Source organism: Electrophorus electricus, chromosome 7, assembly GCF_013358815.1.
Source record: "Electrophorus electricus isolate fEleEle1 chromosome 7, fEleEle1.pri, whole genome shotgun sequence".
NCBI lineage: Eukaryota > Metazoa > Chordata > Actinopteri > Gymnotiformes > Gymnotidae > Electrophorus > Electrophorus electricus.
The window spans coordinates 396,099-464,990 of NC_049541.1; the positions used below are offsets into that span (position 1 = coordinate 396,099).

The 68,892-nt window shown below is 43.3% G+C and overlaps 7 protein-coding genes across 10 annotated transcripts in view; 4 read left to right on the forward strand and 3 right to left on the reverse strand.

The window, feature by feature from the left end:
- Window positions 1-9,517: 9,517 nt before the first annotated feature.
- Window positions 9,518-17,131, reverse strand: prpf38b (pre-mRNA processing factor 38B). The gene is made up of 6 exons (XM_027028369.2): window positions 16,610-17,131; window positions 15,444-15,512; window positions 14,989-15,140; window positions 13,300-13,360; window positions 11,137-11,354; window positions 9,518-10,744 (listed from the first exon to the last, which is right to left on the reverse strand). The coding sequence occupies exons 1-6, from the start codon at window positions 16,808-16,810 to the stop codon at window positions 9,952-9,954; spliced, it is 1,494 nt and encodes a 497-aa protein (XP_026884170.2). The 5' UTR covers window positions 16,811-17,131; the 3' UTR covers window positions 9,518-9,951.
- Window positions 17,132-20,561: 3,430 nt separating this feature from the next.
- LOC113588963 (protein FAM102B-like) lies at window positions 20,562-30,179 on the reverse strand. Of its 3 annotated transcripts, none has more exons than XM_035528384.1 (11): window positions 30,097-30,179; window positions 26,910-27,030; window positions 26,779-26,808; window positions 26,043-26,159; window positions 25,376-25,425; window positions 24,390-24,484; window positions 24,012-24,113; window positions 23,307-23,490; window positions 22,998-23,134; window positions 21,236-21,299; window positions 20,562-21,005 (listed from the first exon to the last, which is right to left on the reverse strand). In XM_035528384.1, exons 1-11 carry the CDS (start codon window positions 30,126-30,128, stop codon window positions 20,963-20,965), a joined length of 975 nt encoding a protein of 324 aa, XP_035384277.1. In that variant the 5' UTR covers window positions 30,129-30,179; the 3' UTR covers window positions 20,562-20,962. The 3 variants fall into 3 exon arrangements, with proteins under 3 accessions (XP_035384277.1, XP_026884177.2, XP_026884176.2); XM_027028376.2 differs by lacking the exon at window positions 30,097-30,179 and adding an exon at window positions 28,592-28,836 and having other exon boundaries at window positions 25,376-25,422; XM_027028375.2 differs by lacking the exon at window positions 30,097-30,179 and adding an exon at window positions 28,592-28,836.
- On the forward strand, window positions 29,412-33,327 carry dnaaf6 (dynein axonemal assembly factor 6). Of its 2 annotated transcripts, none has more exons than XM_027028371.2 (6): window positions 29,412-29,639; window positions 29,793-29,871; window positions 30,133-30,238; window positions 32,455-32,551; window positions 32,706-32,791; window positions 33,022-33,327. In XM_027028371.2, exons 1-6 carry the CDS (start codon window positions 29,550-29,552, stop codon window positions 33,149-33,151), a joined length of 588 nt encoding a protein of 195 aa, XP_026884172.2. In that variant the 5' UTR covers window positions 29,412-29,549; the 3' UTR covers window positions 33,152-33,327. The 2 variants fall into 2 exon arrangements, with proteins under 2 accessions (XP_026884172.2, XP_026884173.2); XM_027028372.2 differs by having other exon boundaries at window positions 33,058-33,327.
- A 90-nt stretch (window positions 33,328-33,417) lies between these two features.
- Window positions 33,418-38,900, forward strand: pip4p1a (phosphatidylinositol-4,5-bisphosphate 4-phosphatase 1a). The gene is made up of 7 exons (XM_027028370.2): window positions 33,418-33,710; window positions 35,525-35,718; window positions 36,496-36,602; window positions 37,195-37,300; window positions 37,506-37,558; window positions 37,802-37,892; window positions 38,743-38,900. Exons 1-7 carry the CDS (start codon window positions 33,593-33,595, stop codon window positions 38,884-38,886), a joined length of 813 nt encoding a protein of 270 aa, XP_026884171.1. The 5' UTR covers window positions 33,418-33,592; the 3' UTR covers window positions 38,887-38,900.
- Window positions 38,901-44,923: 6,023 nt separating this feature from the next.
- LOC113588961 (DNA-binding protein D-ETS-3) lies at window positions 44,924-46,413 on the forward strand. The gene is made up of 4 exons (XM_035528610.1): window positions 44,924-45,002; window positions 45,353-45,467; window positions 45,739-45,814; window positions 45,983-46,413. Exons 1-4 carry the CDS (start codon window positions 44,971-44,973, stop codon window positions 46,234-46,236), a joined length of 477 nt encoding a protein of 158 aa, XP_035384503.1. The 5' UTR covers window positions 44,924-44,970; the 3' UTR covers window positions 46,237-46,413.
- Window positions 46,414-47,006: 593 nt separating this feature from the next.
- On the reverse strand, window positions 47,007-52,153 carry zgc:152670 (uncharacterized protein LOC557059 homolog). The gene is made up of 12 exons (XM_035528086.1): window positions 52,062-52,153; window positions 51,661-51,806; window positions 51,410-51,547; window positions 50,425-50,652; window positions 50,202-50,339; window positions 49,512-49,696; window positions 49,293-49,300; window positions 48,979-49,075; window positions 48,161-48,211; window positions 47,807-47,875; window positions 47,223-47,319; window positions 47,007-47,077 (listed from the first exon to the last, which is right to left on the reverse strand). Exons 1-12 carry the CDS (start codon window positions 52,151-52,153, stop codon window positions 47,007-47,009), a joined length of 1,320 nt encoding a protein of 439 aa, XP_035383979.1.
- Window positions 52,154-57,473: 5,320 nt separating this feature from the next.
- Window positions 57,474-68,892, forward strand: part of lig1 (ligase I, DNA, ATP-dependent) — a 14,481-nt gene continuing 3,062 nt past the window's right edge. The window contains exons 1-21 of the mRNA XM_027028374.2: window positions 57,474-57,633; window positions 58,183-58,242; window positions 58,418-58,592; window positions 58,700-58,868; window positions 59,187-59,345; window positions 59,694-59,978; window positions 61,450-61,546; window positions 61,780-61,875; window positions 61,956-62,012; window positions 62,327-62,385; window positions 63,156-63,269; window positions 63,504-63,670; window positions 63,833-63,909; window positions 64,152-64,243; window positions 64,469-64,568; window positions 64,660-64,745; window positions 64,897-65,012; window positions 65,571-65,666; window positions 65,886-65,996; window positions 66,682-66,753; window positions 67,225-67,369. Coding sequence (XP_026884175.2) covers window positions 57,617-57,633; window positions 58,183-58,242; window positions 58,418-58,592; window positions 58,700-58,868; window positions 59,187-59,345; window positions 59,694-59,978; window positions 61,450-61,546; window positions 61,780-61,875; window positions 61,956-62,012; window positions 62,327-62,385; window positions 63,156-63,269; window positions 63,504-63,670; window positions 63,833-63,909; window positions 64,152-64,243; window positions 64,469-64,568; window positions 64,660-64,745; window positions 64,897-65,012; window positions 65,571-65,666; window positions 65,886-65,996; window positions 66,682-66,753; window positions 67,225-67,369 — 2,350 coding nt within the window. The 5' untranslated portion in view covers window positions 57,474-57,616. The remainder of the gene's footprint in view (window positions 57,634-58,182; window positions 58,243-58,417; window positions 58,593-58,699; window positions 58,869-59,186; window positions 59,346-59,693; window positions 59,979-61,449; window positions 61,547-61,779; window positions 61,876-61,955; window positions 62,013-62,326; window positions 62,386-63,155; window positions 63,270-63,503; window positions 63,671-63,832; window positions 63,910-64,151; window positions 64,244-64,468; window positions 64,569-64,659; window positions 64,746-64,896; window positions 65,013-65,570; window positions 65,667-65,885; window positions 65,997-66,681; window positions 66,754-67,224; window positions 67,370-68,892) is intronic.

Consider the following 68,892-nt stretch of genomic DNA (forward strand, 5'->3'; position numbering starts at 1 on the left):
TTAGAAACACAACAAACATAAACCTTTGCTCATTATTTTCTTTCACTGCTTCAAATAATTTGACCAGAGTAGTCTATCCACACTGTGATTTCAAAAGACGGAGGTCTGAGCTACTCCCGTTTCCATAAAATCTGGTTAAACCTTTACAATAATTATGGCCTAAAGAAATATTTTGCACACTTGAGTAACAATGCTAATAAGCTGTAATAAGGCAGGAATGTTAAGATTTGACCACAAGTTCTTCTCTTGCTGTTGTCAGCCCCTTGCCCACCAGACAGGATCCAGACCATAATAGGTTGCCGTAACAACTCAGCCAGTGTCTCCTGGTCTCCTGCCATTGGAGCTGTGTCGTACGTGGCTACGTTGCAAAGTTCAAATGGAAGCATGTACACCTGCAACGGCATAGCCACAAGCTGTGATGTCACTAACTTACCCTGTGGACAGAACTACTCAGTTACGGTGGCTGTAAATGGTCAAAACTGCAACAGCACTCCAAGCGTAGGATCACCTGTAGCAACAGGTAGGATATAGATCTACCTGGTACAGTGCTTATCAGTTCTGCTCCTGGAGGTGCTACTTCCTGCCACCTTCCAGTATTTTCATTTCTGCATAAACCAAACACTACCGATCGCCGTTGTCTACGGGTCTTTCTTTCCCTTACTAACATGCACTAGTTGATTTTAAATTCTTTTGAGGGGTACTTGTTCAGTCTGCCCTTATGCAGCTTTGGATATTCCACAGGAGAGGTCATTGATTTATTCATTTCTTTCGACCTGTTACACCAGGTTGTCATATATTAACCTTGTGATACTTCGATATTTTAGGATTTAGACCCTAACTTGCAGCAATATATATATGTTTTTGTTACATTTTTCATGTACCATCTTAGGAATGTTCCAATTACCATTTTTATTGTAAAGGAGCTAGTTGTGCAACTTTTACAGGTGAGGCTTTGATAGAGATGAATTGTATATTGTGATGTTTCCAGCTCCTTGTGTACCTCAAAACGTCTCCGCTAACATCAACTGTGGCAGCAACGTAGCAGCAGTTACCTGGCAAAGCAGTCAAGGGGCGTTTCTTTACTTGGTGAAGGCCAACAGCAGCAATGGTCAAACAGCAAACTGCACCTCATCCACCAATTCCTGTAACCTTTCACTACCTGTGTCATGTGGTGTGACCTACACAATCACAGTGATGGCAAGTAATAACAACTGCAGCAGTGCCTGCAGTACACCTGTCCAGCTGCAATCAGGTAAGGCCACAGGTGGATCCCATGGAAAACATGGATCAGCCTCAATGCAACCAAGCCAGAACTAACACAATATCTCTTCATGTTCACAGTTTTCAATGACAAATAGTTTAGAAACACAACAAACATAAACCTTTGCTCATTATTTTCTTTCACTGCTTCAAATAATTTGACCAGAGTAGTCTATCCACACTGTGATTTCAAAAGACGGAGGTCTGAGCTACTCCCGTTTCCATAAAATCTGGTTAAACCTTTACAATAATTTTGGCCTAAAGAAATATTTTGCACACTTGAGTAACAATGCTAATAAGCTGTAATAAGGCAGGAATGTTAAGATTTGACCACAAGTTCTTCTCTTGCTATTGTCAGCCCCTTGCCCACCAGACACGATCCAGACCATAATAGGTTGCCGTAACAACTCAGCCAGTGTCTCCTGGTCTCCTGCCATTGGAGCTGTGTCGTACGTGGCTACGTTGCAAAGTTCAAATGGAAGCATGTACACCTGCAACGGCATAGCCACAAGCTGTGATGTCACTAACTTACCCTGTGGACAGAACTACTCAGTTACGGTGGCTGTAAATGGTCAAAACTGCAACAGCACTCCAAGCGTAGGATCACCTGTAGCAACAGGTAGGATATAGATCTACCTGGTACAGTGCTTATCAGTTCTGCTCCTGGAGGTGCTACTTCCTGCCACCTTCCAGTATTTTCATTTCTGCATAAACCAAACACTACCGATCGCCGTTGTCTACGGGTCTTTCTTTCCCTTACTAACATGCACTAGTTGATTTTAAATTCTTTTGAGGGGTACTTGTTCAGTCTGCCCTTATGCAGCTTTGGATATTCCACAGGAGAGGTCATTGATTTATTCATTTCTTTCGACCTGTTACACCAGGTTGTCATATATTAACCTTGTGATACTTCGATATTTTAGGATTTAGACCCTAACTTGCAGCAATATATATATGTTTTTGTTACATTTTTCATGTACCATCTTAGGAATTTTCCAATTACCATTTTTATTGTAATGGAGCTAGTTGTGCAACTTTTACAGGTGAGGCTTTGATAGAGATGAACTGTATATTGTGATGTTTCCAGCTCCTTGTGTACCTCAAAACGTCTCCGCTAACATCAACTGTGGCAGCAACGTAGCAGCAGTTACCTGGCAAAGCAGTCAAGGGGCGTTTCTTTACTTGGTGAAGGCCAACAGCAGCAATGGTCAAACAGCAAACTGCACCTCATCCACCAATTCCTGTAACTTTTCACTACCTGTGGCATGTGGTGTGACCTACACAATCACAGTGATGGCAAGTAATAACAACTGCAGCAGTGCCTGCAGTACACCTGTCCAGCTGCAATCAGGTAAGGCCACAGGTGGATCCCATGGAAAACATGGATCAGCCTCAATGCAACCAAGCCAGAACTAACACAATATCTCTTCATGTTCACAGTTTTCAATGACAAATAGTTTAGAAACACAACAAACATAAACCTTTGCTCATTATTTTCTTTCACTGCTTCAAATAATTTGACCAGAGTAGTCTATCCACACTGTGATTTCAAAAGACGGAGGTCTGAGCTACTCCCGTTTCCATAAAATCTGGTTAAACCTTTACAATAATTTTGGCCTAAAGAAATATTTTGCACACTTGAGTAACAATGCTAATAAGCTGTAATAAGGCAGGAATGTTAAGATTTGACCACAAGTTCTTCTCTTGCTATTGTCAGCCCCTTGCCCACCAGACACGATCCAGACCATAATAGGTTGCCGTAACAACTCAGCCAGTGTCTCCTGGTCTCCTGCCATTGGAGCTGTGTCGTACGTGGCTACGTTGCAAAGTTCAAATGGAAGCATGTACACCTGCAACGGCATAGCCACAAGCTGTGATGTCACTAACTTACCCTGTGGACAGAACTACTCAGTTACGGTGGCTGTAAATGGTCAAAACTGCAACAGCACTCCAAGCGTAGGATCACCTGTAGCAACAGGTAGGATATAGATCTACCTGGTACAGTGCTTATCAGTTCTGCTCCTGGAGGTGCTACTTCCTGCCACCTTCCAGTATTTTCATTTCTGCATAAACCAAACACTACCGATCGCCGTTGTCTACGGGTCTTTCTTTCCCTTACTAACATGCACTAGTTGATTTTAAATTCTTTTGAGGGGTACTTGTTCAGTCTGCCCTTATGCAGCTTTGGATATTCCACAGGAGAGGTCATTGATTTATTCATTTCTTTCGACCTGTTACACCAGGTTGTCATATATTAACCTTGTGATACTTCGATATTTTAGGATTTAGACCCTAACTTGCAGCAATATATATATGTTTTTGTTACATTTTTCATGTACCATCTTAGGAATGTTCCAATTACCATTTTTATTGTAATGGAGCTAGTTGTGCAACTTTTACAGGTGAGGCTTTGATAGAGATGAACTGTATATTGTGATGTTTCCAGCTCCTTGTGTACCTCAAAACGTCTCCGCTAACATCAACTGTGGCAGCAACGTAGCAGCAGTTACCTGGCAAAGCAGTCAAGGGGCGTTTCTTTACTTGGTGAAGGCCAACAGCAGCAATGGTCAAACAGCAAACTGCACCTCATCCACCAATTCCTGTAACCTTTCACTACCTGTGTCATGTGGTGTGACCTACACAATCACAGTGATGGCAAGTAATAACAACTGCAGCAGTGCCTGCAGTACACCTGTCCAGCTGCAATCAGGTAAGGCCACAGGTGGATCCCATGGAAAACATGGATCAGCCTCAATGCAACCAAGCCAGAACTAACACAATATCTCTTCATGTTCAGTTTTCAATGACAAATAGTTTAGAAACACAACAAACATAAACCTTTGCTCATTATTTTCTTTCACTGCTTCAACTAATTTAAATTAAGTCCTGAAATGAAATGAGTGAAAGCTTCTGCAGCACATGTTACTTATATCCAAACTGTAGGCATCTTTGATTAAAAAAAAAATGAAGGCATGGTTTGAAGAAAGGATGAAGGTGGGGTTTGTGGAAAGGATGAAGGCAGGGCTTGAGGAAGGGATGAAGGCAGGGTTTGGGCTTGTTCTCTTGGTCTCCTGCTGCTGTTTTGATTTGATTTAGAGCTAATTAATGCACCTAAGTAAAATTTATTTATTTAGAATTTATTCCATTATGCACAACTCAGTTTAGAAGAGTCAAATTCCTCAGGGCCAGAGCTCACCCTCAGTATGCTCTAAGACATCTCATTATGCAGATATCAAATCATTCAGCTAAACAAAGTGTACTACAGCAGGAAGACACAAACTCCCCAATTTTTTAAGCAGATCAAGGCTGTTAAGATTGGAATTCAGAATTCCATATTCCACAAACATCTGTCCTGTGTGCTTGTCCCATAGGACCCTGCCAGCCTTTGAATGTGTCTGTGAACATTCCCTGTGGAAATAGTATTGCGATGTTGTCATGGGTGGCACAGGCAGGAGCTGTGAAGTATTCTGCCACTGCACAGTCAGACAACGCCACAGCACTCTACTGTCAGTCGACAGCCACTTCCTGCTTCCTGGATGGCTTGCAGTGTGGCGCAGTGTACAACTTCACTGTACTGGCTTCAGGCCAAACATGCAACAGTTCCAACAGCAATGCGCTAACAGCAGGAAGAGGTAAGGACACCTCAACAGTACTAAACAGCCAGAGACACACAGCAACAAGACATAAGGCAATTCTGCCAAACTCTTCCCAGCACAGGGTAGGTCTCTGCAAGGCCAAAAACTGCTCCAGGACTGAAAGCATCATTAACCAGATAGACAGCACATGCTGACATCCATCACATAGTTGCAGTTTTAAAACTATTAATAGATGTGTCCTTCTTATGCAAATTATTATCAGTTGTCCAGATTAAAATTCAAAGCTCATGTTTTCTTATTCTGAATTCTTATTCTAATCTAAGAGGAATCACATTGAAGGTTGCAAAGATATTCTTTGAACTGTTGCTCATTTAAAACCATTAACATGATGGAGCTTTACAAGTCTGTTGGCGTATTGGCTGCCTAACTGTTTTCCCAAATTATTTCCATTATAAGACATGTCTGTTTGAACATCTGTAGGCCAAACCTGAGAATAAACTTGGTCACAAAAAAACATGAACAAAAACATAAATTTTTTATGCAATGGGGGAAAAAATGAATTCATTAAGCAAGTCTCAATGCTCAGTCTCTTACATAACTGTCAAACCTAAAAACTCCCTCCGAGCCTGTATGCCTGTCACTGTTCTTCCGTCTCGCCCGCTTGCCTTCAGCTCCTTGCCCTCCTACCAACCTGAGTGTCGTTCCGAGCGTGGTGTGGGGTCCTATGCAGCTGCTGAGGGCTTACTGGTCTCCCGTGGACTGCTCCAACTCCCACTATCTTCTGGAGATTTCTGGGAACCTTCAGGGTGACACCCAGACCCTCATACAGCTGGAATCCTATTGGACAAACCGCACATACTTTGAGACACCCGTACCCTGCAGCTGCAGCTACAGAGCCACGGTGAAGGCGCAGAGCGTTGGCGGCACCAGTGCTCCATCAGCGGCCATCACGGGAACCTCAGGTAGGAAACTGTGAACACGCTCTGCTAGGACTTCCAGATAGTTTCACTGGTGCTGCCATATTCCCTGACATTACTCTCTAAAATAGACCCATCTACCTTTCTTCTGGGCTGGCTGACTGTTGTAAATGAATCCACAAGTCTTTAAAGAGGTACGCAGAACATGTAAAAGACCCAAATCAGGAGGGAGGGAGCAATCCAATACACGTGGACAGAGAAGGGAGACACATTAGCTGGAGTCTGACTATGCAAAACTCTAAAAGTAACAGTGAGACTCTTCAATTTAATCCTAAAAGCAATGAATGGATTTGAATAAAGGAGTCATATGAGATTATCCATTAGTCCTAGTGAGTAATCTTACCGCTGCATTCTAAATCACTTGAAAACAGTTGAGAGCAGATCTATTAAGTGAAGAAATTACAGTAATCTGTGCAAGAAGAAATAAAAGCATATGTCAACATCAACTCTCTATCTCAGCCTGTAGATCTCAATGTGCTCATATTGCATAAATGAAAAAAGAAAGTTCCAGTCTACTGTTTTATACAAACATCCAAGACTGATCAAACCACCTAAATTACACAGAGTAGAGGAAAAAAGACCAAGACTTTGTTTAATGACTGGATCAACCTGGTCTGGAGCAACAAACAATATCAGAATTGAGCTGCAACAAATGATCTGCTGTCCATTTCCTAATGGAGCTCCTGAGGTGTAGTGGACTGTAGTCAATCTTTCTTCTTCCCTCAGCATTTCTTGCTGTATTTCCCTTTTCTTTAGGTTTGTCCTTCCAGTGCTGTACATTTTTTTGGATTTCAGCGTTGCATGATATATCTCATGTCTGAGGGATTGGCCTCTTCTTGGGTCAGGAAATTTCTCTCATCCCTCCCTGATACTGATGGGTACTGCTCAGCACAGTCCTGGTGCCCAAAGTCACTGGAACTCAATTCAGTGTTCACTCTCGAGTCACATTTTAAAACATAGAAATATATTGTATATAGTATAAATGTGTAAAACTATCCACTTCTTCATGACCTCCTTTTCAAACACACATTCTGCACCTTACATTTATACTCATCTATGCACTCAACTATACTTACATAGCATGCTTTTTTCCAAAGTGACTTACAATCATGACTGAACACAACTTGAGTAATTGAGGGTTAAGGTTCTTGCTCAGGGGCCCAACAGTGGAAACCTGGCAGTGGTGGAACTTGAACTGGCAACCTTCTGATTACTAGTCAAATACCTTTAGATTCTCTGTCTCTACCTTTCATGTGAGCAGGCAGTTGTTAAAACACTTCACTGCTAGTTGTACCGTGTGTGACTATATATGTGACAAAGTTTAATTTGATTTGATAGTATAAAAGTAGAAAATGTGTATTCTAATTCTTATTGTGGACATTCTAATTTTATAAACAGGTTTGACTATGATACCTTACTTAAAATGGGTTATAATTACACTTAGACTTAATGAAGAGCACCGTAATTCATTTGTAACGTCCACAAGAGCAACTGACGGACATTTCTTCCCAAAGTCCTTCTCTCAACTTCATTCAGGAGACTCTTTAAAATGTTACTATATTTTGATCTAGCATCCTGGTAGAGTTGTCATACATGTTTGTTTGTTTGTTTTTTTTACCGATGTGTTGTACCTTCTTCATTGCAGTGATGAACTAAACTGCTTCGTCCTTCCTCAGTGCCCTGTGATCCTGCTTTGGTCACCTTCACCGGCTCCAACTCCTCCGCTGTGCTGTCATGGAGCGCGTCATTCTCCGCGAGCGTGTACAGCGCCTACCAGGTGAGCGCCAGCAGGGCGCTCCTGTGTCACACGTCTCAGCTTTCCTGCCCCGTCGCCAACGTCAGCAGCAACCTCGTCGTCGTTACCGCCAGCAACGCGGCCGGGGAGAGCACCGGCGCGCCGGTCACGCTCGGTACGTCCAGGCGCAGCGCGAGACAGAACCGTAGTCATGCTGCTGTTTTATGGGATAGCCAGACTGCTGTCTGCTTTTGATGTTATTTAGTCATACACTTTTACCCTTTGACCTCTTCCAGTGAGATCAGCTCGCAGAAGGAGAGACTTGGAGCAGACAAATCCGAGTGAGTTTGGGCACCTGTTAAAGGGCGGGAAAACATCCAGATACACTCAGTAAAATTTTGTTTTCTCTCAATAATTGAGCAAAGAAAAATAAATGAATGTTAAAACATCTGAATTAGCTAAACCAACGTTTTACCATTTTAACTTTTATTTTCGAAAAATATGTTGCTTCAAATTTATTTTTGATTAGTCAAAAATAACATACAATGAGAATATTGCATAGATTTAAACTAAAATAAATATCCCTTAAAAACATATGGATTTAAATGAGTTCGTATTAACATACTGCGTTGTCATGTACAGGTGAGCTGGCCAGGGCAGAGGCGCGTGTTGCCTGGGTAACGGACACGTCTCTGCGGCTCGAGTGGGGTCGCGTTGAGGGGGCGCAGTTCTACACCTTGCTGTTCCAGGAGCAGTACAGGCCACGCGTGCCCAAACCCGACGTTTTGACCGTGCACGGCGTAGTGTGCGATTTCTCCGACCTTAGGCCCGCCACGACGTACTGCGCCGCCGTGTGTGCCGAGTCCTCCGGGAGCAGCGGGCCCTGCTCGGAGCCCGTGTGCGTCCGCACCGCCGCCGCGAGCGAAGCGGTCGCGCCTACATCGGTATCACACTGAATCTGCGTGCAGCCCACGGGACTGCTCCTACACAAAGAGCTTTTAGCATCACTTACATGAGACGTGCGATGTAGTTAATGCGAGAAAATCAACAAAAATATTTCTTGGCCGTGTAAATGTTAGTAATTGGTTCCTCTGCTTTAAAGGATATTCGAGTACTCTGCTCAGCATCTTAGTCTTACGCGCGCTAACACGGGTGGCGCGTGGCAAGCCTGGTGTTTCCCCACTGCGCTAGACTCGTCCCTGGAGCATACAAACACTTGAGTCTCAGCACAACAGTAAAGCACAGGTTTCATTATTGTCATAGTAGCTGCCAAATTCCATTCAACATTTGGAAAGCAGGCGCTTTTGTAAGGCCAGTCCTGCCTCAACAGGCCGGTACAGCAGACCCTGAGCGCGGTGCCTCGTTCAGTCATCGCTGCAGAGCTGTAACTGTATACAGTAGTATAGTCGCAGCTGTAGTTGTATAGGGTCAGTAGCGCCATAGTGACTTCACGTGACTTATTCGTGGCCACTGATGCATCAAAGGTTAAAATATTTTCACAGGGGGAATAATGACATGAGTAAACAAAACGGTTTTCAAAATTAAGACTTCTGGCTTGAACTTTGTTCTTTTGCTGCACATCAGAGGGAACTTTTTTCATTCCGTGCTGTTGCTTCTCTGAAGTGTTGCTTTGTGTACATGAACGTAGAATTCGATGCAATTAAAGGCGCCAGATATTGTTCAATACGCTGAATAAATATCTACTTTTCCTATATTTCGATGCAAATGTAAGCTATGCTGATGTCTTGCGCTATATTTTCTATGCAAATGTGACCTATTTAAATAAAGAAACTTGAGAACAGAGTGTTGTTAATTCAGAACGAACGATGTCCTGAAGCCTTTATGGTCCGTGTGGAGTCACAGCGGTGTGAAGCGTCCTGCAAACACACCCATTCAACATAAAATCAAACAAGCAAGCAAAAATACAAGAACGCTGCAGTAAACTTGTCTTCCTTTTCATACAAGATTTTTATTAGGAAGTGAGATGCAACAGAGAAATGACCCAAACACAGAACTCTCTCAGCAGATCCGCGCCGCGGTCAGGCCACCAGCAACACCTGGTGTGCAGGTCCTCTACGGTTAAAACATTCCCCCACACTATGTACAAAACCTTTTTGGAAGTTCTCCTGAAAACAAAAATAAGAGAAACATTTAAAAAGCTTTTTTTTTCGTTTTTGCTTTTTCAATTTATCGTGTCCATGATGAGGAGGGCTGGCTCAGAGAATTACTCTTGCTGAAGGAACAGAACAGACTGAGTGATCTAAATGAAGCAGGGAAACAAAGCTGTTTGCTGAGGTCCTGGGAGTGAGAGAGAGAGAGAGAGAGAGAGAGAGAGAGAGAGAAGGGGGCATGGCAGTAGGAGGGGCATGGCAGGGCATGGCGCTCAAGGTGACCCCGCCCGGCTCCCATGTGTTCCGTCGTCTGGCTCGGGGCTGGCACTCCTGGGCTGTTCCCGTCCGTTGCTGGGCTCTCGGCGGTGGGGACGCTCCTTGCTACGCTCACATTTCCTGCTCTTTTCCTCTCCGCAGTCCTGTCGGCTCCGGGAGCGCGATCGGGAGTGCTTCCGGCTGGAGCGCTCGGATTTATGCCTCTTTTCCCGGCTCCGGCTCCGGCTGGAACGCTCAGATTTGTGCCTCTTTTCCCGGCTCCGACTCCGGCTGGAACGCTCAGATTTGTGCCTCTTCTCCCTGCTGCGGCTCCGGCTGGAGTGCTTACTCTTGCGATCCTCACGGTGTCTCCTCTCCTCCCCCTCCCCCTTGCTCCTCTGGTCTTTGGAGCGCTCCCTCTCTCTCTCTCCTCCGCTCGCCCGCTCTTTGTGCTCACGTTCCTTGCGGCGGGAACGCTCTCGCTCGCTCTCACTCTCCCGCTCCTTCTCCCGCTCTTTCCTCTCGCTCCGCTTCTCGCGTGTGGAGCTGTGACTCCGTCGCCGGTCTCTGCTGCGGCTCCTGCGCCGCTCTGCACCTCGATCCAGACTCCTGGAGCGCCGACGTTCCCTTTCCGCAGCCCTGTCCCTGTCCCTATCCCTGTCTCTGTCTTTGCCCTCTCTCTCTTTTCGCTGGCGGTCCCTCTCCCGGTCTACGTCGCGTTCGAAGCTGGCAGCGCGGCGCTCCCGGTGCCGACTGTGACTGCGGGAGCGGTTTGGCGATCTTCGCGGGGTCGGGCTTCTACGAGGGCTTCTGGTCACACACACACACACACACACACACACACACACACAACACAAGTACCATTGGTTAGTAAAGATAACCAAACCAGTAGTTACACTGAGGCACCTACACAGATATGGACATCAGAAACAGTTCTGGCATCACCTTCGAATTCTGGTTCTACCATTGGACCTCATTAACGGCAGAAAGAACAACTGCCCGGGGATTAACGCAGAAGTTAAAACCAACCATCAGCCATTCTCAGGTCAACATCAGCTCTAGCATTGTTCAAAGCTCTAACCAAGTTTCAAGTTTATTAACAACCAGTTTATTAACAACCAGTGCTGTTAATAAGAAGTGGACTACAACAGTCGCTCAGGGTTGAGCAAGCAACCTGCCCACAGCACCCACTGCTGGTGCACCTGGAGCGGCGCCGGTCGCTGTCCTCCTCCTCCTCCTCTTTGGTTTCCTTCTGCGGGAGTTTGCGTGGCCGGGCCTTCATCTGCTGGTCGATCATCTTCTGCACGGGCACTGGGATCCTGGGGAAGAGTGTGGAGAACCACTCCAGCTTGGTGAGGAAGGAGCGCAGCATCTCCCCCACCGTCATCACACACCCGCCGCCAGCCTTCACGTCCAGCTCCTGTTAGCACGCGCACATACACACACGTGCATCGTCATTAACCACATCCAGCCCACACGCTGCTTCTAGAGTCCGGCTCTTACGTGGTGGTTTAGTGTTTTTTTACCACACGTCTAATAACCAGGCTGTTATAATGGAGGCTGCTTACTCCAGTCAGCCTCATACAGCAGACATGTCTGAAGTGCCCCAGCACTGCACAGTGGAGTGAGTCCCCAGATCTGTTCAAGCTAGACACACAGGACTGTTCTCCTGGACATGGAGTAAGCGTAGTGTTAGATGAAACTGTAAGCTGGACTCGGGACCAGTCCAGGTTTGGGGAAGTGGACTCAGTATCAGTCCGGGTTTGGGGAAGTGGCGCTCAGTGCAGTACTGCAGCACTCCAGGCTTTGAAAAGGGAAAAATCCCTGAAAAGTAACACACATGGTTTGTGATGACCAACTCCTGAAAGTTCACCTCTGATTTCATTGAGCTTAACACTGTTATGTTTAGGAGCCTGTGTGACAGTGAGTGGACACATGCCACTAATTTCTCTGCCCGGAGTACCTGAACTGTAGAGCCAGATGAATGGTGCAGGGACATTGGCTGACTGGTTTCTATAAGACATAAGCATAAAGAGAACTCGGCAAACTGTGTACTGGTGTTTCCATAACTATACATGAATGGACGTCCACATTACAAACAAGTGGAAAATATTAATGCACTTTACAGATCTTTATTATCACCGTGCTGCTCTTGGACATAGTTCCAGGAGCTCACCTGTTCCAGCAGGTAGAGCGAGGCCCTGGCAACAGCAAAGCCACGGGAAGCAAGCACAGCATCACACTGACGAACATACACAAGACGGCATGGGCAAGAACATCTGCCAAATGCCGTAAAAGTAAAGGATGGTCTCCCAGATTCAGCAGGAGCAGAAGTCACACCAGGTCAAGTTACCTGGGAGAGATGGATCAGGTACACCTGTCATCATATGCTGCTTTAGGAGATAAAAACTAAAGACCAAGAAATGGAGCATTTCTGGGTGAAAAGATGGATGAAATAAAAGCATTTAAAATAAAAATCAAATTTAATTAGGCTAGTGACTGACTCACAGCTGACAAGCAGCTTACAGGTTTATGGCAGGATGGAGGGCCACCGTACGGCACGCCACACATCAGCATGAAATGAAGCTTCAGGAGGTACAGATATTCCAAATGTCTACGCCTTGTGTAAATTCAGATTATTACAATGTGGGGATTATTAAAGCAGTTTCACTAAATTTGTGCAAGTGTGCATCATATACACACACACACACCTACCTTGGTCGTAGCAATAACAGCCGTTGCGTTTGTCTACTGAAGCACTGCTGTGTTTTGTGTGTACCATGCCTCCTAACTAGCCGAGAGTGAGCTTGACGTTAAGATCAGGTAGAAACACTAAACTTTGCAGTACTCTATTACACACTCCCTCCAAAAAAAACATTAAGCAAAATGAAGGCAAAGGTGAAAGGTCAGCAATGGGCATCACAAACTCCATTTTAAGATTAGCTGGCCTCTGTACCGATCCATTCCATGTCAAACCACCCTGAGACAGCAGCGTTCAGGACCACTGACCACAGACTAAATCAGATACTACTTAAGGAGGTACAAAGTGACCACAGAACTGTGAAGGTTTGGGTGGAAAAGCTGACTCTTCGAGGGCGGGGGGAGACAATACACCCCCAACAAAAATCAGATCTCAATGCCAGTACTGGAGACAGCTATGCTCATGATGACCCAGTCCTTCATGTACAGGCAGGGAAAGACATGCGTGCTAGGGTAAACCCCACCTGGCGTGGCCTCTACTCAGTAACCCCCCCTGCAGTGCATCTGTGGTGGGTGGTGCTGAAGCCCAGGGAGGGGACATCAACCATCAGGTTCTCTACATTGTATGAAAAAGAAAAGTGAAAGCATTACCCGTGATGACATACCTCTTCATCATCTAGGAAGGGTTCAAACCACTCGACCAGGTCTGCAGGGGGCTGAGTATATCTGCACAACAGAACGAAACACACAAGTCAGTGTGAGAACCCTAAAGTGGGGTGAAAGAAAACAGCAACACCAGTCATCAACAACCTGGTAATTCACTTAAACTGAGGGCAAAGTTCACTTACAAACTGGTGTAACATAAGCCATTTTCATATGTACCAACAGAACCCTGCTCGAGGTGAGCTGAGCCATAACTGCTGCTCCCACATTAAAACTACAACTCCAACACTGCTCTGATTTAAATTCATATACAAAGTAGTATCATATGTTTTTCTCTGGGGTGTGTGCGCATATGTACAGGCACTTTGCTTGCACAGCTTATAATGATCACATATGATAAATAATGTGTACACATGTAACAACCTTTTTCCCCTTTTGTTATTTTTACTTGTGTTGTCAGATGAGTGCATACCCGGTAAAAGGGGGCCGTGCTACATGAGTTTAGGGCTCACCCCTTGCAGAGCAGATGACTGTAGTTGGGACTGATCGCCCAATGGGAAGGACGATCACAAATGGACTGTCAATGAAATAGGAAATCCCAGGAACCAGAAAAGAGAGGGTTTTTTCGAATACATGGAAGCTTCAGTTCATGGGACTTTACTTGGGTCGCATCTTATACTTCCACTTTAGCGCAAGGTATATACACCTTAGGAGCAGGATTTTTCCCCCCTTACCCGGGGGTGTTATTGACTGTGGACGGAAAATTACCAAGGGATTTACAAACTTCGCTTCCCTGTCTACTAAAGGGGACTGGTAGGGTGAGCAGAGAAGTGGTAAAGAGACCGCCGAGTCACCCATCGTAATTTACCGTGCTCATTCCCTCCCGCTTATAAATGCCATGTCAATTTGGTAAATGCTGGATGACCTGACGTGTGATGATATGGGGGGGAAGGTATAATGTATAATGTTGATGTATACACATGTTGGGGAAGTGGAGTAATTAAACGTTATACTTTTCAGCGTTAGTTCGTGTGTTTAAAAAGTTTACAGTGCCAGAGTGTTAGTCGCACCACCCGTCCTTGTTTGCGTTTGTGAAGAAGTCCCGGAGAAAACAGGACGAGCGTCACAAGCTGACTTCTGTCCAAAACATCCTGTTTCTCTCCAAGTACTACACTGCAATTCTGACCACCCCTCTCTCACTCTCCCTGTCATTATGCAGATTGGAAAATAATTCCAGAAAGCAACTATAGTGTACTGTAGTTAAAAATGAAGAGAAAATCAAATTTTCATATAAAACACATGGCACAGTATTTCTGCAATATTTCTCAGCCTTGTTGGTCTCCACCACTCTGTGGATCCGCCATTTTGGACTTGGGGGTGTCCAGCTCAAATGTCTTGCACATGTTCCTGTATATGACCCCTGATACCTAATTGTCTCACTCACTGTATGATTCCCTGCCAGCGTTCTGTATTCTGCTACTAGGTGCTGGACTGTCTCAGAGGCTCCTCTCCACTGTGTGCATTTTGGGTGTGTGATTTGAAACGCTCCTGCTTTTATCGACAGTGCTCAGTGAATGACCTTGTGCTGCCGTGATTAGTGACTTTGTGCTGTCCTTCAGTCCTGCCTTTACCATCCACCTCAGATATCCGTCGATGGTGTGTATGTGTGCGTGTGTGAGGTGGAATCTTACCTTATGTACATAAAGCCGAGGGCTCTGATGTAGGGCGAGTCTGTGTGTGTGATGAGCCCCATCACCTGCTTGCGGGTCAGCTTCAATGTGAACAGCTTGTACAATAAACAGAAAGCAGTGGAGACGATGCCTCCAGTACCTACACCGCGCACCTGCAGCACATAATGGTGCATGCTCAAGCTCCCTGCCAGACCCATCGGCTTTTCAGACTACACAAAAACAAATGCCAAATGCCACAAACAAATGCTTGTGTACTGCTAACTATCATATACAACAGAACAATTTTAAACAGCTCAGGTCTGCAAGATCACAGAACAGAATGTAAAAGCAGATTGAACAGAGCAGACTACACCTCACACTGTTGTTCATGTGTCACATCTGGGCGCATTAGTCACTTCTCAGGTAGTTTATTTCCCTTTTATAACAGAAGAAAGGAGGCACGTACTTCTACTTACCCCTCCGCACATTCCAGTCTGTCCCGCGGTCTTCCGACTGCCCTTCTCCCACGGCTCCACGTGGGTTACCTGCGGAAACAGCACCACTCACTCACGCGCAACTCCGAAAAATCACTTGCCTCTAATGGAACAATCATAGGTGTCAATCTAGCTAGCTACCAAGCAAACAGAATGGAAACTGGTTCTTTATTAGGATGGGCAAACAAACAAATCAGGACTATCCATCCCCAGCTGTGGGAGGACCGCAGCACGGATCAGCAAAGTGTTTCCATATCACTAATAACTAGAGCTTGGGGGATAGTGTCTCGCTGTTCCAAGGGAACGATCCTTCAAATACAAGACAATAAAAAAGCAGTCTGAACCACTGTCGTCATTTATATCCCAAAATTACAAGCAGCATCTTCATCAGAGAATTACTAACCAATATATGATATTAGTTCTTAGACAACGCTAGCTGTTTCCCAAGTGGGTTAGGTTAGCTAACTAAAGATATATTTGTGCAGAACTCTTGGCCAACCCACTGGATAGCTAGTTACGACACTTAACTTAGGTTAGCAAAGCAACGTTATCGCCAAACAGTCATACTGTTACTTAAACGCAAAATGACGGGTTAAGTATCAAATAAACTTGTTTTAAACATCCCCTAAAAATAACTGTTATGAAGCAAACCAATGTAAATACGCTAGCTGTCCATCTTAGCCTGCTGTGTGACTACTGTAACGTTACTCGAATACGAACGGGCTTTAAGATGGCACTCGTTATCGAAACCGGTGATATAAACTACTATCAACGGGAAAAAAACATCCCCACACACGTAGGATTACGTTAAAATATTGAAACGATATTTGCCAAAACTGTTCATAAGATAGTAGGTCAGCTCGTTTGTTAGCTAGCTCGCTACCCAAGCTAATTTGATAACCGTATCTAGGTAAACCAGCATTACTGTAGTTGGCTAACGCTAGCCTAGAAAAGTCGGCAAGAGCCGATACGCAAGTCTTACGCTTATAGGACAGCTAAATTAGCGCCTACTGGAGGATAAAAAATATAGGACAGATACCGCCAGCTCCTACTGAAGGCTTAACCAGCGGTAGCTGTATGCAATCTTGGCAACCCCGTTCCCGCTCCATTAGCGGCGTTAGCCCGCGAGCTAGCACGGTTGGTGTTACCTTGAAGTAGATCTCGTCCACAACCTCATGGTAGGTCTTCAGTTCGTACAACTGAACCTTGAAATACGGAGACGATAGCACATTTGTGAGAATCATGGGGTTCAGGTTCATAGTCTTCTCGTTACCCCACAACGGCAAAACATTTCCATGTTTACCGGTGGTCGGTTTGGTCACGGCCTCGCGCTGCTGCGTCCCTGCCATAACGGCCAAAAGCGGGAAATGAGCGGTTAGCTGCGGAGCTAACTGAGGAGCTAACCTAGCTGAGGAGCTAACCTAGCTGCGGAGCTAGCTGAGGAGCTAACCTAGCTGCCTACACAACGACACGGACAGCGCCGACTACAGCGCCATTAAAACGGTTTCATCCAAATATAAATCAAGGAATATCACATTAAACATCAAATTAAATATGAAGTGCGCGAATTCGAATCATCCAAGTATTAAAATGTATTTCTCCGAATCAAAGCTGTTTTCTTTACTTAGCAACCTAACCGAAGAACAAGATGGCTAACGCGTTGCCGGGGACAAGGCGGAAGCGGAAACTACGTTTTTGAAAACTAAAATCTGTTCGCTTCAGTAGTCTCCGCCTGTAGAGCCGCAGTACTACCTTCAGACCCGCACCATCAGCGCCTTACAAGTACGCCTCTAGTGGATCTCAAGTGCAGTTACACTTTCCTGCCCTTAAGAGAGAATTTTAATGTAGCATATTTGGTGCTAATTCGAGTTTTGTACGAAGAGGACCTTGTGAACCTAGCGTATATTCACGTGGTTATGTTCCCGATAAGGAGAATACTGAGGTGGTGAAATGGGTGTTGTAGTTTATTACCTTGCTATGTACGTTTTGGCTTATTTACTGGCTTTTTGAACTCATACACTCTTAAAAATGATGGTTCTTCCAGGGTCCTTAAGTAAATTATAACTGTTCTATTTAGGGCACCTTTAGCATCTGGAATCAGTCTCAACACACCTGTTAAGTCATTAGTCCTTTACACCTTTGATGTCAACCTTTCAGGAAAAGACAAATGATTTAATACATTTTAATCATTTGATTTGTATGTGGGGGTTTTTTTGAGGGGGGGGGGGGGGGTTACAAAAGTGTATAAAGCATGTAGAAGTTAGTTAAGAAAGATAAAACCAAATCAATACCAATAAGTGTTCATTTATTCATTCTTAAGTACATTTGTTTAAATGGTTCTTTAGACTGATGGAGAATGTGTTATGTGGTTCTATACAGCATCAAAAATGGTTCTTCTATTGTAAACAAGCTTGACATCATAATGATAGAAGAAACATTTTCGTGCTAAATAAAACCATATACAACACATTCTCCAAAGAACCATGTAAACATAAAATAATATATAGAACTCGTGGTTCTAAATAGAACAACTTCCATTACTAAAGAACCCTGAAGAACCATCATTTCTAAGAGCATATGAGTTCAAAAAGCCAATAAATAAGCCAAGTGACAACAGCAAGGAAATAAACTACACCACCAATTTCACCACCTCAGTATTCTCATCGGTCACATAAACCACATGAACGTAAGCTAGGTTAACAAGCTCCTCCTCGTACAAAACTCCGCTGCACTTGCACCTGGAAGCAGTGCTATTACATATAGCATCCACTTTGGTACTAAAAAACCCAAACATGCCACATTAAAATTCTCAATTAAGGGCAGGAAAGTGTGACTGCAATTCTGAGATCAACCACTAGAGGCATCCTTGTAAGGAGCTGATAGTGCGGTTCTTCCGATCGACCCTTCTGGAATAGTTTGGTGCAATGCAGACCCACTATTAAAGATCCAGTGCATATTGCTGTTTTTATTTATTTGTTTGTTTGCTTTTGTTTATTATTTTGCTTTTTCTCCACTAAAACGTGATGGGGAGCAAAGACTGTAAGGCTACCAAACTTGGTGGGAAGGTACAGTATCTGAAAACGCACATTAAGGACAGACACCCATAACAGCTTAAAGGGGGCATTACAGCTCAACATAACATTTCAGTCTGTATCTCCTGCACTGTAAATTGTAGACTCAATTCTTTTTTAAGACTAAAAGCTCTTCGGTTTTGGATTCTTCTGGATTAATTTCCACCATGATGGATTTTTTGCTAATTTGAAAATGCTAATAGATATCCTGCGCGCTCTGCACAGGGGTCATCAGGCAGGCACCTCCCTCTGTGTTTTACTGAATTAAGCTCACGACACCTCTGGAAGGCTCAACAGTGAGCCATCTTCCCTCTACCACATTAAAGAGAACAAGCCTGCTGACATTTGCAAAGAGGATGTTTGTCACTCATCAATCAATCAACAGTCCTGGGATGGAGCATTATTTGCTTAAACAGCTGTAACACTTGAATGGGTACAGTAATTGTCATGAAACTTTAAACATTTATGCTGTGAAGGATTTTGCAGTTGCAGATTAATCTGACACTTGTCAATAGGGAGCGCTATATCATACAAATAATTCTCAAATTGTTGAAATGATTGAGCAGACAGTTTGCATTCTGCTCATCAGGCTGACTGAAGGATTCCTATGGACAACTCAATGAATTTTAAAAACATATCCACCATTAGCTAATCAATCAGATTTCAGCATGCATTTGCCAGGCTTAACATTGGTCGAGCCCACTGAACTTTAATGGTCTCCATAGGGAGGGACCTTCTACAAGCATGTAAAGTTTGACAGCAATTGGCCGATGGGGGCACTCTTGCAGTTTTCAGCATGAAATACAAGCATCTCTCACACTGCTTATCTCAGGGACATATAATTGTACTTATATAATGCAGCCACTGGAGCGTGACAACTTTGCAATTACAAGTGTTGAGAAAAATCATACCAGTTTTGCATTACTGATGATTGAAAAAGTACTTTTCATACTCGTTCTTGGATTTTTGCCTGATTGTCTCAAAACTGGTATTAAAATGATCAGCAGCATACATCTTTACAATTCTATATAAAACATGTTGACATTTTGTACAGAGCAGCTACTATACCTCAATTGGTGTGCGTAGAGTGTTTTAGGCACAAGCAGCTAAACATCAAAAGTTATGGGCCAACGGTCACTAAATTTAGAAAGAATTTACAACAGCCCATCCTGGAGACATCTGCAAAGTTTGGTATGAATTGGCCTCAGGAGGGCACTACAGCAGCGATTCTTGATGTCATTCATTTTTACAAGTATCTCTTCAAATACTGAATGTATGAATGAGTCTGACAACTTTGATAGTCATTTAGTCATTTAATAAATACTACTGCTTTGCTAATATAAGTCATTAATTAAATCCATTCACAGAGCCTGAATGAGATTACAAAAACACTGCGATCAGACTTGGACTAATTCACTACTTCCTTTTCAGTTTAGAACTAAAATATGAAAATAGGCCTTCACTGTATCTGTAAAATCAGACCACTCATCCACATCTGAGATGCAGTACAGCTTGTCCATATCTCGGCTATATAGTGAGTGATGCTACTTAGTAAAAGCAAGACTTTATATCTCGATAGGAGGCAATAAACAGACTGCTTGTAGTTCACCAGTCGTGACATGTACAATGCAGTGTCATCACCGCAAGTCACCAAGAGACACCCCACACCATCCAATATCATCTTATTGTCATGTGTCCACAGAACAGGACATTGCAAAAACATTTAGCACACAGGATAGATACCCCTTTTTAATGTTGTGAGAATCTCTCCACAAGCACATTTGACAGGATTCTGATGTTTTAGTGACCATGTATGAGCAGACAGTTTTAACAGTCTGTAGCAGAGAACTGAGGAAATTCTTTCCTTCAGTAAATTAGTCACAGCCTCCTCTGTGGCTGGCGTCAGACTCATGAGGAGAGTGCATTGTTATAAAACAGAACAAGAGAACCGGCACCAAGTCAACCAAAACAATCTATAACCATCTATTTAAATATATAAAAAAGCACAGCACCATCCATAAAAGCAAACTGAAATTGCTTGAACAAAGGTTTTATAGAAAACATTGAGGAAATGTTTGGCACAATACAGCAATTCTCATCCATTTCTGATGAGCCCATGTAAACAGTACAAAAATGTCGTTCAACCATACAATTTGGCAACAGTTTTACATTATTTCAATTTGAAGTGCATTACAGACCAGCTGTAATGAGAGGCACCATTTTAACTTGCAGGCAGAAGATCAAAATCAATGTACTGTTCCTATTTAACCACCAGAGGGAGCAGAATACTGTTTGCTCTTATTACAGCAGCATAGTGGTGCTGCAGAGTTGACATTGGTCTCTGCTAGAGAGGGAAGACAACTGGTGGTACCTTGTCCATCACTTTCTGTCAAAACAGGATTATTACAGCATCTGGGGTGAGCTCAGAGTCTAGCGCTTAATAACCACCTGCTCGAAGGTGCCAGCACCAACCCTAAGAGGGAGTAAAAGAGAAAACATGATCAAGACGCATCCATCAATGACAAATCAAATCACATATTGGTAACATTCAGTACATGTTCCTCTAATCAGCTACAGCCAGCACTTTGCACAAACACTTCAGCCAATGTCACACAGTTCCTGCATGTCACACAGGTGCCACCATGACATGCAGGAATACCAGCTGCCATGAGGACCCTGGTGACGTTCCAGAACAAAACCCACCTTGTGTGCTGTGTGCCCAGAGTTGTGCTACCGTCAGGGCCAACGAAGAGCCGCAAACCTTCCTCTGCAGAAGAGACAGACACACACAAAGACTTGTCTGGTTGGTCTCACTGCAAAATGTAATTAGAAATGCACATATCACTGCCTGAAATTCATGATTGCCCCTCTGCAGGGTTTTGCACACATTGCATGTAAATTCAGATACAAATACAATGCAAAAAAGGGTTTTGCAAGTGATGATACAGTGTGCCATTAGAAACAGACACTGTAAGAGATTGACAACTCTCCATAGTCCACACGGTACACTTCATCACTATGGAAGTCAAATATACAGCGTGGTTCCGTCCACAATTCTGTAATAGAGTAAATGCCTGTATTCTCCCCTTCTCTCTGTTTTAAGGGAATGGAATTATAATTTACATTTTTTAAATTTAATTTAACTCAGTACCGTTATACTGAGCATTCATTAATCACAAATACAAACAAAGATTCTCAGTGATGCATGGAAGTTAGTGAGAATGTTGAGAAAATCAGTCTGCAGAGTGCACTGAGTGCAGTGAGCATGTCACATAACATATCTAAATACATGCTGAATAACATGATATACCTGCAATATCATGTGAGTAGCAATGCTGGTGCCATTAAACTAAGCCAAGATGTGCGTGTGAGAGTGCACTGAAGGTAAATAAATAGGTAAAAACAAATTAGAGACCCAGAATGGGACACACACAGACCAGCTATACATGAGAATGTGTATTTATGAGCTATTAAACTGCTTCTCAGAAGAGCTCCAACAGGGCTGAGCCATGAGCACACCTCTTAGCCTAAGGCAAATTACAGTACCTCCACTACTACACGGTCTGCCTCACACGCGTGCACACACCTTTACATGTGGGCAGACCTTTAAAAAAAAAATTTAAAATCAAGAAGTGGGGTACACCTTATTTTCATGTCACAGGTAGCTTGATCAGTATCACTGAACTGCATGGAACGAGTTTAGGCTGTTAGAGTAATACTGACAAAACATTTCTATTGCATCACACATGATTACTATGTCATTTTAAATGGCAACATCATTCCGTGTGAAAAAAGAAATACACTTACTGCTGTGTAGTATTTGTGTGGGTGTGGGTGTGTGATTTGGTTTGCCTGTAACCAAGGTAATTTTACTAAGAATCCCCTGGAAACTCCTTTAATGTATGTATGCATGTGCATCTATTTGCTTTTTGGTGGAGTGGTAACCAGGATAACAAGGTTATTTTCCACAATACTGCAGAAACAACAGACCTGAGACTGACAGGGTAGAAGAACTAAACTCAGTGAAAAATCAAAGTCAATCACGCAAACATGCAACGTAGTAAAGTATGATGTATTACAAGTGTAATCTGTGACACTAGAGACAGCAGAATGTAGAACAATCAACAGTGTTAGAGCGCTAACGCTTCCACAACACCTGCTGCAGGAAACCCAGTGCTGTACAACCATGTGGTGCTCAGAAGAGCTCGGCCTGAAGGGCCATAGTGAGGGTCAAGGGTCTCGACCTGAAGGGCCGTAGTGAGAGTCAACCCTTGGTATTCTCTAGGAATCCCACCCATGGCAAATCCACTTCGTTTTCTTGCATGTGGGAAATACTGCGGTCTGAGCGATGGGAAAACCAGGAAGATACATCACCTTGCACTTCCCAGGTTTTTAATGAGGATGTTTGTGTGTGCACATGAAGGGTGTGTTAGTGTGTGTACATATGATATGTATGTGTACACACCCTCAGCGCTACAGTCAAGCATACTGTGGCTGAAATCCTGGCTCTCCAAGATTTTCTCTACAATGTCATCCGCATCAACTCTGGTATCGTCCATCCTTTTCAACTGAGCCAACACTGAATCCTGTTTAGTAAGGTGCCTAACACACACACACACACGGTAAATGTTGCAAAACGAGATGCAAATCCACACACACACACACACACACACACACACACACACACACACACACACGCGTTCCATCAATTGTTAACTCTGTAAATACACTTGTTAAGGCGCACGCGCGCGCGCACACACACACCCCTACCTACCTGTTGGCTCTGTCTGTGGTGGAGCTGAGGTGATGGGGGTCACTGGCTGCACAGTAAGCAGAAGAAAGAGACTCTCTGTCCTCTGGTAGGCTGCCTACTCCTATGGAGGCACTGCCCACTGAAATATTCCTCCTATGGGAGAGCTCCGTCAGGCTAGAGGAGCATGAATGACTTGTGCTGTAGCCTATCAGAGGATCCAATGAATCAGCCAGTCATAAGGCAACACGCAAATAGATAAATTAAAAAATTCCTTGTAGTAAATTGTAATTAATTGTTCTATAAGTCTTTGATGAACATTTTTAAAAATGGATTTCCTATAGAATATGATACATTATAACAGTTTTAAACATAAAAACAACATCAAGGAAACAGATTGAATCTATACCTCAAGCTAAAATTAATGTTTTGTTTTAAGATGACCATGGGAAAAACTAAACTTATGTTGGATAATCTTCCTGATAAACTAAGAATCTCTGATTGTGCTTGGAAAACTGAAAGAGCTCACAGACCCTCTATAAACAACACACTACATAAGCTGGAATGTTGCACTACTATACCAACAATTTAGTCCTAATAATTTACATTAAATACTGTTTCAAACCTGACCATTACTGTAAACTTTACTAGAAATAGTAATTCAAATACCATAACCAGTTGGTTTCAGTATTCCGTTACACTGTGTTACTGTGGCTGAATGTTACACACCCGATAGCTTGGACTGCTGGCTGGCATAGCTAGCGGTTCTCGAGTGACCACATCCTCCAAAATCTTCAAGAACACAGCCAGCATGGCTCTTCCCTTCGTTCTCTACACAGAAAAAGACACAGCAACCGTGTTCAACTCTTAAAAGAACTACCATTCACTCTCCAGGTGCCCACAGCAGGACTGGGTCATTAGCAGAAATCATCACAGTAAAGACACATTCTTACAATGACAATCACCATAGTACACCCACAGCAGAAATCATTTTATGAGCACCAACACTGTTAACGTTATTCCTTTCATACTCCCCATGCTGCACTGGGATGGTGTGAGGTTAGAGTGTGGTTCTAATGCCCAAAACCAGGTTTGTTTCAAACATACCATTTGCTGTTTTTGGTGTGTCTCCACCTCTCCTGTCCTCATGAAGACTCTCTGCGTCTCCAGGGAAACCAACAGTCATCGTTGTGGAAGGAGGCCTGAAAGGGTAATAAACAATAACAGTTGACTGATTAAACAGAATTCAAAGTCACAGTGATATTTCACCAAAACACAGGTTACAAGTTTTATAGTCCTATGTGGGACATGCCACTGTCCCACCGTGGCACCAGACGGCTCACTATGCAAATGATACTGAATACACAATTACTTTTGAAGAATAGTGTTACATTCAGTGAGAGAATAGTCAGACTGACAGGTAGACCTTATACGATGCCAGGTAGACCTATGACCATAGCAATCGGAACGCCAATTCCCATGAAGACTCTGGAAACTGCTGCAGATCTTCTCTGGAATACTGACTGTACTCACCTCTCACTAATCTTACTGTGTTTAAGCAGGGCAGTGACATTTCCAGATTACATTTGTTTGGTTTTGCCCTTTAAGCATGCCGCTTGATTTGGTCATGAAGGATTCAATCTGTCCGTAACTTTGATTTGGAAACACATGTCATGCTTTGATAGCTCTGTATGGAATCTGACCAGTGCCTGTCTCCTAATAACACTGTGGCCTTTCCTATCTCCAAGTAAACCAATATCACAACTCAATCCAATCCTTACATATGAGGATAGCAGTGATGTGCATATGTTCTTAAGGAGTGACTTCAAATAAACTGACCAGTGGCCAAACTCCAGTTTTTACATTTTTATTAAAAATAAGTAAATAAATAAAAAGGTTTTGCATTCTCCTGTAGCAGATACTGAGAGATAGCAGGAAATCAGTCAGTCAGATTTCCTGTGTGAGGCTTCAGACAAAACCGCTCATGCAGGAAAAAAAATAAAAACGAGAAAACTTGCTACATGTTCTCTCTCTCACACACACACACACATCACAATTTACTGATCTTACATGGCAAGTAACAGAAATCTTACGTTTTGAAGCAGGGATCACCTGACATCAGCTGCATACATATGATCACCTGCTTAACACAGGAACAAAAGGCATGACAGAGAAAGCAGCGTTCCTTACAGTTTAGTACTGTCTGGAACAGGTTTATTGAAATTAGCTTGGCAACATGTTTTCCTACAGAGACACAGATCATGTTTTCCTTAAAACAACACCCTGAGTCACTGTATGGGTCACGTGTCTGCGTGAACACACACACCATGCGCATGCAGTATTTCCATGGTCCTTGGTCCTTTCAAAGCCCAGCTGACAGCCAAGCTACACCACGCCACCACAACCTGTCCTCCTCAGCGTCTGGCCTGGCTGAACACTCTGGCCAGTTACTTACCATTTGTAAGGGATTTTTGAGTGTGTGCAAGTTGTTATATCAGAGATGTGAGTCATATGTAAAGACACCTTGAATGTATAAAGGTGCTATATGTGTATATATACATAACCTGTATTTATTTGTTGTTTAATCCCTGAGTCTCTTCCTAGACTAACAGGTGACTCCTCATTCCTGCCTCCTAGTTACCACATATTTCACAACCATAGAAAACACCATCATTAATGTCTGCAGGGGAACTGTGAAAGTGAGAGACTCACACGTGCCACGTTACCACAGCAGAGAAGGAAGTGTGTGTGTGTTAGTACCGTCAGTATGGAGTTGTCCTGGCGTGTGCGTTTGGTGTTGTAACCCTCCAGTAAACAGCGCCGAGTGACGCTTCCTGAACCAGCAAATTCAGCCAGATTCAGATCCACAAAGCCAATCTGCAATGCACACAAACACGTGCGCACGCACGATTTATTTGAAATGAATAGAAAAACAGCACACAGGAATACTGCAAGATTCATGTGCTGCAATGAAGCTCAAAATGTTCCCACATCTACACCTCATCACATGTAGTCTGTTTGACTCAAGTCATCCTCCACCTCACTGTCTGGGCATCCTCGTGAAAGGCCTCCTGATGCTGGCTTACAAAACACCATTGCTTTCAATATCCCATAGTTCCTTGCTATGTGAGATTTGATAGAACACTATGAAACATGGCTTTTTGGTCAGGAAGTCACAGGCCTGATGAGGGTGCACAAAGGGACTCCTGGAACAACGCAGAGTCTGACTGTCAATTACCAGAAACCACCTCCTCTACTAAGGGAAATGTCAAGCTTTCAACAAAGGGAGCAAAACCAACTGAACTGATGCAGTTTAGTTTGGTATAGACAGACTGTAATTTTAAATTACAGGCTTTTCATAACATCTTAGCTTCTTGTTACTGTCCACTTTCAATTTCAGGTTTTGAAATGCAAATGTTGGGTTAGTCTGCATTTCAAAGCTCTTCAATGAGTCACAGATACAAAATTTGGATGAAAGACATTCAAGAAATGTTACCTTTGCAAACGTCTTGCCACCTTTAAGTTCCTTAAAACACAAGGAAAAGAAACAATAAGAAAACATTAACTCTCCAAGGAGAGAAAGGGGTCATTTCAAGTCTTTTAGCTTGTTCTGACATGAAACCCTACCTTCCTCACAGATACTCTGCACACGCATGGATCTAGAATGCCAGTTCCTGCACTTGCACTCATCTTGCACAGGAAGGAGAACCTCTTGCTCCAACGCACACAGTTAGCTAGAACTGGCTCTCTGTGGAAGAACCCAGGAAAAGATCAAATGTAAGTGTACATATAACATTATAAAAGAAATGTACACTTGTAATCTTTTATAATGCTTGTAAACTCAAATTATTTTAATACTGTAACATGATATTGCATACATTGCCATGATATTACACTATTATAGTCAAATAACCTTCACACACAAAAAAAAATTAAAGTTTTTTTTACTCCTAGGAGAAAAGACTACACACACATGAACACATGCACACAAAATCACATGGCTCTGCCCCTCACTGGTCAGGAGTGTGTACAGCTTCTCCTAAACCAGCAACCCTCCACTGGGATTCAACTGCTGCTCAACACTTACTTCCCAGTTACAAGAGACTCAGTACTCTAACCAAGTTACCACAATACTACTATACATCACATAGTTCAGTGTATAGTATTTCACTGTCTAATTTACATCTGTACAGTTTTTTTAAAAGCCTTACTGTGAACAAGTCAGTTGGCAACCAAGTTCTTCTATATAACAGTTACATTACTTACAATTTTTTAAAAATATGTGCCACTACTATTACAATAAATATCATTACTGTAACAATTCTTAATACAAGTGCTCATTTTATGATGATCTTTTTACTCTGTGCCATAAAGTAATATTAGAACAGGTTTAAGCCCCCTTACATAACCAAGACTGACTACAAACTCAAATCACCCAGATGATAGTAGAGACCAATTACACTCACATTTTATTCAAAGTGCTCAGCTGATTTGAAAACATCTAACATCTGCCTGTGTTGCAGGTACCAAAAACGTTTAGCATCGGTACACCAGATATTTTACTAACCAGTTTTATCAGTGGTTTGCACCGTTACTGCCCACGGTGTAATACCATACACTGCTCAGGTCTGTCTGTACTAGCTAAGCTAGGGCAGATACTTGGCGTGGTAACACAGATTGTTGATATGTCACGTTAACTCGCGCACTCTTATGTACGACACATGCGAGGGTGTAGAACTTTACCCATTTATAGCAATAACTACTGGTACACGGCTATCTGAACATCATTTATCATTCCATCCTGATCACGTTTAAATGAACATAAAACACGACAATTTAGAAAAACATCGACCCACCTAGAAAACGGTCATTACTTTTGCTGGTTAAGGGTTATACAAACTAGATAGCAAGGAGATTAAAGGCACACATCGTTGTCTCTTACTAGCTTCATGTCAACTGGAGACCAAGTAAGCTAATGCACAAACTTAGATGTTTTCAGTTCATTTGAGGGAAAAAAAAGTATCAGAAGCTAACTAGTTAGATAACTAACCTATCTTGGCTATTGTACTTCTCTTCAGAAACGATTAGTTAACGTTAACTAACACTTAACCTAGATCGCTAGCGTTAGGTTATTTAAGACCAGGCGAGTTTGAGTGGTCATTTAAGATAACTAGCTATCTTGGCTAGCTAGATATGTAAATGAAGTGGTGATATTTAGCTAACCTAGCTAGGTGAGGTATCTTAGATTGTCATAAAGCGAATGTAGCGTTTAAGATGTAGGTTAACTAGACTTTTTGAAGATTTCTTACCTTGACGACTCCTCTGAGAAACCTCCATCAGTTAACCTTACTTTACAAAACAAAACACCATTGACAAACGGTACAGATGACAATTCTTCCAACTCGAAACCTACTTTAAATTTAAACTTCTTTTTCTTCATCATCCTGAAGGACATGGAGCTATTCTGTGCTAAAACTATTCTGTGGTAAAACTCGACGGAGGGTAGCGCTTCGTCCGCGAGCCGCACAGACTGCCACGAGCTACAACCGTTGAAAGTGTTTGAACTGGAATGCTTCACGCGAGGTCCAGAGCGAAGGCGTATTAAGTAGTCATTCATCGTCAGAATAAAAGTCCTTGTACAGGTTAACTGGAAATGTTCACAGCTCACTGGCTTGATTATTATTCCAACTGTGTTATATAACAATTTATTATAACACAAAAACATACATTTACTTTTCATATTTTCCGAGCAAAACTAATACTCTTTAAACGTAGGTATATAAACATATGTATATATGTAAATGAATTGCTCTTCAATGTCTACTGTTGTATTTCGACTATCTTGGGAATCGGTTGTGTGAGATTTATGTAAAGGACCCAGAAACTTTGAGCGGATCATAGTATTATGAAGTCTAGGTAAATTAATACAAAAGCTGCATTTTACATGGAAGAATATTAACCCTATTTATCAAAACGTACCAAACCAAAAATACAGTATGTACTGTCGCTCTCAATCCTGCACGAGTTGTTTGTACTGTATGTAATGCTGGGCACAAGTTAAAAAGAAATGCAATGGAAGTTCCTTTTGGATTTTTTAACAGGAAAAAGCCCCCCGAAAAGTTGCTATGACAACATAGAAGCGTTTGAAGTCTCCTTCAAAACATCAACAGGTTCTATAAGAGTAGGAGAGTGCCGACTCATACTTTCCAATTTGTCGGTTAGCGAACACATCCCAGGCAAATTCAGAATTTGTTTCAGGTTGGAAACATGGACGCGTTGTCATCCATCCAAAGCGTGCAGGCGCTTTCTGCTTTGCTCTCTCCGCCAGCAGAGGAGACTGACGACGAGGACTACGAGGTAAAGCTAACCCAGATAACCCAGCTAGCTAAGGAAACCTGGTGGTTTTATCCTTAGCGTTTGGCCAACTGGCTATGTAGCAAAAAACACCACTTATAACCCAGAAAAAGGGTCAACATGCCCTGCTAGCTACGTGGTTTTCCCTGTACGTAGAATATGAAGCCGATGGCGAGAATGGGCCCGAGCCATATCGGCGCTACTCCCTCTACCAGGGGAAAAGCGCAGGAAACAGGTGAGTGCTAACAAGGTCCTGACCGAGATTTTAGTACTAATGGACACTGCATTACTGACATTTCTGTTTGCATTGCCAGTTGGTGCTACGGCAGCGATGAAATTAGGAAACTCGAAGAGAAAAAACTGATCTACACTCTTAGACCTTTAGACTCCCATTGAATGAATGTTCTGATTTCACATCTACTTACTTACTCTCTATTTCTCTTTTTATTCACACACATACCTCGCTGCACGTACTTGTGCATGGATACACATACAGTCAGTAGTGCCTACATAAAGGAGCACAACAAAGACATCTGGGATGTGGAGGAGGTGAATGAAGGGACGCACTTTGATGACCTCACTGATTGTCGCCCTCAGCCTGAGTGAGTGTGGTGAAGTGTTTGCCAAGCCACAGAGCTCTTTAACCAGTAGTGCTGATTTTTTAAATTATTTTTTTTATATCCAAAAACCTTAGGCTAACATCAATATTTAAATATTATTTGCTATATATGTATTCATAAATGTTAAACTAGCAATGATGTCATGATAGATAATGATAGCTTTTGTCATACTGTGCCTTGAATGAGTGTTTAATCCCCCTTGAAACTTATTATATAAACTCATATTTTGTTGTTACAAGATGGAATAACAATTAGAATGATATGTAATGATTACACAAAACAGTCCAAAGTATTGTGAGGAAAGTCAATATAGTTACAAAATTACTCACAAATAAAAACATACAGATTGTGACTGCATAGGTTTTCACCCCCACTGCTTTGAAAACACCTAAAATTGTTCAATCAACTTCCATCTGAGGTTCCCTAATTATCTGAATAGAGTCCACCTGTTAAAGTCTCATCACTGTCTTGGCATCCGGATGGTGAAATGAATTCCCACTGACACAGTCATTAGCTTCAAACAAAGACTGAAGTCCCACCTCTTTATGGAGTCACTAAGCACTTAAATATCCACATAGAAAGTGTTTTATGGTCTTCCACATTAGCCTGATAGTATTCTCATGTGAGGCTGTGTATTTGATGGAAACTACAAAGCACTTCTGTAAGTCCCTCTGAACAATAGCATCTACTGAAGTGTAAATATGATCTCACTATAAATACACCTTGTCCTGCAAAACCACAATCATGAAGCCCAGAGAATCAACTTGGACAAAATTATAGAAAAGTATCAATCAGCATGTGGTTATAATATATAAAACCTCAACAATTCCACTGAGCATCATTATATTCATTTTAAAATCAGTCATTTGTTATTAAGGAGCAGAAGGTTGATAAGAACCTGATACAGCCACACCCATGCCCAGACAGAGCCGTTCAAACAAACGTCATTGACTGATTAGAGTGCAGTGATCAGAGGAGCAACCAAGAGGTCAAAGTTCACTCTGAAAGAGCTGGAGAGACCTGAAGCCAAGATAGGAAGGGCTGTGCCCAGGATAACCGATTCTCTGACGTTCCACAGTGAAGTATGGAGGTGGAATCTTCATGGTGTAGGGAACTGGAGGCCAAATACTGGGCAATCCACTAAGAAAACCTGATCTAGTCTGCAAGAGACCTGAGACAAAGGTTCACCTTCCAAAAAGACAACTCCAAGTATCCTGCCAGAGCTACATGGGAGTGGTTTTTGAACCTCAGTATAGATTGGCCAAGTCAAAGCCCAGACCTCAATTTGATTGAGAATCTGTGGCAAGATTAGAAATTGCTGTTTGCCAACCATCCAACCAATCTGACAGCGCTTAAGCAATTTTCTCAGGAAGAACGGGCAGAAATCTCAGGATCCAGATGGGCAAAGCTGATTGAAACATCCTAAAATACCTTCAGCTGTAATTGCAGTAAAAGGGGTTGCAACCCTGTATTGATCTGAGGGTGCCAGCATTCATGTAATGAACATGTTTGATTTTGGTGAATGCTTATGTAACAATTATGTTAACAGATGTCTGATTTTTGTTACTTTTCCTTTGTCACAATACATTTTTTTCCCCACATTTAAATAGTTGAGAAATATCAGCCAAATTGTAAACAATCAAGTTAAATTTATTATTCCAAGTTGTAACATGCCAAAAGGTTCAAGGGCAGTGCATATGTACACAATGCACTGTATTTTACGTTATTCACTTGAATATAATTATGCAAAACACTGATTCACATTCCATAAGGTGCAAAGACTATGACGCATGTGAACACACCACAGCAATAGAATAATGAAACATGAAGAGAATCATCTACGCCATCTGCTGGCATAACTGAATACCATGGCAGGAACAAAACACTACAGAACACTTAACCTCACAGCTCATTAACTAGTGCTTGTGAAGTGTAAGATTACTACACTAGAGCCATACCATAGCCACTGCCATTCAAACTGTTACTGTAGCGACTGCTGCAGGCTGTCTATACTTCACTTCGCTGCCAAAATCTGATTAGTAACAGTTTCACAGAATTGTAGAGATGTGTTTGCTGTAGTATAAGACCAGAGAAGAAACACCAAGCCTTACATACCCTCATTTGATATGATAGAAAACTGTGTGCAAATGTGCATTTTAGAGCAAGGCTGATGTATGCACATGTATGCGTGTGCACAGGTATGAGATTGTTCTGAAGCAGAGGGTGGGTACTGAGGATCTGTTTCTGGGTCTGAGCAGGAAGGATCCGTCCTCCATGTGCTGTGAGAGCATGCTGGTACATGGCACACCTATAACATCTGTATAACTTAATGAACACACTGCATAAAAAAGCAACTGTACTGGAATTAAAATATCCATTTTATTAACTAAAATGAGCATCTTCTAATCTCTCCTTCCCTACATTACACACCCTCTTCCCTCTTCTTCAGGTGAAGGTGAAACTGTCAGACACTAAAGCTGCAGATATAGTGCTGGATGTGAAGGAGACTTTTCTGGATCTCAGAACACCAAAGTAGTAAGATTCTCAGAGTTCATATTAGCTACAAAAAAGAGAAAAGGAATCAGAGTAAAAGGACTCATGTTACATCTCCACACTTGTCTGTTTTTCCAGCTCATTCAGTTGACTCTCAAACAACTTTATTCATGTCAAATCAATCCAATCAACCAGTCAGTGAATTGTAAATATAATTTACAATGGTTGTATTGAAATCTTGTAACAAAAGATTACCACCCCAATTTGTGCAGTAAACTAGGTCTTCATCTGCCTCACCCGGTACACAGTGAGGAGGGGACGGCTCGCTTCATTTCAGAGCGCGCTGAGCTCGAGGTCACGCTGCCCATGAACAGAGCCCTGGACTGCATCAACCTGGCCTGAACGGAGAGGAGCCGGAACACACGGAGCCGCTCCAGCGTCTGGACAACTACTGCCTCGTCCACCACAACAGCGAAAGAGAAAGCATGTCAGGGAACAGAAACTCTTCCATAGCGCCTTTATCTTTAGGCGCGTAGTGTGTGCTATTTTGTTTTTAAATAAAAGTACAATCGAATGCTTTAGCGATTTAATTTTTTTGACCAACGTTTCTCATAAGATGTGGTACTAAAATAAAAGTGTACAGCCATATGTGCAAGTAACCCAGGAACTCGCGAGGTAGCTCCACACAACCCAGCTCGCTGCGCCCTGTCTGGAGCATGCATCACACAGTTGCGCACCGACGCCGCCACCGTAGCGTGTAGCCACGTGACGCACGCGCATCTAGCTGCACTCTTCGGAGGCACAACAATCTCGCGCTCCATTTCACCGCGGCTCGCTCTCGGCATGGCGGACGGCGAGCGCTCCCCGCTGCTATCGGACCTTGGTGATGGAGCAGTCAGTAGTGGCAACGGCGGCGTGTCTCCCGGCCCGGCGCAGTACGGCCATCTGAACAAACCGCAGAGTGAGTAGCTAGCATGCTAGCGTTAGCTGTGCAGCGCGCGGCCAACCCCGCGAGCAAGCAGTCCTCGCGCACAGGGAGGCACGTTCTCCTCCAGGTCCTTTGCGCGTGTTGCTGGCTGTGCCACAGTTCGGGTGACTGCGGCGTCTCGTGCGCAGCGCAGCTGAAGAGTCCGTGTAGTCTATCCGCGTGCCGGTCGCGAGGCTGGGTCTCATCGACAACACCTGCTGGTACTTCCGCAACTCCGGCGCTCGTAGGGATTAGCCAGCGCTAGCTGGAGGAATAACGAGCTTTAACAAAATAAACCGACATGAACTGCAGCTGCTTGTTTAGTCAGGCGACACCGCTTGCTAACGAGCTAGCTAGCATAGCTAACTACTTATCAAACGCACATTAATTGGATTCATTGTGATTCAGTGGTTAGCTGGCTAGGCTAGCTACGACAGCCGACTAGCTGGTGACTAACGTTGAGTAGTTGCCTGTTTTGTTTACCTAGCAGCTAGCTCGCGATATGCTCCTTTATGTTCACACATGTCAAGGAGGTTGTAAGTCAGTGTAGTACATTTGTAGGAAAGGCAAAAAAGACGAAATTATTTGAGCGGTGAGTATTCACGAACGTTGTATGATAACCTCATCGACAGACCGTTTCGACCATTCCGGGAGCTTTAAACAGCCTGATGATTATAGCCAGCCAATCACTGTCCTGGATGGGCGGGGCCGGGTCAGAATGATGATTCTTGGCAAACGTTGTTGTGGTCGAATCATGGACGTTTTCTTTAGGAGTGCAGATGATGAACAAACAAACCATATAAATGGCCCGGAGGGTGGGTTGATGCTTAATACCAGCATCAACCAATTTACTCAAGATAATTAGCTGCATCCCATTACACACACAGTTTTCTGCAGAAGAAAGACTTTCAGCTAAACTCGAGACAGCCTGTTTCATCATATAATTAAGGCAAAGCAAACAGTTCACTGTTTAGTCCTCCTCAGAGTAGATGTTTAGATATTTCCTCAGAGACTGTGTGAACTCCTCCTGTCTGTGGAGTAATGTGTGTGCTTACATTAGCCCAGGGACCATGTATTACAGACCTGGACCAAATAAATAAAGGTGTGTGTCAATGAATGTTTTATAATTACAGGTGACTTTCAGGTAACAGCAATTGATGTGAGGTTCATGTTTCTGTGGAAAAACAGAAAGGGATATTTTTTAAAAATGAAGTCCTAAGAGTTTCAAAACAAGAAATTAAAGCTCTTGACCTAATGGCAAAAGATCAGCTACAGTTATTAAAATACAGATAGTTTTATTACATTTTAATAGCATTAAACACAGACGGAACAATGCATGGTTGAAATTATTTGTGCTGTCCTCTAAAATTTGTCAGCTGTCACCTACACCCCTCTGTTTTCAAGCCGTCGAAATATGCTGTCATTTATGTCAGACATGCCATACAAGAGCGAGTTACGGTAGTGCTTTGCTGTTTCTAGGGAATGTCAGCTGTGTCACTTGTGAGATGTGAAAATACTGGAGGATCGAGTGCCCATGTTGTTCTCTCAAAGGCACGCACTGTACCCTTTCACTTCCTTCTTCTCTTTGGCTCCTACTGCACAGTTTCTGTTGAAAATGGCTTCCCTGGCACGAATACTCCTTTTTAGCCCTGTTCCAGTGTCAGGTCTTTGTAGGTATACCAGATCACTTTACCTTGTCCGTTGGTAGCACAACCACTGTTTGCCTGTGTTGTGCTGCTAATTCCACTCTGGCTCAGTCTGCACTAACAGTTTTTTAAAACGTGGATGTTTCTGCTTGTGTATTTCAGGTTTTCCGCCATTCCCGAGCCCGTCTCAGCCATCTGTGCTGCTGGGAGAGGATCCGCCTCCCTACTCCCCACTCACGTCACCCGAGAGTGGAAGTGCCCCGGTCATCAGCTGCCGTGTGTGCCAGTCTCTGATCAGTGTCGAGGGCAAGATCCACCAGCACGTTGTCAAGTGTGGAGTCTGCAACGAGGCTACAGTGAGGCTGTAGCACGCACATGCGCAAAAACACACACGCAAAAACACGCGCGCGCGCACACACACAGGCTGCAGGATGTAAATAAACCCTCTAACAAACCAAAATGTTTTTGTCATACATCCCAGCATTCACACATCTCCAATAGGCACCATTGCTTTTGGACAGAGGTTATTACCCATGTTGCATTTGGGGTTTCCCTGTGTGTTCGTTATACTGAAAAGTGTATGGCGAAACAAAATTATATAAATTAATGCAGTACTTTTCTGTAGTGTGCAGACTGACTTTGCTGTGCAGTGCTGTACTTGGGCTGTAGTTTTACTGGCAGGTTCCTGGAGATGCTGGACACTATGGTTAGCAGTGAAGTGTCCCAGTGAGACTGGTAAACGCAGACCTGCCATGCTGAGTCTCAGCTTTAGTAATGAAGCTTGGGGTCATGTGACGGTCATGTGACTTTCTGTAGCATAAAACAGAGAATTAGGTGATGCAGATAAATCTAAATAAATGTTTTGTCTGTCCCTCCCCTACTGTGTCCCTCTCCCAATTTCTCATTCTCAATCCACACCCCTCTCTCTCTCTCCCTCTCTCCCTCTTTCTCTCTCTCCCTCTCTCCCTCTTTCTCTCTCCCTCTCTCCCTCTTTCTCTCTCTCTCCCTCCCTCTCTCTTTCTCTCCCTCCCTCTCTTTCTCTCTCTCTCTCTCTCTCTCCCTCCCTCTCTTTCTCTCTCTCTCTCTTTCTCTCTCTCCCTCTCTCCCCCCCCCCTCTCCCACTCTCTCTGTAGCCTATAAAGAATGCTCCTGCTGGGAAGAAGTATGTGCGCTGTCCTTGTAACTGTCTGCTCATCTGTAAGGTGACGTCCCAGCGTATCGCCTGCCCCCGGCCATACTGGTGAGGGGGTCACCCAGCACAACTGCAGTGTCTGCAGGACTCAGTGTTAGCAGGACTATTAGGCAGTAGGAGTTGAGATCAGTGCATAGTGCCCGTTAACCCTGAATGACTTTCATACGTAATTAACAAAATTAGCATTTTTTGGGTGACGTGTTTAAGGTGACACCCACTTCCCCAGAGATGCTTCAGATTAGCCAAACTTCATATTAGAATGTGAAAGATTTTATAAAATAAAAGTCTTTTTTTTCAAGTACCATGAAGAGAGAAGTGAAATGTGTCATGCTCCACTATTGGGGGTTTTCCTGACCTGTGGGTGAGAGAGAAAGACATGAAGGACACTGGGTTTGATTTTGGGCTTCAGAGGCAGGATGTCGGTGAAAGCAACGATGGTACAGGCAGGAGAGAGACTGAACACGACAGAGACGAATCAGACTGAACACAACAGAGATGAAAGAGCCCTTTATGTGACTGTTTACGTGACAAATGTGAAATTATTTAGATGTGTAAATTATAAGAACAGTTTCATTCTTATCTCTGACTGAGTCGTGTGTGTGTGTGTGTGTGTGTGTGTGTGTGTGTGTGTGTGATGCAGTAAGAGGATCATTAACTTGGGGCCTGTCCATCCTGGTCCTGCCAGTCCTGACCCACAGCCAACCGGCGCACGGGTGGCGTGTGGTCACTGCAGCAATACCTTCTTGGTAAATCTTTCATCATTATCATCCTCATCACAGATACCACAGCCAACTGTAACTATGGCGACACCTTTCCACCGTTGCAGTCATCACACAGGCCTGCTGTGTGATGATGCCTGTTGAGAGCGGGTTAATACTCTTCATCCTTCATGCTCACCATCTTCTTCCTCATCTTCTTCCCCATTAATACTTTTTTTCCTCAATGTTTCAGTGGACAGAGTTCACCGACAGGACACTGGCACGCTGTCCCCACTGCAGAAAAGTGTGAGTGTTCAATTGTGAGTTAGTTAGTTAGTTAGTTAACTTAGTTAACTCATCTCTCATGCTGCTTCTGTCTGTCCCTCACATCTGTGTGCTGGACAACTCTGATTTGTTTAAAAAACATTTTTAGACTTTAAAGAATTGACTTGTCTCCTATGTCCTATGGTGAATATCTCCAGCAAAATGTCTCCTGTTTCCTTCTGTGAAACTCCTTCCTGCAATCATGCAAACTATCTGTCCCTGCAGCTCATCGATTGGCCAGAGGTACCCAAGGAGGCGGAGCCTGTGGTGTTTCCTCCTCTGTCTGCTCTTCAGTATCTCTGCTGCTGGGCTGATTGTGAGTGTCAACCAACATGGCGCACGTCACACAAACACTCAGACACAAGAAACACCAACACAACGCACTTCACAAACACTCAGACACGAGAAATATTATGCAAACAGAAATGCTGTTGAAAGGTAAGTGTGCAGAAGTAGATATTACTCCAGTGGAATTACAGAAAAGAAATGAATCATTTGTACAGATGTGTATTCAGCACAGAATGCTCTTAATGTTTAGTGTTTTCTTGTGAATTTGATGACTGCGTTTGTAAATAGTTTGGTCGTGTTTAATTAGTCCCATGACCAACAGGGAAGCAGCAAAAGTGATCTGGCATGCCACAGAATTAAGGGTTACTCAAGTTACTCTGTTACATCATTACTCATGTTACACCGTTACTCATGTAGCACTTACACTGTTTGTTACTCACATTATACTCTTAGTCACGTTACACTGTTACACCGTTACTCATGTTCCGCATGTTCCGCGTGTTGCACACCGTTACACTGTTACTCGTGTTCCGCATGTTACACACCGTTACTCATGTAACACTTATACTTTTACTTATGTAACACTTACACTATTACTCATGTTATACTCTTACTCACGTTACACTGTTACTCATCTTATACTGTTACTCATCTTACCCCGTTACTCATGTAACACTTATACTGTTACTTATGTAACACTTACACTGTTACTCGTGTTATACTCTTACTCACGTTACTCTTCTTAAACTGTTACTCTTCTTACACTGTTACTCATGTTACATTCCATTTACATTGTTATCTGACTCTTCTTTTCCTAACTCATTTTCTCTTTTCTTTCACTAATGTCCTCCTTCTCTTTCTCTCCGGTGCCGGTGCAGGCGGGAACGTGGTCTCAGGCGCGGGTGTATGGCGGGATCTATGCTGCCTGGGTCCTTCTCCTGCTGCTGGTGGTGGTGACTCTGGCCAGAGCTCTCTACTGGAGCTGCCTACGGGTCAGCGTACCCCTGCAGAACTTCACATAGAGAGAGGGAGGGATGGAGGGATGGAGGGAGGGAGGGAGGGAGGGAGGAGGGGGGGGGAGGGAGGGAGGGAGGGAGGGAGAGAGAGAGAGAGGAATGGAGGGGGGGCGCGGGACAGAGTGGTACAGAGTGCAACAGTGAGAGTGTAACTGAGTGTGTGACAGTAAAGCGTATAAGAGAGATTAGTCGGGTCAGATGAGGTAACGGGGGTAGGGTCAGGTGTAGAGCCACGTTGATTTTAAAATTTATTTATTTGGCTGCAAAGTTGTGTTGAACTGGACATGACGGTGTTACTGATGACAGATTGTGATGGATGTTACCATTGTACACACAACTTACTGACATGTTACACCACTAATCCCCAAACACTGAACATTTAATCTTTCTCTCTCTCACACGCAGGCATGCGCACACACACGTGCGCGCGCACACACACACATACACACACACACACACATGCTCTCTCTACCATATGTGCCATTCCTGGTTACATTGGTTTAGCCACAGTCTGACAGCTACCTGACAAACCCACACTCCCACGTGAACATGCTCCCATAATCCACTCACCCATTCTGGCTGTACCACTGGATGGTGGGATGTCGGTTGTTCTGGAGATCCTGAGCAAAGTTTCGTCTGGGTTGAGTAGAAATGTTTGGCTCAGCCTTGTAAAGTAATGTACAGTCAGTGATGTTAGTACAAGCATTGTTTTGAATGCTGCCGATACCCACAGTCCAAAGCGTTGAGGCCTTACAGAGAGATGGTTCTGTCTCTCCTCCACTAGGGGGCTCTGTTTCAACACACACAAGTGCATATTTACAAAGACAGTTGCTCTGACATAACCACACACACACACACACCCCAGGGCTGTGACAATATATCGGCGTGACTATAAATTGTGATATTAAATTATGAGATAGTATTAATCCAAAAATATATTGTCTTACATGGACATTTTGGAACCTAATTGTAATATTTATTTTAAATGTCATTATGCTCTTTACCTGCAAGACTGAAACAGTTAGAAATATGATATAATCAGTAAGCATGGTTACTGTACTGAAAAGATTTAAACAAATAATTAACAGCCATGGGATGAACACACACGCAACCTGCACTTTTGTCTCAACACAACTGCACCAGGAGGCGCTGTTGTAAACATTATTTTTGAACTCATGCTGAACACCACAGAATAGCCTCATTAACTACAGGTTCTGATTACATGCTCTCGATCCTAGAACATTCAGCTGGTACGAATAACCTGTCTGAGAAAGTTCCATGACCCGAATTGGCTGCTACATGAACACATACACGCACGCTCACACACGCGTGAACAATCTCATTCATCCCAGATTAGGGGTTTTTTGTTGTTGTTGTTGAAGGCAGTGATTTTTAAATAGTTGTTTATTTTTGTGTGTAAATATTTTTTGTTCTTTTAAAGAATGCTGACTGATCTGTTGCACTATAAGGACCCTTTATAATACTTTATGATTCCTGATGATTTATTTCTTTGTTGTTTGTGAAATCACTACATCCTTATGGCATTAGATTGACTCTGTGACTAATAAACGTAAGCTTTGCGATGGTGGACTCCCTGAGCATGGCGTCTGCTGAAACGCCTGACAGACAAACTCTGTGACTGGTTTATGATCAGAAAGATGATGAAGTTTTGTATATGATTGTATGAAACTTGTCATGTTATTAATGCCCACGTGTTACTGTTGCAATCAAAAGAGCTGTTCTAATCCCAAGTCTGGGTTTCTGTGTTTGATTGCTTTGTCTTCAAGGTTAGTTCTGTACCTTAGATACCTGTGCATTTCCTGTGCCCACTGCCCTATGGACTGTGTCTGAGCTCTTCAGCGCCCCTGAACACTGCCTAGTCTTTACCACTGGGGTGGTACAAGGGTCTCTTGGTGTGTTTTGTTGTGCATGTGCACAAAGTCCTGTGCTGTATAAAGTTCCTCTGTTTTCAGCATGGCCCGTTTCCCTGCTAAGGGTCTGGTACGTGGATGGCTCGTCCTGTACCACACCGCTGTGTTCACGTTCAGCACTTACGCCCGCGCAGTACTGAGTCATCATTGCTGTGCTGTGTTCATTGTTCTCTGTGCGCTTACGAACGCCAGCCACACACACACACTCCAGGGCCTGGTGGAGCGGGAGCAGACAGAAGGTGAGCGCCATGATGCCTGGCTCTGCACACACACAGACAAACCCATCGTTAACTCTCTCAAACGTTCTGTTCTAATTGGCTGTGCAGATTTTAATTGGTTGCACTAATTGAGACAAAGACAAGAAAATTCCAGAACATCCCGTGTCCTGAGAGGACACAATCTGGTCTCACCTAAAAAATAAATGTATTACTGCGGCTTAACGGGACTGATCTAGGATCAGAGTGGTTCTGTTTCTTTCTATGTCCAGTTCTTGAAGAGACCCTGCCCCTACGTAAGAGCTGTTGGCGTCTTGCGTCTGGGTCCCGGGGTGGATGCTGTCCTGTGCCGTAGTGCTTTAAGGTCGCTAGGACCTGGTCCTGGTGCCACAGGGACCAGGATGTTGCTCCTGTCTGAGTACCACTCAGACATATGAGACAGATGGAGATCATGAACACAACATAAATGTGTAAAAAAAACTCAGTTTACTTTATAAATGTGCACACACATTCACTTTGACACTTATTTGGGAGAAATTCCTCACACTCACCTCCCTGTCCCTGTCTCTCACACACACACTATTTGTCTCAGGTTTCATACGGATGTGTTTTTTTTTCCTGGACACGGAAAGTAAGAGGGTTGAGAACATACAAAAAGCTTTTAGAAACCGCAGCCCCCTGAGATGGACAGAGGAGGCAGAAACATGAAAATATGGATGAAAGTCAACATGAGTGAAGGAAAAAGATGGAGAGAGTATAAGAGACAATGATGAGTGTGAGTGTGTGTGTGTGTAGCTCTATTTAAGTGGCTTTGGCTCAGACAGTATTTAGTATTAGTGCCCCTGAAACACAGCAATGAGAGATAGGTTCTTCGTGATTAGAGCCAAATACACAAACACAAATCTTTTCTAACCCTTGTGCCCTCTCACACTCATTAAGGTAAAAGTTCCCAGTGTAGTCAGACAGGGGATTATCAGCGCACACACACACACTGACCACCTTATCCTCCTCACTCCTAACCGGATTCAGTCCTGAAGACATGCAGTGTGACCCTACACACACACACACCTTTATCACTCTGCATTGCTTGCAGACACACACAAACTTTTGATTCACCCATATTCTTATGCATGTTCACACACACTCCCCAAGCTTTAAATCTCATCTGTGTTCTCAGCATGAAGAGGAATGAGCAGGTGTCAGAGGGGAGGAGAGAAGCGAGGATGGACAGTTCTAGTAAAGGAGGAAGGGTGGGAGAGAGGGATGGAGGGATGTGGTAGAGGAAGGAGGGTGGGAGAGAGGGATGGAGGGATGTGGTAGAGGAAGGAGGGTGGGAGAGAGGGATGGAGGGATGTGGTAGAGGAAGGAGGGTGGGAGAGGAAGGAGGGTGGGAGAGAGGGATGTGATGAGGGGTTAAACAGCTTTTGAACTGTCTGTGTCTAAAGAAACAGACCTTTTTAAATGAACAGCCTCCCACTTTGAGATTGTAGATAATGTTGGTTTGATTTTGCTAATACTTTTAATTATTTAAAAGAATCACAGTGAAGGTTTGTCTCAATGTTTAGATTGTCTTGAATTTTGTGTCAGTAGTTAAGTGAATTTCTTAGACGTTTACACATACGTCAGCACTACATTGTGTGAAAGATGGAGGGAGAGAGAGAGAGTGTGTGTGTGCGTGTGTGTGTAAGTGTAAGGCTGTATGGTCTCAGCATTGCTAAAAGCACACATTCAACTCAATTAGCAGCATGCATTATTGATATCTGTCTGGAGATGTATTTGTGTTTACACTGGAATTAAAAGCCTCCGGTGTCACCTATCACACTCCAGGGAACGAGAGAGAGCAAACTTTAGCCGCGCAGAAAGAGACCAGTTATTTTTACTGAGCACACTTTACGATAAGATGAGGAATATTTAATTATCCCGCAGGTTCCACACAGATATCTGTCACGTTGCTTTCTGGACATGTATTTACTGTACAAATGTAATTGAAACAATATGGACAAATTACAAATAGTTTTATTCAAATATACTGACATATTACTGATTGCAGGTTTTCACATTTTGAATCATCCAGCTATCATACTTCGAGATAACTTTTTAGATTGGTAGATTATGCACAGTTGTGCCACGTCTAGATCTTGGCATTAGTCTAAGGTATGCATCAGTAATGTGAGGGATTCTGTATAATTTGTGTGTGTGTGTGTGTGTGTGTGTGTGTGTGTGAGAGAGAGAGAGAGAGAGAGAGAGAGAGAGAGAGAGAGAGAGAGAGAGAGAGAGAGAGAGAGAGAGAGAAAGGAGTTGAAGGTGTCTTTCTTCTCTGACCCCTTAATCCTTTCATTCTTGTTGAGGACAGGACCCGCGTGCTTAAATTGCCACCGAACAGGTAACACCGCCGTTCTGTAACCGCGCGGGGCCGTGGGGACGATGCTGCAGTCTGCGGATTAGCACACTGGGTTTGCATGGTCGCCTTTTGGGGAATGTTTCTAATGAGATTATTTAGCTGCTGTTCAACCGAGGATTTTTATTTTCTACAAAATAGACAACAGCCAGGTATAAAACCCAGAAAAGAAAGTGGTGAAGTGGTAAAGAAAAAAGAATGACGCAGTTACTTTTTTGTTTTTGTAAAACTTTAGAAAACAATACAAAACAAAAACAAACAGCGGGCAGTGCCGTTACCGGCAGCTCGTGTGTCGTCTAGTCGCCTATAAAACTCATTATGAAAAGAAAAGAAAGGGAAACACATTTTAACATAAAGACTGTGTGACTTTAAGAAGAAGAGCGTTTGGGCTGCTGTAGTTGATCTGTTTCTCTTTGGTTAATTGGGAGATGCTGATTTGTCGAACGAAATAACAATAAAAACACAAAACATTTAGCATTGATATAACATCTCCCCCCCACTTTAATGTGTGATACTGTTTTATTGATTATATTTTTAAATAATTTACTAATTTTCATGATATATAAATAATGTATGAATCGCATAATTAAAAAGCGACGATTGCTTCGTTAATGAACCTTGTAACATTTTACAGATGCGCTGTAGCTGTTTTAATATGGGATCGTTCACTTCACCTTACTGGGGCAGACGTAAGTGCAGTGTGTGTGTGTGTGTGTGTGTGTGTGTGTGTGTGTGTGTGTGTGTGTGTGTGTGTGTGTGTGTGTAATCAGTAGTGATATTGGAAGTCTCAAATACATTGTGGTCTCAATATATCCCAAATGGAATGTTTGCATACAGTTTTTTTCTCTTGTAAATTTCCCAAAGTGCTGGATTTATGGATAATGAGTTAATGAGTGGGATATGTTAGCACTGAACAGGGAAGTACTGGTGAACTCATGGTGTCGGGACTCCTACTCACCCAGCCTGACAAGGTTCAGTTGTCATCACATCAGAATCTCTAAGTGTTCCTTAGCTTGATGTGTGTTCCTTTACCTCTAAGGTGAATGTGCATGAAAAAGTCTCTGCTCCACGTCTGGAGAGATGGTGTTTTCATATTGCCATGTTTCTGCACTTAAATATGTTTTTACCAGGTCGAGTAATGATGTACCCAGTGAACTTCACAGTACCACCAGTAATCCAAAAGTCATGCAAAGATTTCAACATGTCATGACATTCTAGAATTTTTCTAAAATATAATCTCACAAACTCTACAAAACCTTAACTCCAACCTCAGTGCAACACCAGCACTGAAACTCATCGTTTCTCTCTGATTGGTCAATTGTCTCCATGTTTCTGCCTCTCCGTAGCAGTACTGTTTCCTGATTGGGCATATAAACCAGCCTGGTCACCAGGCTCTCGGCAAGTGCAGCTGTGGCACTTCCTGTTGGAACTGTTGGGGCGGGGTGAGGGCGGGGCCATTTCCTGGGGCAGCGAATGGGGAGAGTTTGTGATCAGAGACCCTGAGCGCCTGGCCAAACTGTGGGGAGAACGGAAGGGCAAGCCACATATGAACTATGACAAGCTCAGCAGAGCACTGAGGTACACACACACACACAAACACACACACACACACACACACACACACACACACACACACACACACACACACGCTTGCACACACATGCTTGCACGCACAAATACATGCATACACACATACATACGCACACACACAATCATGTGTACACACACATGCATACGTGCGTGCAAACATACCCGTGTGTATGCACACATTTGCACATGTATGCACATGCACACACATACAGGTACACCCACACACACATACACATACATACATGTACATATGCACATAGATCTATACATGGAGTCAAAAGGCAAATTTCTTGTGTAGGAACTTTCTCTAAAGGTAAATACACTGTTTATGTTGACAGATATTACTACAATAAACGGATTCTGCACAAGACCAAAGGGAAAAGATTCACCTACAAATTTAACTTCAGTAAATTGATTCTGGTGAACTACCCCAATCTGCCTACATGCCAACAGGTATGTATGTGTGTGTGTGTGTGTGTGTGTGTGTGTGTGTGTGTGTGTGTTAATGTGAATGCAAATGTGATCAATATATTTACAGAATAATTTGCATTCAGTCATAAGGTCTCCCTCTCTCTCCCTCTCTCTCTCTCTCTCTCTCTCTCTCTCTCTCTCTCTCTCTCTCTCTCTATATATATATATATATATATATATATATATATATATATATATATATATATATATATATATATATATATATATTGGTATGTTTGTATGTGTGTGTCAGGTGGTTCAGCCTGGAGCCTCTGTTCCATTCTCTCTGTCCTCTCAGGGGTCTTCACTGTACAGCCCACAGGACACAGGTATTAAAAACCTAGCAATGATTAGGCCTATGACCAACCTAACATACCTATTCTATTACTTTGAGAAAATAACCTGTTACAATTATCAGCCGTTCATTATTAATAATACTCTGTGTGTGTGTGTGTGTGTGTGTGTGTGTGTGTGTGTGTGTGTGTGTTGTCCAGCAGCTCTGCTATCCATCTCTCACCCTCTGCTGCTCCCTTACTGCTTCCCAAAGCCCCTCCCCTTTCCTCAGGTTCATCCAATCCAGGGACAGTTTCCTCTGTTTTCAGCTCCACCCACTTCAGCATCTAACCTATCAGAGCTCTCCCACCTGACACCATTCAACAATGCCCTATACCTTGCCCAGACTTTAAATGGTTGGTCAACCAAGAGTAGCACAGGGGTATTTAAACAGAGTCACGGAACCGGGAAAGAGTGATGACCGTGAAGGACAAGAAAGAAAGCGAGAAAGAGAGAAAAATGGAGGAGAGAAGCTGAAGAGACTTCATCTCCACTGGGTAGAGCACATTTAAAGGTCCCATTAGAGCACATTTAAAGGTCCTATCAGGAATTGCTAGAACTTGCAGACTAGTTTTTTATTCTTGCACCACTAACATGTGCATGCTTGTGTTGTCTGGGCCAGACCCCAGACAGCCAGGCTGCTCATTCTGCTAAAATAAAGGTTTCAATGAGAACATTAAGCCTATTAAGTGAGCACTTCTTTCTAGTCTGACTAAAACAGTAGTGTGACACTAGTCTTAATAAGACACAACACATGCACGTCCTTTCATTTAAACTAACATATCCCAAAACAGATCATTATGTAATTATACACAGGTGGATTTGAAAAGGTCCAAGACTATTGTGGAGGACCATGTATAGGGTTTACTACGTGACACAAATCTGCTATGTTATGACTATGACCTGATCTCCATTACAAAAAACAATGTTAACATCAATAATTAATAACATATTCACATAAATGTCTCACAGTTTCACAATTATTTGAAACGAAACAAAAAGAAAAACAACCAAAACCCAAACAAAAATTAGAAATGCATAAATAAACCAAGATGTCCGCCCCCTACAGGTAATGGTGGCACAGGTCACAGGAAATAGGTGCAAATAAGGCCACAGAGGCAATAAGAGAGCGAGAGAGGGAGAGGGAGAAGGAGAGAAAAGAAGAGATAGAGAGAGTGAGAGAACACTTCATTCTGTCTTAGACAATGAACACGGTCTCCTGAACTCCTGTCCTCGTTCATGAACCCACTTGACGGCAACTGAAAAAAGAAGAAAAAAGTACAAATCCAACCAAATGTAAGAGTCTCCATCACTCCCACACACAGTTAAAGCTCTTCATACGTCGGAGGCTGAACGCCAGCAGCATGGCTACATCTCTGAGGTTAAAGGCCAGATAAAACTCACCCCATTTGCTTCCCTGTAAGACAGGGCATGAAGCATGCAGGCTAAGCTCACTGAGTTCACCATTCTGTAGCAGATTGTACCACAGCACAGCAGAACCCTGGAACAGAAAGAATAAAAACCTTAGACACCAGAGAAACCACACACCTGTTATACACCTGTTATACATCTGTTATACACCTGTTACACACCTGTTATACATCTGTTATACACCTGTTATACACCTGTTATACACCTGTTATACATCTGTTATACACCTGATTTTGGAAAATGCACTTTAAAGTATACAAAGAAGTATTTATCCACATGCATTTTGTCTTATACACTGAAGGGTCAAGAACAGTGACTGCAGGCCAGTTCCTCATGGTGTTCCCTACTCTAACAGACCCTTACTGAGCCTTCTTGTGATTACACAGGTGAACTGCTCATTGAGAGTTTCTGGAATTAATCCGTATTGTTTTTTTAAAAAATTCCTTACATTTCCAGGTCAAGTAAATCAGCTCAATCAAACCTCTGAGAACAGCTTTCAGAAACATTACTGTGGAGCTGCTGAGATGTAAGCTGATATTCCGCAGTAGTTCACATACCTTCACAGGCTTTAGGGATACACCTATTTCTGGAAACACTGTGGCCCCTCCCCCTCCGACATCACTCAGCTGTAGTGGACACAGGTAGTATTTTTAATGTGGCCTACAGCAATTTGAGCAGGTGAGAGTATGGAGGTGAGAGTACGGAGGTGAGGAGGTGAGAGTACGGAGGTGAGGAGGTGAGAGTACGGAGGTGAGGAGGTGAGAGTACAGAGAGCCTTACATATATAAGGACACTTGCAATCCTGTGTCCTTCAGAGTTCTCAGTGAGCTCCTACAGAAGAAAACATGAGCAGTGAATAACACTGTGTAAGATGGCTGTTGCTGTCCAAAGCCAAAAATGTTCTTCCTTACCCCAGTGTCGTAATGAGGTTCAAACTGACCACCAATCCCATAATTCAGGACCTGAAACACACATCCAAACAGGACTGATTCATTCTAACTGCTGACTCCAGTCATTTAGCAAAGCCAGCTGGAACAAAAGTCTGGTTGAGGACTTTTACTTTGTGAACCTGAACTGTACATGTGTGCAAGCAAGTTATTCAATTGAGCCCTTGCAATGTTCATGTACTGTTCTTCATTCTACAAAATCAAAACATTAATATAAAGTATTATTACAAGTTTTATTTTTAAATGCCCACATGAATGAAGTAAGGGAAGTCATAAAGCATATTTAGTATTTTAATGTAGTTTTAATATAAAAGTTGTACAAAATCAAAAACTAAAATAACATTACACAAAAAGGGGAAATGGCTGATATGTTTTTCATTGCAGTGACACAGTTAAGCAAAGTGGAATGTGGAGATGAGCTCAATAGTTAATTGATAGATAGGGGATGATTATGATGTCATTAATTAATTGACAGGATGATTATGAGGTCATTTATTAATTAATATATAGTGAATGGTTATGATGTCATCAATTAATTGATACAGGATGATTATGAGGTTATTAATTAATTGATAGAGAATGATTGAGGTCATTAATTAATTGATAGAGGATGATTATGATGTCATTAATTAATTGATAGAGGATGATTATGAGGTAATTAATTGATAGAGGATGAATATGATGTCATTAATTAATTGATAGATAGAGGATGATTATGATCTCATAAATTAAATTATAGATAGAGGATGATTATGAGGTCATTAATCGGCTAATTGCAGGACCTGCAGTGTCTCTGATGACTCCATGTTCAAGCCTGTTATGTAGGCGAGTCTCTGAGTGACCCGAGAGACAACAGGATCATAATCATCAAGCCAAGCACTGTACACACACACACACACACACACACATACATACACACACACACACACACACACACACACAGAAAAATGTGCATTCAGTTGACATCTTTTATCCAAAGTGACATACAATTATGACTGAGTACAACTTAAGAAGTTGATTGATATTTGAAATTACTGACCTCTGTGACACACGTAAGCTTGAAACCATGACCTTTCTATTTCCAGTAACCTCTGACCTTTCAAACTTCAGAAAGAGAAAATGGACTAAAACACATTTAAATGTAATAAATAAAATCCTTTTAAAGTGCATGCAAAGGACTCTGAATACATCAGTACATCAGTACACCAGTACATCAGTAGATCAGTACATTAGTACATCAACACACTGAAACTGTGGCTTCAATGAAGCACGGAAATTGTCCCAGACCTGACTGTGGCTACAATGAAGTATTTACCAGAGGCCTTGAGAGGATCTTCAGAATCTCCATCTCACTCTCTGATAGGATGTCATGGTATCTAATGATGGAAGGCTCGTCCCACTCCTCCTCCACCTTTACAGGGGCATAGGTGAGTCTGGTGTCACCACCACCCATACGGTAGCTGCAGCTCAGTGGCCTCGACCTCCTGGACATCTCAGGGTTGAAATAAAGAATTTCATAAATCAACAATGGCATTTTTCTCTATGTACTGTACGTCTTTTTTTGCAGGAATACATCACTTTTAGCAGCGAAATTCTTATGTGTGGTGTAAAGGGTTTATTTATTCCCAAAGATTATTTATATAACATGTTTATTATTGGATGTGCATTTGAATCCATTTTTTAAAAATGAACCTTTTCTTTTAAAGAAACTTTTTTCATTAATCAACTGTGTAGGTAAGTATATATGTAGAACAGATTAACTTTAAAATTAATATTAACTTGAGAAGGTCTAATCATTAGTACTGCTATGTGCACTTTCAGTTCTGCAGTAAGAACTCCCAGTAAAATTAAAGTAAAGCAATATGCTATTGAATAACTATTGAATATTTGTCATTTCTTCTTTTCTTCTAATCATTCTAATCAAATGTATTGATTTGTTCTGATGCATTCAGATATTGTCCCAAGTCTCCTCATTTCCCTTGCCTGTTTTGGATCAGCGCGTTGGCAGTCTGCCCCCTGCAAAGAGCTTCATAGATGCTGCCTGAGGTGCTGTTGAGTCTGAGAACATTAGGATTTGAGGTCTGAGTGAAATGTCTGCCCTTGTAAATGGCCAGGTCCAATCTAGCATCCATATTTGTGGGATCTAAAAAATTAAAATAAGAACCAAGTTTAAAGTTACACGCACCTGTAAGACAGTAACTATAAAGATTTTGGCAGATGACACTCACCTAGATGTACAAGGGTCTGAGTGAAGTATATGGCGATGGTTAGATCTCCAAAGTGGAAGGCTGATGAGGCGAGGTATTGGAGAACGCTGAGCTTTGTCACAGTGGCCTCCTGGTCTGCGTTTATATTAGACAGTGTGTACAAGAACCACAGGAAAGCATGCTGGAACTGGTCTTGGTCGTACGCCACCTTCCCCAGATGGAAGCTTTCATCTGGCTTTAAAAGTATTTCTCTCCCTGCCCAGTTTGAACAGTGATCGCATTGAGTTTTGACAATTCTTACTTACACATATCAGAAAAATTATTTATGTCATTATAATTTTTACTACATTTATGGTATTTATCTGACGCTTTTATCCAAAGCGACTTACAATTTGGTCTGAACACAACTTGAGTAATTGAGGGTTAAGGGTTTTGTTGAGGAACCCAACAGTGGAAACCTGGCAGTGTTAGAACTTGAACTGGCAACCTTCTGATTACTAGTCCAGTACCTGAACCACTGAGACACCACACACACACCACACCACACACCCACACCCTACAACATACACACCCTACACACACACACACACACCTCACCATGCACGACCTTCTGATTACTAGTCCAGTACCTGAACCACTGAGACACCACACACACACCACACCACACACCCACACCCTACATCATACACACCCTACACACACACACACATACACACACCTCACCATGCACGACCTTCTGATTACTAGTCCAGTACTTGAACCTCTGAGACAGCACTGCCCCCAGTTTATCAGTTATCAGACTTATTTTGGCTAATCATACCTGACATAAAGTGACTACTATTGGAATCTTGTCACATGTATAACCAATTCACATTTTAGAGAAGTTTGATGGAAATTCTAAACTTAAGAGTACACCTAAATTTACTTTTACTTAAATATGTTAATAAAATAAAGAATAATTTATTTAAAAACTGGATCACAGCAGCGTGAGCCTTAGAGGTGCGACCTGTCTGTGGATCTTTAGTTATATCCTTGGGGTAGAGCTTGTACATGTCCTGCAGTCTGATTATCCCAAGGGCGGCACCATCTACATCCTCCTGGTCAGGGATGTGGTGGACATCCTCAGATAACATGTCCTGATAATCTGAATCATTGATAAATGCAGAGATTCCTTTATCATTTAAGAGTTCATTTGATATCTGAGTGTCACAAATGTGTATATGTTTCTCAGTGGCTATGATATTTTCAGGATGTTACCCTGATAAAGGCTCTGTTGAGTGTATTCACTGATAGTAAACCATTCTTTTCTCAGTCTCCTGATTAGCTTGTAAGATGCCACAGGGTTACTCATCACTGGATCGTTTTGCTCGGAATAATACAGAAATTTAAGGTACAGAAGAACACTGCAATGGACACAAATACATCAAATTATTCTAATATAATTACAATGAAAACCATAATGAATCTAGGAAAATAATGATATCTTTATTTCACTAAAAGCAAATAAGGATGTTATATAAAACAATTAATAAATTGAGTTTGAAGGTCATTAAAGACAATAACTAACATACCATTTTAAAAGCTGCTCATCAAATTAGAAGCAACATTAGTAGCAAAATCTAATTAGAAGCAACCTTCGAACTGGAAACACCTTCTACCTTCTCAGGTTCTGTAGATGAGCCTCTTCCATTTGTATGTAATAACTGAAGAAGTCCAAAAGCTCTTTCTCCTTCTCTGCAAGACTTGCCATTTTATCTAAAGAAATTCACGTTTGGTTCTGGTGATTTTACTTTTGGTGATGTTACAACATTTGAAACCTCATTTTGTTTTTGCAAGTGTAAATTTTGAAAGTGAACAAATATAGCACATGTAAAAAGAGAGAAAGAGCGAGATAGAGAGAAAAGAGGGAGAGCTCGAGAAAAGAGGGAAAGAGAAAGACAGAACGAGAGAGAAGCACTGAATGGTACCTGTGGAGGAGTAGAATTCATGTCCTGTGACACAGATAATGCAACAGAAAAATATAACATATTCCCCTGAGTCCATTCTATTGACCTTCAGGCTTCAAACTAATATCAAATCTGTATGTTGAATATATTTATTACTGCATACAGATCTAACGATCTGCTTAAGTAAAAGTATGAAAAAACTCAAGAAACCCAGACGCAGGCGATGCCCAGAGAGAACTGTGTTCTACTGTTTTATATAGAAACACCTGAGGAGGAAAACGATGTGACGGCTGATTGGCTCCTCCCTAAAGACAAACAATAAAACCAAAAGCAAAACTAACATTACAATTACATCATATGCAAAGTTTAACAGGAACAAGTTTCTCTGCAAAAAAAACCCTACTGCATTGTTTGACTAAATAGAGCATTCAGAATGGTCTGAATAGGACTACAACCTAGAAAATGGTCAGTAAAGATGTCAGTTGTTTGACCACTTCTGAAATACATGCTTCATTTAGGCATCTCATATATTATCTGTTCATTTGTGCTTGTTTCTCTTGCTGTAGTTTTCATTCACTCTGAAATTTCCTAGGCGATGACATCATTTTAATACATTTTGCAATCTTTTCTGATGATATACGACAAAGAGAACTCCATAGTGAACAAACTCGATATTTTCGTGTGCTCTCTAGTCCAGTCATGACTGTAGAAGGTCAGTGTCTACAGTTGCTAAGCTTGGTCTTGCACTCCAGACCCTTACATATACACTCACATTTACATTTATGGCATCTGGCAGACGCTCTTATCTAGAATGACTTACAAGTGCTACAAGTGCTTTGTCATTTCCACATAGAACACATCCTAGTACAGTACAGCAGGTTAGAGTCCAACATACCAATGAACTACTGTAGAAATACAGGGATCACTGCTGATGACTAGAAATACAAAACTCTGGTATTGTCTGGTGTTGTCCAGACTGTGGGACAACGACAATGCTAAAAGGACATTCCTTAAAGGATTGTAGTTTAATTTAATTATTTTAATAATAAAAAAATCATTTCAGTATGAGAAACTGCATATCTTCAGTTTTGATGAATGGAAACCGAAAGAATAGTAAGTACTGACAACTAAAAAGAAATGTGGGCTGTTATGTCGCATTTCAAAGAATCAAAAGGTTTCATTTTAAATGCCATCAGTTAAGCTCGCTTGGATCTTTGTACTGAAGATTTCTCCATCAGATCTAATAAACCATCAGAGGTAAAATGCACCTTCACTGCAAAGTGTAGTGTAGTGTTTATGCAAGGATATCTAGCAACCAACACACTGTGTAGTGTTTATGCAAAGTTGCCTAGTTAATTTGGTCATCTGGGATGCCAAAACACTGCAGTTCTGTTGGCCAAACAACTTATCAGTTCTGTTCTTCCAGACTGGAACTCTATATCCTTGCCTTCATCTTATCACGTAGGCTAGACACATGCACATGGTGGTTGTAGAACAAATAAACAATATTGAATCATGTGTCTAGTAGTGAGGAATGAATACTAAAAGTGAATACTAAAATTACTATCGTGTCTGTGATGAGTGCGCCATTATGGCTGGAAGGTTCCATCTGTGAAAACTAGTGCCTGTGTGAGAGTGCCTTGTATGTCTGGGTTTAGTTTTGCACTTGTCTGTGGTAACACCCTTAACATCCTTAAGACAGGTGATTCACTCAGCAGCAGGGATGGAGGACACAAGCATAGATGGCGTCCCAAGGGCTAAAATACTCGGCCTGCATGTCCAGACCATCATTGCCCTGTTGGGCACCGAGGTCCTTTAACAGCTCACTCGGTAATCTGCACAAAACGTACATCTATATTGACAGGAATTGGCGCCCTTTCCGCTGGCACGTTCTTTTGTTACTTTGTGAACTGAAGCAGGAATGACTGAGGTGCTCAGCACCTTAACTCACCTTGCTAAAGAGCTGAAGAGCTGAATTAGGTAGAACAGGAAAATCGCCAAACAGATGGACTCAGGCTCCCTGCGTAGGCTACAGACACCCCGGTTATATTTTTAGTCTTTACAGCTGTATGCATTACATTTTCCACACATTCCATACTGAAGTCACACGCATGCTTAGGTTACAGGAAGGTGTACATAGGCCTTTATAAATCATGTTAAAATCATTTTATTAATGAGTAAAACTGGAGAAGAATGCAGAACTGCTGCTGCTTTAAGATGAACGGAGACCTGATAAAATGAGTACAGTACACCTATACTAGATAAATACAGGTTACTCCGCATTTAAACGGCTGCATCTAGACTGATCTAAGAACAGTAATCTACAACATACACCTGTGAGTTTTAACAAAGGCCCTTTGCATCTATTAACACATTGTAACATTTGAACACACAAACAAGGGGGGGGGGGTGGTCCATGGGTCAGGAACGCTTGGTACGCAACATGGTGTAGCAATACTTTGCGATGTGAACACGAGGGAGGTCAGCTTAAGTCAGGGGCAGTAGTGAGCAGGATGAGGATCAGGTGTGTTAGTACTCTGGTGAAATGAAACCATGTGTGAACAGAAACCAAAACAAAAAATAAAACAAATAGACCTAATCCTATAAATACATTGTTGTAAATTATAGTCTCATGAACGGTATCAGTTTGCCAGTTCCTTAGGTACACATTTCACAATACGCTAAACCAGAAATCCTATTGACAGTACTTCAGCGCAGATGTACTTCAGCTCTTTTTCCACCTAAATGCTTGTCATAACCTAAATGTTTCTGAGGTTGTTTTTCCAACATAGACGTGGTCGTAACTTTTGTGTGAAAAGTGCTGGAGACAAGAACAGGGACAGGAACGAAATCAGAAAGGAACCAATAAAGTATAATCATGTAACTGTAACGAATCATCAGGACACAGGTAGATGTGGATCCAAATGCAAGAGTTTATTTTTAATACAGGCAGGAAGGAGTTGTGAGGAGAATTAGAAGAATCGTCGTAAACGGGCGGGGAACGGCGAAGTGGACAGTTGAGGGCACAGTCCAATGTCCAAATCAGAAGGCAGAATCCGAGGTTGTCCAAAGGGCTAAGAGTGAGGAGTTATGTTGGGGGAAAGCAGATGACAAAATCCACAAAAAACAACAGGAACAAGGAACGCTCGGTATGCATGAGAATACAATACTTCACAAATATGCTACGGGAACTGGGAGGTTATAAAAGAAACTAAAATGAGAGACAGGTGCAAACGATCAGCATTCAGGCAAGGGTGATCTACGTCTGGGCGGAGAAAGGCTAGTGGGCAGGACTGACGCTGTTACAATAACCAGAAATATATATTGCTATATGAAGACAAGTCCAGATAGTTACCAAGGTTTAGGAAATGTATGCATTTACTTACTTACAGGTACACTTGGGAGGGCATCAGGGACATGCTGTGCTCCCCTCTCATTTTAACCTCTCCTCTTATCTCCTTCTCTCCTTTCTATATTCTAATCTTCTTTCTAATCCAATCATATGACCAATGACCTCAAGTATGAAGGGGCTGGTCCATTTTTGGCTTTGAGGGCAAGCATCAAGGTTTTAAATCTGATGCGTGCAGCTACAGGGAGCCAATGAAGGGAGTGCAGCAGTGGAGTAACATGTGTGAACTTCGGAAGATTGAAGACCAGTTGTGCTGCTGCATTCTGGACAAGTTGTAGAGGTTTGATGGCTCTTAGAGGAAGACCAGCAAGTAGCGAGTTGCAGTAGTCTAGCTTTGAAATCACAAGAGACTGCACAAGCACCTGGGTAGCTTCCTGCGAAAGAAAGGGTCGAATCCTTCGTTTGTTACAAAGGAGGAATCTGCAACACCGGGTTAGATTAGAAACATGAGTTGAGAACGACAACTGGTTGTCCAAAGTTACGCCCAGGCTACAGGCTACTGGGATGAACAGAAGCTCAGTTTTACTGGGGTTGAGCTTCAAGTGGTGGGCTGTCATCCATGATGTGATATCAGTCAAGCATGCCAAGATGCATCTGGAGACCTGCGTGTCAGAGGGTGGAAAAGAAAGAAATAATTAAGTGTCATCGGCATAGCAGTGGTAGGAGAAACCATGAGAAGATATTACATCACCAAGAGAATGAGTATACAAAGAGAAGAGAAGGGGGCCCAATACTGAGCCCTGGGGGACACCAGTGGAGAGTCACACGGTTTGGATGTGGATCCTCTCCATGTCACCTGATAGGACCGTCCCTCCAGATAGGACTGAAACCATCTCCAAGCAGAGCCAGTCACACCAAGCCTGGAGAGAACAGAGAGAAGAATGTTGTGGTTCACTGTGTCAAAGGCTGCTGAAAGGTCTAGAAGAATCAAAACAGATGACTGTTTGGCAGCTTTAGCGACATGAAGTTTCTCAGTCACCGATATGAGGGCCGTTTCATAAGAATGTGCCGGTATGTAGCCAGACTGATTGGGATCATGCAGCTGGTTCTGGGTGAGAAAAACAGACAAAGACTTACACTTTTAAGACTTTTATTAAAATGGGTTTATGAAATGTAAAATATGCAAAACATTAATTATAGCAACAGATTAGCTTCCACTAGCTAATGCATAACAATATGACATTACTAATATTAAAATATTAAAAGTATTTCTCTAATAGCTACCTCTCCTGTTTACAGTGAACGTTAAAACCTGATTGCTGTTAACCTGCAAGATGCGGTATGCCAGGTTTTAGGATTCAAACAGCCAGCTTTACACGGATCGACTAAAACAAGTTTATGACTGGTTCAGAGAAATGGCACAAGTTAAATAAAAGATCGTTTGCTGGGCAGAACCATAACCTGTATAAGATCATGAGGGACGCGTGTATCAGTCCACCAGTCTATATGAGCTGGCAAATACACGCTTCCTCATATTAGTGCCGCTTCATAGACCGTTTGGACAGATATCTGCAGCAATATAAAATATTTAAAGAATGAAAAAGTGGTGCGGACAAAATAAGCCATTTCAGAAAATGTCGCCCCAAGCGCAAAAATGATCTTTACATTTATCTGACGGTTTTATCCAAAGCGACTGACAATTATGACTGAACACATCTTGATTACATTCAACCCGGACAGCAGGCGGCGAGCTTCTTAGCTCTCGTGCCCCTTTCTCCCTTGCGTGCACGCAGTCGGACGTCACTTTGGCGCCGAATCGTCTGAGTTGAGCGCGCGGATTTACACGTACGACAACACCGGTTACGAGCGGGAAAACCGGAATATTTGGAACTGTGAAGTGAATTTTCTGCAGGTGAAAATGCAGCGAAGCATTGCGTAAGTGTGTCGCGTTTCACCATACCATACCATAAACATGCATCCGTTCACATGGCAAGTACTGGCTACACATCTAACTAGATAAATAAAATAAAACACCTAGCTCGGTATCTAATAGTTACCAGCTAGCCGAGTGCTACTAGGTTAACTCTTGAAGACGTTAACTAGGTGGCTAATCTCCACTGAATGTTAGATAGCCTGGTTTAAACAGCGGCCTTAGCTAGCTAGCTAACTAGTTAGCAGCTACTTTTATCATTTAAGGTAAACTAGCCACACGATAAGTAATGTGCAGTAGGTTAACCAACTAGCTAACGCTACCTTAGTTTAGGGGTCTGGGGAATTTCAGCCAAATGTCCCTGCGTCGGTAACAAACCAACCTGTCTACGCTAGCGTTAGCTGTCCTCAGGCGAAATTAGCCGGCTGGCTAACGTTAGTAACGCTGTTACCTGCAGTACTTGGTCCCTAAACGTTATTACTGCACAAGAAAGACTGGCAGTGGGGGTACTTATTGCCTCTAACCCGGACTAAAAACTCGCCCTGTTTTCTCAGGTCATTCTTTCAGCCGGTGAAGTGTAAGGAGCTGGGCGGACAGACCAGAGAGCAGTCGGAGTGAGTGGAAGCTAACGCTAAATACGCGCTCGCGCCTTCTGCACGCTCATTCGGGTCGCGGGCGTTCAGATGAACCCAGTGCGCCCAGACCTCGTGCAGAAATAAGCCAAGTAAATGCCTTAAGGATAAGAAGTCGTGTTTCTTGTAGTAGACTAACTCTGCTCACTACCTCCAGATCCATCAAAAGCCCCCTCAAAACTCAGAATGGTGGACAGGAGTACGATTCGCCAGTCAAAAAAACCAACAAACGGAGCCGACCGATAGTGGACAGTGATGATGAAGACCAGTCAACAGTAAAAGAAGTCTCCAAATTGGACAGAGACCAGGCAGACAAACCAAGCAAAGAGAAGGTACATTTAATTTGACCTGACTGCCTGATTTCACTTGGTGCGACTGCAAAATATCTTTGCTTACTTGAAAAGATTAGCTATTTATTGTACGCCTCTGTCTTGTAAAGGTTGTAGCTTCAAAGGCCACCATCAACCCACTGTCACCAAAACCCCTTGTTACCCTGGCAACCCCTGTCACCCCAGCAACTTCAACTGTTTCAGAAACTACAGGCAGCCCTGGGAGCCCTGTTACCCCGACAACCACCTCACCCTCTGGCATCCCAAAACGAAAGACTGGTTAGTCGCCGCCACCTTTTAAAGCTTACGCTTGTGTGGTGCTGAGTGGTGAAGGTACTTGACTTGTAATCAGAAGGTTGCTGGTTCCAGTCCCACCACTGCCAAGTTGCCACTGTTGGGCCCCTGAGCAAGACCCTTAACCCTCAATTAGTTAAGATGTACTCAGTCATAATTGTAAGTCACTTTGGATAAAAGCATCAGCGCAATGCCGTAAATGTAAAATGGTGTTTCAACGGCTATTTTAGACATTGAATTTGAGTCTCTGCCGGTTTGCGTGTACACGTGCGCGTGTGTGCATACGCTCTTGTCTCTCAATAGCTCGGAAGCAGTTTCCTAAGAGGAAGCTGGACAGCCAGAGTGATGGAGAGAGAGAAATGGAGGAGATGGAGAGAGAGAAGGAGGAGCCTGATGAAGAGAGAGAGGAGACTGAACAGGAGAGGAAGAGAGCAAGAACAGAGGAAGCTCCTGACCACACCGGTGAGTATATGGCAGCAGTAGCTCAGTGTTGAAGGTACTTGACTTGTAATCAGAAGGTTGCTGGTTCAAGCCCCACCGCTGCCAAGTTGCCACAGTTGCGCACCTATGCAAGACCCTTAATTACTCAAGTTGTATTTAGTCATAATTGTAAGTTGCTTACAATTGCAGGCTGTTCTGGAAAATGTGAACTTCCAAACTTATGGTGTCATCCTGGCAACATCAAGGTTATGAATTAAGTTCCTAGGGAGTTTTATTTCAGATCAGGAGCCTCAATCACTGGTCGGGTGGCTTCTCCTGCTCTGAGGGCATATCCAGAGGTTGATCAGCTTTTTTACTTCTACCCTGCAGGAGAGACCGAGGAAGATGTAATGGAGGTTGAGGGGGAGAAGGCTGTGGACATGGAACAACAGAAGACAGACAAAGGAATGAAGGACACCATGAAGGGAGAGAGTGAAAAGAAGAGTGATGTCGTCGAAGAGGAAGAAAAAAATGACAGAGCGAATGGAAAGAACAGAGAGATGGATGAAGCAAAGGAGGAAAAATGCACTCCTAATAGAGTGATAAAAAAGAGGGATGAAGAGGAGGAAAAGAGAGGGGGATCTGCTAAGAAAACAGTCATCAGCAGCTTCTTTGGTCAGTTTCCTTCCTTTTTTCCCCTCTGCATCTGTTGACTCCTGTTTGTTCCTCAGCCTGCCCCTTACTCTCACGCACGTCCTCTTCTCCTCCTCTGACACACGTTCTCTTCTCCTCCTCCTCCTCTGACGCACGTCCTCTTTTCCTCTGACGCATGTCCTCTTCTCCTCCTCCTCCTCTGACGCACGTCCTCTTCTCCTCCTCTGACGCACGTCCTCTTCTCCTCCTCCTCTGACGCACGTCCTCTTCTCCTCCTCCTCTGACGCACGTCCTCTTCTCCTCCTCCTCTGACGCACGTCCTCGTCTCCTCCTCTGACGCACGTCCTCTTCTCCTCCTCCTCTGACGCACGTCCTCTTCTCCTCCTCCTCTGACGCACGTCCTCTTCTCCTCCTCCTCTGACGCACGTCCTCTCCTCCTCCTCCTCTGACGCACGTCCTCTTCTCCTCCTCCTCTGACGCACGTCCTCTTCTCCTCCTCCTCTGACGCACGTCCTCTTCTCCTCCTCCTCTGACGCACGTCCTCCTCTCGCGCACGTCCTCTCCTCCTCCTCCTCCTCCTCCTCCTCTCACGCACGTTATCTCCTCTCATGCTTATGTCCTCCTGCTCGTTCTCGCATCCTCTCACACTCGTCCTCTTCTCCTCTCATTCTCATGTCCTGCTCGTTATCTTCTACTCTCATGCTCGTCATCTACTCCTTCCCGTCATCTCTCCTCCTCCTCCTCTCATGCTTATGTACTCACGCTCGTTATCTCCTCCTCTGACGCACGTCCTCTTCTCCTCCTCCTGCTCCTCCTCCTCTGACGCACGTCCTCTTCTCCTCCTCCTCTGACGCACGTCCTCTCCTCCTCCTCCTCCTCCTCCTCTGACGCACGTCCTCTCCTCCTCCTCCTCTGACGCACGTCCTCTTCTCCTCCTCCTCTGACGCACGTCCTCTTCTCCTCCTCCTCTGACGCACGTCCTCTTCTCCTCCTCCTCTGACGCACGTCCTCTCCTCCTCCTCCTCTGACGCACGTCCTCTCCTCCTCCTCCTCTGACGCACGTCCTCTCCTCCTCCTCCTCTGACGCACGTCCTCTCCTCCTCCTCCTCTGACGCACGTCCTCTCCTCCTCCTCCTCTGACGCACGTCCTCTCCTCCTCCTCCTCTGACGCACGTCCTCCTCTCGCGCACGTCCTCTCCTCCTCCTCCTCCTCCTCCTCTCACGCACGTTATCTCCTCTCATGCTTATGTCCTCCTGCTCGTTCTCGCATCCTCTCACACTCGTCCTCTTCTCCTCTCATTCTCATGTCCTGCTCGTTATCTTCTACTCTCATGCTCGTCATCTACTCCTTCCCGTCATCTCTCCTCCTCCTCCTCTCATGCTTATGTACTCACGCTCGTTATCTCCTCTTCCTCCTCCTCCTCTCATGCTCATTATGACCTCCTGCTCGTTATCTCCTCTCACGCTCGTTATCTCCTCCATGCTTCTGTAGCACCCAGAAAGGCAGCAGTGAAGCTGGAAAAATCAGAAGAGAAGAATGAACCAGAGAAGCTGAGCAGTGGAGAGAAAGCTGAGGAGAAGAAGAAAAGGTTGGTGCATGTTGAGGTGGACGCGTGTCTGCTCGCGTTCCACCCCTCACTGTTATCAACGCCTTTTTATTGTACACCTCAGAGAGAAACCAGTAAAAGGACGAGTGGTGCGCCTGTAGTGAGAAAGTTGGATAGATGTTATAAATGTGGAGTAACATAGCTGGGAATGAATAATGAAATATAATAAAATAAATAACCTTGAAATAAGTGTTTTTGCATTTCATGTGTGACAGTGAAAAGGGGGTGGAGTCTGCAAACCAGGGCCAATATGATCCTTCCAAAGCTCATTATCACCCCATTGATGATGCGTGCTGGAGGAGGGGCCAGAGGTATAGCCACACCCACAGTGTTCTCAAGCCACACCCACAGTGTTCTTAAACATTGATTTGTGTATTGCCCTCTCTGTCAGAGTTCCATACCTGGCTGTTGCACGTACCTTTGAGAAGATTGAGGAAGATTCAGGAAGGTGTGACTCACATGTACACTTTGTTATTGGAGGTGCTGCTTGTTTCACACTTGTATTACAGCAGCACTTCCAGGCTGACTGCAGGGTCTCCAGTACAGGAAGCTAATTAGTTGTCATTTGTTTGATAGAGTTTATCCATCAAGTGAGTGTGTGTATGGGGGTAATATTGGTATAATTTTTTAGTGTGTGTGAGAGTGTTATGTGGTTATGCATGTGTGTAGAATGAGTGTTGTTTTTTGTTTGTGTTGATTTTTGTTGTGTGTTGGAGAGTTTGACTAATGTAATACATGTCTGTGTTTTTTACTCATCACCAGGTTGAGGAATATTGAGACCCTGTCTAATCTCCTGCGTTCTGTGATCCTGCTCTCTCCTGGTATGTGTGTGTATGTGGTGAATGACAGTACAGAGCGGGGTGGAGTAATTCCAGTCAGTTTGAGTGTAATATCAGTGATTGATGATGAAGGGATTGGACATTCAACTTAACATATAAAGCATGAAAAAAATGTAAGTCAGTTTTAATTAAACTGATAGAATTAAAGTCTGAAAGACAAGCTGCAGAAATCTTAAATATTTTTGACCTGTGTGTTTGAAGTCGGTAGAAACATGGGCGTAATGCTGCTTTGTTTACATATGTAACCTTGTTCTGAGCGGAGGGGAGAGAGAGAGATGGTCTCATGCCTCCCTGCTCTGCTAATGTCACAAGATGTGAGTGTGTATTTGGACACAGGAGGCCATGCAGATATAAAAGACAGTGAAGATGCCCAGTGGTAGTTAACCAGCATTGGCTAGAGACAGCGTTAAAGTTTAGTTACTTATTAGTGGTAAACAGACTGATGGATTCACAGGGGATGTTTGATACTAACAATGATTTAAGTACTGTGTTTGCCTCTAATGAGCATAAACAGCGATGCGATTAAGGACCCCCTCAGCGGCTGGCGGGGAGTTGCTCTCTCCTTTTAGTGACTAAAATACTACAGCACGTTTTGCTGGCCATCAACACTGTTGGGAGTTTAATCACCACTCGTTGCAAATAAAATCAGTAACTGGTTTCTGCTTTCTTCATTAAAAAGGAAGATGGCCTATTTGTGAGGATTTGTTTTGGCTTTAGGAAATGCTGTGTCTTTATTTGTCTTTATTTTGTAGAGGACCTGCTGTGCTGTGTGTACCTGTGTCTAAACCAGCTCGGCCCTGCCTACCAGGGCCTAGAGCTGGGCACTGGGGAGACGGTGCTGATGAAGGCTGTTGCCCAGGCAACAGGTAAGTGGAACAATGATATTATTATTATTATTATTATTATTATTAAAATGTGATGATATTAAAGGAGTTATTTTGGACAGCTAGTTGCTGGTGTTGCAATTCTCATCTAGCCATGAGGCAGCACTCACTGGCCAGAATGCCTGTAAATATATGCAAACCACGCCCACTTGGCCCTGTCATATGCAAATGACATCCAGCCTGCGTGAGCCTCGGTCTGTCTGCTTTGGTTGGCAGGGCGACAGCTGGACAAAATCAAGGCGGAGGCTCAGGAAAAAGGTGATCTGGGATTGGTGGCCGAGAGCTCCCGCAGCAACCAGAGAATGATGTTTGCGCCAGCTAATTTGACGGCTGTGGGCGTATTCACCAAGCTGAAGGAGATTGGTAGCATGAGTGGCAACTCTGTGAGTGCAGGCAGCTGCAGGAGGGGCTGTTCATGCTGGAACGGCCTCTGTCCACTTCCACTTACCTGCCAGTCTAATTGAAGCATATAAAAAATAAACATTCAGTTTTGTTATTCAACTCCATTACTTTATACTGGCACGTCTTTCTGTTCCCACCCCCAGGCCATGAACAAGAAAATTGATATCATTAAGGGTCTGTTTGTGGCATGCCGTTTCTCAGAGGCCAGATACATTGTGCGGTCAGTCTTTAAACCACGTTATTTACATTGCCACTTGTCTGGTTTTATGTGCTTGTGTTGATCAAATTAAACATTACACCCACGTTTAACTTCTCATGATTATAATTCACTAATAATACGTGCCACACAAGATTGGACAGTATAATTACACTTTGCATACCCTAAGGGCAAATGGTATATTTTGTTTATTTAAAATGAGATTGAGTGTTGAGTAATGCGATTGGCTGTGTTTTGTCTGACAGGTCATTGGCAGGGAAACTGAGGATCGGATTGGCTGAGCAGAGTGTCCTAGCAGCCTTAAGTCAGGCTGTGTGTCTGAGCCCGCCAGCTGCAGGTGACGTTCAGATAACGTTCTTCTAGATGTGGATAGGGTCAGGGTCAGGACTGGGGTCAAAGGTTTGTGTTGGAGTTAGTGAGGTTAGTGACAATAATTAGCAGACAGACTGGAGAGGGCCAGTTAATCCACGTAAAAAAGTTTTACAAACTTTTTTAAAATCAGAGTCTAGGTTATATTGTACTATTGTCCCAACCAATCCTCTGTGTGTGTGTTTTTGTTCAGAGTTCCCTCCAGCTGTTATTGATGCAGGGAAGGTGATGAGTACCGAGAGTAGGAGAGCATGGCTTGAAGAAAAAGCACTCATCCTCAAACAGACTTACTGGTACACGCCCCTGCGTTCTCGGACAGACTTGCCGGACATGCCTCCGCTTCCTGTCCACTATATCACTGATCGTCCTGCTTTCTCTGTGTAGTGAAATGCCAAACTATGACGTCATCATCCCTGTACTTCTGAAGGAAGGCATAGACGAACTGCCACATCACTGTCGTCTCACTCCAGGTACGTAACAGTCATCCATGTACACAAACACACGCACGCAAACACACACACACATTCTCCAGGTATGGAACACACTTTGAGGGGGAAATTGCTTGTTTTGTGCATTGATTCTGTGTGTGCACATGCGTGCGCGTGTGTGTGTGATGGCCAGGTGTGCCCCTGCGTCCTATGCTGGCCCATCCCACTAAGGGTGTGGGGGAGGTGATGAAGAGGTTTGACGAGGCCGCCTTCACCTGCGAGTACAAGTATGATGGAGAGAGAGCACAGGTGTGTCTGTCCGTGTGTGTCTGTGTGTGTATACGTACCTTCTCTAGGCCTTCTCTAGTACCTTCTCTAGCTGTGAGAGTTGTTTATTTGACTGGTTATTGTACTGGTGAAGCCTGAGTTTATTGGACTGGTTATTGTAGTCACACACACTCAGACCACTTTTTCAGATACACTTGCATTATAGGTGTTGTTGACCATCCTCATCCTCAGCTCTTCGTCAGTGATTGGTTTTTGAGCAAAGAAACCCGAGCTGGTGGGCTTTCTCCGTGTAGTGACATGTTTAAGGTCTCCATCACCACTGTTGTACCCGATACACACACACACACACACACACACACACACACACACACACACACACACATACACACACTCACACCCCACCCTGTCAGGGTCACTGCTGTGCCCGACTCGCACAGCTCCACACACCTCATACGGAATCCACTGACTGGGTACAAGAATAAAAATGGCTGGTGGTGTTTCTCTTAGTTTGGTTTAATAGTACACGTTTGTTTCTTTCCACTTGGCGATTATCATTTTGATTTTGGTTCTGAATTGTAGATTCATATTGTTGAGAATGGTGAGGTTCGTATCTTCAGCAGAAATCAAGAGGATAACACCAGCAAATACCCAGACATCACCTCACGCATCCCTCAGGTAACACACACCTGTTAGTCAGCAGTGAGCTGAGCCACAACCTCCTCTCTGCTTTTCTTTCTTTTTTGTTCATCTTTTCTCTTCCACTCACACACAGACACACTCACACACAGATATAACAGCAATAGCTTGTGCAGACCTTGCGTTCTCCTTGTCAGTGATCTACATGCTCACATAACTCACTCGTTTATGTATTGAGTCTCTCTCTGTCTCTCTCAGGTGAAGCGGGAGTCCGTGCGCTCTTGTGTGTTGGATGCTGAGGCTGTGGCGTGGGACCGGGAGAAGAAGCAGATTCAGCCCTTCCAGGTGCTGACCACACGCAAGCGTAAGGTGAGAATACTGGAGCAGGACCCGGCCTGAGGGTGGGGCGGGGGAGGGGCAGATGTTATGAGCAGGTTCGGTCTGTTTGAAGCTGAACTCTCACGTGTGAGCTGGTTAGACTGTACGCTCATCACTGGGGATTTTTGCCTGTCAGTCGTCATCTGTAAAAAAGGAGTTTGACCCAAACTTCTTACTGGTTCTGTTGGTTGGTTTGGTGTCTAAACCCATCGGGCTTGCAGATGTCAGCACAGACCTGCAGTCCTGATGTGTGAGTCTCAACGGACAACACAGCAACTGCACACCATTTCAGACCTACAGCTCGTAGGGGTCTGGTTTTGGGAGGAAGTCCAGGGTCAGAGTGGTGGAGCTTCCTGTCTGACTACTGCTGGTGCCCTTAGAATGACTCTTAACCCCTGACCCCTGTTTGGACTTAAACATTTAGACTTGCTATGCCGATAATCGTAAATAAACCGTAGCTACGGGTGGAGAGGGAATGTCCAGGTGGAGAGTGGGAGGAATTTCACGATTTCGTGTTTCTCTCTCTCGTGTGTGTGTGTGTGTGTGTGTGTGTGTGTGTGTGTGTGTGTGTGTGTGTGTGTGTGTGTGTGTGTGTGTGTGTGTGTGTGTGTGTGTGTGTGTGTGTGTGTGTGTGTGTGTGTGTGTGTGTGTGTGTGTGTGTGTGTGTATGTTGTAGGACGTGGATGCGTCTGAGATAAAGGTGCAGGTGTGTGTGTACGCCTTCGACCTACTGTACTTGAACGGAGAGGTAAGAACATGTCAGTGGAAAAGAAATCTTTCTGTCCCTCTGCATGATGGACACACCACCACCCAGCCTCCACCACACCCACATCAGGACTGGGGCAGTTAGGTCTGTGTTGGTTAGCTGCTGTTAATGGATATGACCGGAGAATTCCTCAATGGCCCCAGATGTATCAGAACAGTAGCATCTGTATCATAGCTGCTTGAAACAGAAATGTTCATGAACCAGGCGTGTGTTGTAGTAATAAGAATAGTAATAGTAATAATGTGTGGGCAGGTTGCGTTGCTCTCTTAGTCCCGCACAATGTTCCGCAAAGTAAAGTTGTTTTAGTCACCCATGATGTGTGTTAAAATGTCCCTGTGGTTGCCTGTCTGTGATGCCAGTGTTCACGCTTTGTCTTCTCTATACTCCTTTGTGTAAAACTGTCTTCTGTCCACTCACTCTGGTGTGTTTGTGTTTTTCTCTCTCTCTCTCTAGTCTCTTGTACGAGAGCCGTTGAGCAAGCGCCGAGCTCTGCTGAGGGAGAGTTTTGTGGAGAAGGAGGGGGAGTTTGTCTTTGCCCGGTCTCTCGACTCTGACAACACCGAGACCATTGCTGAGTTCCTCGAGCAGTCCATACGAGGTGTGGGTGGATGTCTGTCTGTTGGTATCAGAGAATGAAATGGAGAAGGTTGTGGGTTTTGCCTTCATTTCTGATGACTTTGCTGCCTTGGCGTTCAGAATAGGTGGGAGAATTAAACACTGTAGAAATCCCAGTTCTATCAGTTACGTTGGTGACCAACACAGGATCGATGTGTAGTGTTTTATTCTTTGGGTCCACCTTCTGGTCCCGCCCACAAACACAAACTACGCCTCCAAGATCTACGGTGTCCAGCGGAGATCAGTCACAGTTTTCTAGTATTACCAACGTTGTCATGACATCACTGCTGAGCGATGAGAGGCCATTTAATTAATTATATTTTGTTATTTTTGCTAAAGTAAACGGTGTGGTTGCTGTTATCAGAGTGTGCGTGCGCGCTCGTATAGAAGCCGGTATAAATGAGACACTCCAGCGGCACTCTGCCCTGACAAAGAACCGATTTATTCTACTTGGTAAATTTATGATATTACGTTATTTTTGTCTTTTCAGAGATACTTATTGTTTAATCATGTTACCTGAGTACTCGACATTCATCCTGGTGTAGGAGTGTTTGTTTGAACAGAGTGTGCATCAGATGTGGACTGTTAATCAGAAGGTTGTGCATGGTGAAGTGGGTATGTGTGTGTGTTGGGTGTGGTGTGTATTACTTGTGTGTATGGTGTCTCAGTGGTGCAGGTACTGGCCTAGTAATCAGAAGGTTGTGGATGTGTGTTGGGTGTGGTGTGTGTTACGTGTGTGTATAGTGTCTCAGTGGTGCAGATACTGGACTAGTAATCAGAAGGTTGTGCATGGTGAAGTGTGTGTGTGTGTGTGTGTGTGTGTGTGTGTGTGTGTGTGTGTGTGTGTGTGTGTGTGTGTGTGTGTGTGTGTGTGTGTGTGGTTCAGATACTGGACTAGTTATCAGAAGGTTACCAGTTGAAGTTCCACCACTGCCAGGTTTCCACTGTTGGGTCCTGAACAAAACCCTTAACCCTCAATTACTCAAGTTGAGTTCAGTCAGATTTCTAAATCACTTTGGATAAAAGCGTCAGATAAATGCCGTAAATGTAATACTCCTGTGTCTGGGGAGGTGTTGGAATTTTACTCATCATGAAATTTAGCTTTTTCATATTAAATTATTCTTATTAACCTAGGAACACTTAATTTAACCCATAATGATTTGCTGCAGTGAGTATCCTGGAGCGTTTTCACTGTCGAATAATGAGATCCCTCGAGTATATTTCCCATTACCTGTGTTGGCTAGTTAGTGTTATTAGCTGTGAGAGTTTGATGCAGTTGACATTACAAATAGCTTCATTTCTCTGAGATGGCTCACCAAAATCGTTATTTATGTTTCTACGTGATGAATGTTCATCTACTCGATCCCTTGCGTAAGGACTCCTACAGTTCATGCGTTACACAGATCACGTTTACATAAGTTCCCTGTCCAGGAGGAACATGACTTCATCTTGTTCTCCTGTCACGGTTCTTTCTATTTTGGAAAAGCAGTTCCATTGTTTGTTCTG

Bases quoted from the DNA above. Each gene is read 5' to 3' on its own strand.
- zgc:152670 (XM_035528086.1), bottom strand. From the start codon at position 52,153: ATGGCAAGTCTTGCAGAGAAGGAGAAAGAGCTTTTGGACTTCTTCAGT. The intron at 49,697-50,201 runs CCAACGCGCTGA...TTCTTTATTTCA, and splicing joins TCTTTGCAGGGGGCAGACTG to ACCCTGAGATGTCCAGGAGG. The intron at 47,876-48,160 runs GTAAGGAAGAAC...TGTCCACTACAG, and splicing joins AACCTCATTACGACACTGGG to CTGAGTGATGTCGGAGGGGG.
- LOC113588963 (XM_027028375.2), bottom strand. From the start codon at position 28,737: ATGTCCTTCAGGATGATGAAGAAAAAGAAGTTTAAATTTAAAGTAGGT. The intron at 27,031-28,591 runs GTAAGAAATCTT...GTTCTTCCACAG, and splicing joins TTCTCAGAGGAGTCGTCAAG to AGAGCCAGTTCTAGCTAACT. The intron at 26,809-26,909 runs GTAGGGTTTCAT...TTGTGTTTTAAG, and splicing joins GCAGAGTATCTGTGAGGAAG to GAACTTAAAGGTGGCAAGAC.
- pip4p1a (XM_027028370.2), top strand. From the start codon at position 33,593: ATGGCGGACGGCGAGCGCTCCCCGCTGCTATCGGACCTTGGTGATGGA. The intron at 33,711-35,524 runs GTGAGTAGCTAG...TGTGTATTTCAG, and splicing joins CCATCTGAACAAACCGCAGA to GTTTTCCGCCATTCCCGAGC. The intron at 37,559-37,801 runs GTGAGTGTTCAA...CTGTCCCTGCAG, and splicing joins TGTCCCCACTGCAGAAAAGT to CTCATCGATTGGCCAGAGGT.
- LOC113588961 (XM_035528610.1), top strand. From the start codon at position 44,971: ATGAACTATGACAAGCTCAGCAGAGCACTGAG. The intron at 45,468-45,738 runs GTATGTATGTGT...TGTGTGTGTCAG, and splicing joins ATCTGCCTACATGCCAACAG to GTGGTTCAGCCTGGAGCCTC. The intron at 45,815-45,982 runs GTATTAAAAACC...GTTGTCCAGCAG, and splicing joins GTACAGCCCACAGGACACAG to CTCTGCTATCCATCTCTCAC.
- dnaaf6 (XM_027028371.2), top strand. From the start codon at position 29,550: ATGGACGCGTTGTCATCCATCCAAAGCGTGCAGGCGCTTTCTGCTTTG. The intron at 29,640-29,792 runs GTAAAGCTAACC...CCCTGTACGTAG, and splicing joins CTGACGACGAGGACTACGAG to AATATGAAGCCGATGGCGAG. The intron at 29,872-30,132 runs GTGAGTGCTAAC...ATACACATACAG, and splicing joins GGGAAAAGCGCAGGAAACAG to TCAGTAGTGCCTACATAAAG.
- prpf38b (XM_027028369.2), bottom strand. From the start codon at position 16,810: ATGGCAGGGACGCAGCAGCGCGAGGCCGTGACCAAACCGACCACCGGT. The intron at 15,513-16,609 runs GTAACACCAACC...CTGTTTCCGCAG, and splicing joins TGGACGAGATCTACTTCAAG to GTAACCCACGTGGAGCCGTG. The intron at 15,141-15,443 runs GTAAGTAGAAGT...TATGTGCTGCAG, and splicing joins AGACTGGAATGTGCGGAGGG to GTGCGCGGTGTAGGTACTGG.